This window comes from Gossypium raimondii, chromosome 2 (assembly GCF_025698545.1).
Source record: "Gossypium raimondii isolate GPD5lz chromosome 2, ASM2569854v1, whole genome shotgun sequence".
NCBI classification, from domain to species: Eukaryota; Viridiplantae; Streptophyta; class Magnoliopsida; order Malvales; family Malvaceae; genus Gossypium; species Gossypium raimondii.
In genome coordinates this window covers 22,284,825-22,356,913 of record NC_068566.1, presented here as the reverse complement: position 1 = coordinate 22,356,913, position 72,089 = coordinate 22,284,825, and the positions used below count along the sequence as shown (strand labels likewise).

Sequence of the window (72,089 nt, the reverse complement as noted above, 5' to 3'; positions counted from 1 at the left end):
TTCAATTTATATTCATGCCTTAAACAGTTTCTGTGGTTGCACAAGAAGTTTGAGTTCCATTTGACAAAGGTTAACTCAACAACGGAGCTTCGACTACACTATGCCCCCGATGAGCGAAGGTTTGTATTAAATGGAAAAGGTAAGATTGACCCTTATTCTTCTGCTTATACAGGTAAGATGCTTGAAACTTTTGAAACACTTTTGTACTCCCCGGATAGTGACAAAGATCGTGTTGATGATTTAATTTTTGTAAAACACTTAGATCGAAACGTGCTTGACTGTCCTATTTTATTTATTAATGATCAATCTATTTTGATGGTTGATAAAAAGATTCTTGTTTTTGATAATGCATCTGTGAGTGAATCTATAGACCATCGATTAATGCATGGTATGATTGCGCAACTCTGTGAACAATGTGAACCTTTTCAAATACCTACTTGTGATGATTACGTTTACCATTTGATTTATTACTCGCGATTTATTCATGGTTTCTTGAAACAATTTGAGATGATTGAATACCTTAAAACATGTCCATCTTTGTTTCAAATATTTGACGAGGCATTGGTGAGTAAATTAGCTTGTTTGCATGGTAATATGAATCTGTCCATTCGCATGCATTATACTTGTTTTGTTATGCTTATGTTTGGACTACAAGTTCTACTTTCAATGTGGTTAACTTATCTCCATTTGATTTTTCAGATTCGAGGACGAATCTTTTTGAGGAAGGGGGAATGATATGAGTCACAAAGGCCTTAGATGCATATACGAAGAAAAAAGAAAATCAAGATTCACTTTCTTGTTTTCAAGAAAATCAAGAAACCGAATCTTGGTCCAATTTTGCTGTTTTGAGCGATTTCAAGAATCAAGAAAATCAAGATTTCAAATCTTGGAAATCTTGGTCCAAGAAACCGAATCTTGCAACTAAGGCGTATTGGATCTCAGTTACAAGCATTAACAAGCCAGTTTTGGGAGAGAACAGATTACAAGCCCAAGCTCTTAAAGACAAGGCCCAATAAGATGTTCCAAGCCCAATCCAGAAATTTAAATCAGATTTAGTTGAAAATCAAGCCAAATTGTCAAAGTGGCTCAATTTGTAAGATTTTAATTCTTTAAATACTTAGTTTTAATTTTTAGACTTTATAAATAAATTTCTATGTAAAAATTCAGCCCAAAGAGGCCCATTAAAGGCCTTGGACGAAATTCCCTTGAAAATCAATAATTAGGTTTTTTTTAGTTTTCCTATTAGGGTTAGGAAAATAGTTAGAAGGCCTATATATATGGCTTGGCTAGCCACCCATAGAACACATTACAATTACATTGAAAATTTCAGATTTGCTTTGAGTGAAAATTCTCTTTGAGTTCTTCAAGAATTTTCTCTTGAGTTTTTGATGCGATCCCGGTCGCATCATGTTACGACACAAGTCAATGCTACCGAGATTGGCCCAAACTCGAGGGTCCCAAGTGCAAAATGAAGTTTTTTATTTCAGTTTGTCAATTTGGCTGCTGGAAAATAAGGACTTTGATTCATTAATTTTTAGTTATTTTAGTTTGTGTTTTTAATTATGCCATAGTTTGCACATCATTAATATGTGGTCTGCATTTAATAAAGTCATGCATTATGTAACTTTCATGTTAGTTAAGTTTACGTCATTAAATTAAGTCAAGTTAGTTTAATTATGTAACTTTCATGTTAGTTAAATTTGCATTTCAAAACCATGCATTTAGGCATCTTAGTTTAGTAAATGAGTTGCTGGACATTTATTCAACTCATCTTAGTTTTAATTAATAAGTGTTTTTGTTGAACATTATTTAATAAGTGTTGTTCTTAATTAATCTAGTTCCTAGGATTATTTATTGATGCATGAGTTAAGTTCATTTAATTATGCTTCTTTAATTAAACTAGTTCTTGGAATAATTATTGCATATATGTTTTAGTTCATTTATTTAAGTAAGTTTAATGTGTGTTATGATTAATAAGTGTTTTCATGTGTTTAATAAACTCATTTTAATGTGTTTATTGCAGGTGACTTTTTAGCTCATAGTGGTTACAATTCAAGGCTGTTTTACATTGAATTAAGTGGCTGTTTAAGTTATTTTCAGTTACAATTAAATGTGCTGTTATAAAATAAGTTTAAACATCATTAAAGGAGTTTTTAAAGAGCATTTTATGCCCTTTAAAATTCAGCAGCAACCCTTCTTCTTCCAGTAGTTTTTGGAGCTTTCAAGAGAACTTAATTAGGCCTTAAAATGTCATTAAGTAGCTGGTTAAAACATGGTGTCTATTCAGCTGGCCAAGGACAACTCAAGAGTTATTTTTAAGCCATTAAAGACATTCAAATCAGCTAAATTGAAGTGATTTTATGGAAGGAGTTATTTGATTCAAGCATAAGAAAAGACATGAGTTTTTATGGCACAATAAGTTGGATGTTCTTGACCATTCGGTTACTTTGTTCTAGCATTATAAATAGTTGTAATCTGCCTTAAAAAAGGGACTTTTGCTGAATATAGATGAAATATTTGAATTGTGAGCTATCCAATTCTCTTTGTTCTTACGGAATTGATTTGACTTATCAAGCATAGCTTGTGGCGTCCATCTTTTCTTTGTTGCTGAACTTATCACCTTTGGTGTGGCGTTCAATATACCTTTGGTTCCTATCATAGTTGATAGTGGGTCAAGGTTCCTTGATGTTTCTTTAAACCGAAAAACACCTAAGAACCATTTTGAGACTCGGGTCAACAATTCATTATTGCTGGTTCATTCTTGGTCTTAGCCAATTAATTTGTTATTGTTTCCTATTTATTTTGTTTATTACCTTTGTTTGAAGCCATTATCTCTATTTTGTTTCTTTTAAACCGAAACGATTCTATTCTACTCAATTCACGATCGGGCATCACTAACGACTCCAATCAATCACGAAACGAGTTCGTATCAGTTTTCTTTAGAAGTAGTTTTAACAATCTTTTAGATTGTGGGAGCCATCCTCAGCCTTCTTCTTAGCATTGATCTTCATTGGAGTGGAGATTAGAGTCGTTTGAAGGGAGTTGTGAAATATTTCGGGGTTTCAAGGCTTCTTAAGATTTTATCTTTTATTTTCTTGCTGTTCGTTTTCCTTGTAATTCTTGTTTGGGGTCGTTTTCATCATCTAACTTATTTACGATTTCTTGTTGTGTTTCCAGCTTTCTTCAACATTAAAGAGGCTGATCGGCATTCTTTTGGCAGCAAGAACCATTCGTTCATTCATCTTTTCTATTGATCTTGTCGACTTTTCATCTCAATTCTGATTAAATTCGGTTTGCTGGAATTTAGAGTTTGATTTGCTGTTTTGGAATTTAATCTTTTTAGATTTGGCTTGGAAAGTTCATAAACGTCCTTGATTATTGAAGATCATTATTAATACATAATTTCCCTCTTTCTTGCTACACGATTCCTCATTCTAATTCAATTTTCATTTTTTTTTGTGATCTGCTGAATTAATTTTCTATTTTGGTTCAATTGACAGAATCGGCTGAATTGGTGACTTCTTTGAAGCTTGTTCACGAGTTCTTGACTTTCGAATTCCTTAATAATAAGTGTTTTGATTCTTGGTTTATTTTTTGCTATTTTAGGGTTCTTTGATTTCAAATCTGGGAATTCTAAAAGTTAATCTTTCTACTTCATTTTAGATCTGATCCTCTAGAGTTTTCGTATGACTTTCCTATGACTTGACAACTCGATCTTTGTCCACGCGTAACCCTCTATCAAAACATGGTTTTGATTACTCGTTCCAAAATGCAGCAAAAATTTCTTTTTCACCGATAATTCACACATGCTAAACAAATAAGATTTAGGCATTTTCATTTTCAAACAACCAATCCTCACAAAATTCATCCGAACAGGCATGCGAATATATAAGGATTTCGCACAAAGATTTAGAGAATTCAAATTAGTATCACATTCAAATAGATTAAGCGCTTTACGTGAAAACTCGTTATCACAAAAGATTACATTTTGTATTTTTCGATTTAATCGAACGACATCAAAAGATTCTTCAACACAAAACTTACCAAGTGAACAACTCTTTATGTCTCCACTTAAAATGAATTTATCAACCACAAATAGTGAATAACAATTAACCAAATCAAAATAAGGAGATCTTTTAAAAACTAAGTCATCGAAAATTTTATCGACAACTTTCAAACCTGACTGCCATGCCTCGATCGCTAAAAATTCCTTACCTTGCTTACCTTCAAACGCTTGTGGTCGGATTTCACCTTTAACCTTACCTTCCTCGATCAACTTGAACCGCATCTCATCAAGAAAATATTGTAGTTGAAGCTCATCACATGGATATTTAGAAATCTGAAAAGAAGAAACAGAACAAGTGATACGAGTCACAAAGGCCCAACCCAAGCTCAAGAACGTGATGGGCTCAAATTACCACAAGGACAAATAACGAGGTCAAAGGCTAGACAAATGCGTTCCAAACTAAATGAGACCATTCAGGAATTTGTTAGCAAGGCCTTAGATGCATACACGAAAGAAAGAGAAAATCAAGATTCACTTTATTGTTTTCAAGAAAATCAAAAAACCGAATCTTGGCCCAATTTTGCTGTTTGGAGCGATTTCAAGAAACAAGAAAATCAAGATTTTAAATCTTGGAAATCTTGGTCTAAGAAACCGAATCTTGTAGCCAAAGCGCATTGGATCTCCATTACGAGCATCAACGAACCAATTTCGGTAGGAGATGGACTACAAGCCTAAGTTCTTGAAGGCAAGGCCCAATAAGATGATTCCAAGGCCAACCAAGAAGTCAAACCATACGTAGTTGAAAATCAGGCCAAATTGTTAAAGTGGCCCAATTTGTAAAAATTTTAATTGTTTAATTTAATCTTTAGACTTTAGGAGTATTATATATAAAAATTCAGCCCAAGCAGCCCATTAAAATGACTTGGCCAAATTTCCCTCTTAAATTTGTTAATTAGGTTTTTTTAAGTTTTCTTAATGAGATTAGGAAATAGTTATAAGGCCTATTTATAGGCATGGCTGGCCACCCTTGTTAGACACATTACAATACATTAAAATTTCAGATTTTTGCTGAGTAAAAATTCTCTTAGAGTTTTCTCCAAGAATTCTCTCTTGAGTTTCTTTAGAAGTAGTTTTAACAATCTTTTTGATTGTGGGAGCCATCTTCTGCCTTCTTCTTGCCATTTTTCTTCATTGGAGGGGAGATTAGAGCCGTTTGAAGGGAGTTGTGAAATCTTTCTCGATTTAAAGGCTTCTTAGGACTTTATCTTTATTTTCTTGCTGTTCAATCTCTTTTAAATTTCTGCTTGTGTCGATTTTTATTAGCTAATTTGTTTGCTGTTCTTGTTGCGTTTCAGCCTTTCTAAAACTCCAAGATCTGATTCGGCACTTCCTTGGACATAAAGAAATGTTTTTTATTTCACAAAAACCCCTCTTTTCTTGCCGTTCAATCCCTAGAATTAGTTTCAATTGATTTCGTAATATGTTTTAATTTATTTGTTCTTTTGTGTTCTTTGATAGATTCGACTGATTGGAAGTTAATCTTTGGGCTTAATTCCATGTTCTTGGTTTCCACGATTGGATATCTATAAGTGTTTTTGATTCTTGGCTGTTCTTTATTGATTTGCGGATTTTTAGTTTCCAGATCTAATTGATTCTAATTAAGTTTTGCTGTTTCATTTCAGATCCAAATGTTTAGAGTTTTTGTAGGAATTTCCCGTGACTTGACAACTCGAGCTTGGTCTGCGCGCAACCCTCTAACATTTAGTATCAGATTTTGGGCATTTTGGGTGTTCTTGGTGGATTTCTAAACTGATCTCTATTTTTTAAACTACAAACAGCATTTTTACCCAGAAAAAATTTTGGAAAAAAATTCATTCGAGTAGGTAAACGTTTTTCGATTGATCTGAAATTGTACATACATATTTGTGGCACTGTTATTGAATATAAAAAATATATTTCCCGTAAAAAATTCAGTCAAAAAAGTCAAAAAATTGAAAAATACGAAATCTAATAAAAATTTAAAAAATATTCAGCGGGTTGAGTTTGGTGCCCAAACTATCCAGATCAAAAATTCAAAATTTAAGGACATTCAAGATTTAATTTCGTGATTTTTGGAGATCAGGAACACCTCAAACGAAGTTGTCAAGTTACTCCGCAATTTTTTAGGTTTTCGAGTTTCAGCAATTTTTATTGATTCTTAGCTGTAGGTTTTCATTTATTTTGCCTTTATTCTCCCTTTACACTACCTAACACCTTCTTGTTTCTTGTGTTAGTAGGATTTTAAGGTGTGTACAATTCTTCCTCGGTGCGACACAAATCAATTGGTGTCTCATCAGTTTTGGCATCCTAGTGCAAATTAGGATTCTTTGGTAGTTTCGGTTCATACACTTTCTAATTGGTTGATATAGACTCTACTAAGGAAGTCACAAGACTGAATTCTACCTCATTGAGAATTTGATTTTTTCTTTTGGAGTGATTAACGGTGAGGTTTGCTAATTTTCCTTTTTGAGTGTTGAGTGTTTGTTTTGCAGGTTTTTGAAAATGTCTAAGGTTGGTCAAGGTGATAATGACCATAATGATGTCTATGACACATTTAAAAAATTCCAACAACAGTTAGACGAACAGGCTCCCGTACTTCGAACTTTGAGTGCTACTATCAATGAGGTGCGATTGAATCAAGAACCTCAGTATCGAGATCCAATTAAAGATGATGTGGATAACCAGCCTCCTGTTCATAGGCGCGCTCCTAGACGTGTCCCTAGAATTGAATATGATTTTCATGATCATGGACAACCCTCTTTGGCAAAACCAAAGAGCGAGCAGCAACGAGAACATCTTTTTCATACTCGCTGCCATGTACAAGGTAAGCTTTGTAGAGTTATTATTGATGGTGAAAGTTGCTCGAACATAGCCAGCACGACGATGGTGGAAAAGCTTTGCTTAACCACTACCAAGCATCCACGACCTTATCAACTACAAGGGCTTAGCAACAAAGGCCAATTTAAGGTCACTCAACAAGTGCACATCGCCTTTTCTATCGGCAAGTATCAAGACGAAGTAGTGTGCGACGTAGTGCCTATTCAAGCCTTCCATTTGTTTCTAGGAGAACAATGGCAAAGGGATCGAAAGGTCACCCACGATGGTCGTACCAATAGGTATTCTTTCAAGCATTAAGGAAGGAAAGTCACCTTAGTGCCGCTCACTCCGGAACAAGTCCATGAGGACCAAATCAAACTGAAAAATTCTGTTGTTAAAACAAGTGAGGAAAAAGAAAAAGAAGAGAAAAATACAAGTGAAAAAGAAGAAAATGAAAATGAAAAAGGTGAAAAGGAAAGCGAGAGAGAAATAAAAGAAAATGTGAATGAAGTGAGTGAACAAGAGAGAGAGCTTAAACAAGGAATGAGTGAAGAAGAAGAGAGTGCTCAAACACAAGGGAGGAATATTTTTGCTAACCCCTATTCGAAATCGCCTTGTGATTTCTCTTTGTTTCAGGTTTGCAAGATTCCACCCATGGACAGGTTCCAGCTTCATTACCCTTCTACCGAGAGACGTTTTCAATTGATTGAACAAGGTAAAACTGATCCTTGTTTTCCCACCTCTAATGGTAAGCAAGGTGAAGTTTCTCTATTCTCTAAACAACTACATTCAACTCGTATTGATGACTTTGCTCATGACTTGAATTTTGAAAAGGTACTCTACGTTATTGTCGATAATTGCCATTCTTGGATAGATGACATTTTAATTTACTCAACAACATTAAATGATCATGTTTTCCATGTTAGAACGGTTTTATACATTCTAAGAGCTGAAAATTTATTTGCCAACCTTGATAAATGCACATTTTGTTGTGATAAGCTAATATTTTTAGGTTTCATAATTAGTGTTCAAGGTATTCATATCGATGAGGACAAAGTTAAGGCAATCAAGGAGTGGCCAACTCCTAAATTGATAACTGAGGTGAGATCTTTCCATGGTTTAGCAAGTTTTTATAGACGATTTGTGAAAGATTTCTCCACTATTGCTGAGTTGGTGAAATCCTTACACGAGAAGGCTAGGTGGCGAATAGCCAAAACAAATGACATCAACACCAACAAAGCACACAAGAGGCGCAAACGGGTTGTCTTTGAACCCGGAGATTGGGTTTGGGTCCATATGAGGAAAGAACGATTTCCTACAAAAAGAAAGACTAAGTTGGACCCAAGGGGCGATGGGTCTTTCCAAGTACTCGAGTGGATCAACGACAATGCTTATAAAATTGATCTACCTGGTGAGTACAATGTAAGTTCTACTTTTAATGTGGTTGACTTGTCCCCATTTGATTTTTCAGATTCGAGGACGAATCTTTTTAAGGAAGGGGAATGATACGAGTCACAAAGGCCCAACCCAAGCTCAAGAACGTGATGGGCTCAAATTACCACAAGGCCCAATAACGAGGTCAAAGGCCAGACAAATGCATTCCAAACTAAATGGGACCATTCAGGAATTTGTTAGCAAGGCCTTAGATGCGTACACGAAAGAAAGAGAAAATCAAGATTCACTTTCTTGTTTTTAAGAAAATCAAGAAATCGAATCTTGGCCCAATTTTGCTGTTTGGGGCGATTTCAAGAAACAAGAAAATCAAGATTTCAAATCTTGGTCCAAGAAATTGAATCTTCAGCCAAAGCGCATTGGATCTCCACTACGAGCATCAACAAACTAATTTCGGTAGGATAAACTACAAGCCCAAGTTCTTGAAGGCAAGGCCCAATAAGATGATTCCAAGCCCAACCAAGAAGTCAAACCATACTTAGTTGAAAATCTGGCCAAATTGTTAAAGGGGCCCAATTTGTAAAAATTTTAATTGTTTAATTTAATTTTTAGACTTTAGGAGTATTATATGTAAAAATTCGGCCCAAGCAACCCATTAAAATGACTTGGCCGAATTTCCCTCTTAAATTTGTTAATTAGGTTTTTGTTAAGTTTTCCTAATGAGATTAGGAAATAGTTATAAGGCCTATTTATAGGCATGGTCGGCCACCCTTGTTAGACACATTACAATACATTAAAATTTTAGATTTTTGCTGAGTAAAAATTCTCTTAGAGTTTTCTCCAAGAATTCTCTCTTGAGTTTCTTTAGAAGTAGTTTCAACAATCTTTTTGATTGTGGGAGCCATCTTCAGCCTTCTTCTTGCCATTGTTCTTCATTGGAGGGGAGATTAGAGCCGTTTGAAGGGAGTTGTGAAATCTTTCTTGATTTCAAGGCTGCTTAGGACTTTATCTTTATTTTCTTGTTGTTCAATCTCTTTTAAATTTTTTCTTGTGTCGATTTTTATTAGCTAATTTATTTGCTATTCTTGTTGCGTTTCAGCATTTCTAAAACTCCAAGATCTGATTCGGCACTTCCTTGGACATAAAGAAACGTTTTTGATTTCACCAAAACTCCTCTTTTCTTACCGTCCAATCCCTAGAATTAGTTTCAACTGATTTTGTAATCTATTTTAATTTATTTGTTGTTTTGTGTTCTTTGATAGATTCGACTGATTGGAAGTTAATCTTGGGGCTTAATTCCGCGTTCTTGTTTTCCAAGATTGGATATCTATAAGAGTTTTTGATTCTTGGCTGTTCTGTATTGATTTGGGGATTTTTAGTTTCCAGATCTAATTTATTCTAATTAAGTTTTGCTGTTTCGTTTCAGATCCAAACGTTTAGAGTTTTCGTAGGAATTTCCCGTGACTTGACAACTCGATCTTGGTCCACGCGCAACCCATTATCAACAAGGACAAATCACATTGGGGTTAGTTAAAATAACACTCACTTTTTCTTATTCTCTCTCATTTGTCCACTCATTTCTTTTTCTAACTCATTTTCTTTTTCCAAAGTCTCTTTTATTGTTGAGAACTTATTTTCACTCTCCATTTCGTTTTCTTATTCAACATCACTCGTTTCTTGCTCATTATCTTTTCTTTTTTTATTCTCTCTCTCTTTTTCATTTTTCATTTCTCGCTCGCATGCTTTTGAAATCTCAATCTCCTTTTTCTTTCTTTCATTCTCTTTTTCAATTTTCTTTTCTTTCTCACATGCTTTTTTGATTTCATTATAAGAGGGAGAAAACATAAAAGAATCAAAATGAGAAACTTAGCATTGGAAAAGATAGGAAGGATCCACATATGAAATACGATCATCATTTCAAGATTGAATCTTCGTGGATGAATACCTTTGCGCATACGATCATCATTTCAAACTTGGCCTTCTCGTTCGTCTCCGTAATAGGCTTCAAACTCGTAGTTTGAGTTATTTTGCCTTGAAGTCCTCGTTGAATAGGAATCTCGATAGGGATCTTTTCTCACATAATCGTTGGATGATAAACTCTTTGACGATCTCGTTTTCATCTTTTGACTTGAAGAAATTCGCTCCCGATGGGAGGAAGATGGAAGGAAACGCTTGCGCATGACATCTTTCATTTTGGACCAGGTTGATATTGGGCATTCTTCGTTTCGTCTTTGACTCATGGTGAATTGATTCCACTAAGTCATGGCATAATTGGATAAATCGTTTGCCGCAAGCCTCACTTTCTTGCTTTCTGAGTAGTAGTGGTACTCGAAAACCAATTCTACCGATCGTAAAATGGAGAAGTCCTGTTCAAATTAGAGTTCGATGGAATTTGGCTAAGTATAGGCTTTAAACAAAAGGTTTCGAATAGGTATAAAGGTTAAGGTTAGATGGAGAAAATAGGTTTAAGTATGGAATTCAGCAAAATAATGAAAATGGTTAAGGAAATGGATGATGAAGTTTTGGTTGAGAAGTAACAAGGTAATTAAGTGGATAGTTGAGGGTGGAATGGAGGTAGAGTTTAAGAGTCAAGAATGAACCAATACTAAAGTGCGTATTGACCCGAGACTTATAGGACACTTAAAGGTGGATAGGTGATTGAAATAGGACCTTGACCCACTATTTAGGAAAATAGGAACCAAAGGTATCAATGGTGATACGAGTCACAAAGGCCCAACCCAAGCTCAAGAACGTGATGGGCTCAAATTACCACAAGGCCCAATAACGAGGTCAAAGGCCCGACAGATGCGTTCCAAACTAAATGGGACCATTCAGGAATTTGTTAGCAAGGCCTTAGATGCGTACTGTAACACCCCTTACCCGTATCCGTCGCCGGAATAGGATACGAGGTCTTACCAGATTTTACTAATTTTTTTTCCAACTCAATATAACCCCTTTATAAATATCTAATCCTTCAACAAATGTAACACCCCTTACCCGTATCCGTCGCTGGAATAGGATACAAGGTATTACCAGATTTTACTGATTTTTTTTACAACTCAATATAACCCCTTTATAAATATCTAATCCTCCCTGCAAATTTTAAACCAAGACCAAGCCAACACAACCAATCTATTTCAACATATTTTCAAGATAAATTTATTATATTCATAAGATAATCTCATCACATGCCAAAACCAAAATTTGTCAGCCATACCAATGGCTAACCATACATTCATTCCACATTAACATCTACTTTACTAGCTTATACATGCCATTGATTTCCAAAATAAGTTTCTTTATGTACCGAGGTCTTGAGTTTGATAGTGTGATGCTTCTCCGACCAAATCCGACCTCCGAGCTCTTAACACTACAAAACAGGGGAAAAAGAAACAAAGTAAGCACTTTGTGCTTAGTAAGCTCATGTAACAGGAATTATACTTACCTAATATTTTTAATACAATGCAATAAACATTCATACATCCATTCAACACATTATTCCCCTATCATGCACAAACTCAACATTCAAGTTAGTTCAATAATTTCCATGTATCAAGAATATATATATCATGATTGATGAGCTCATCAATTCCATGATTTCCATTTCCTTGTTATTTTTCCATATTTATCACGTTGAACTACTTGGAATTTCGATGGATTTACAGGGGTACACCTAAGTGTACAAATTCGGTCCGTCAATTCATATTCATGTCGCACATTTCCATTTCAGAGAGAGCACACTCCATGAACCTCATCCTTACAGCGGGATTACCAGTCCAGGCTAAATCCCCTGTAATATAAACTCATAGAGTATTGTTAGGATTACCAGTCCAGGCTAAATCCCCTGCAACGACAATTACTCTAATGAGCTTGGATCTGAATTACCAGTCCAGGCTAAATTCAGACCCTAATTCGGATTACCCGTCCGGGCTAAATCCATTTCCCACATATTCTTCGGGAGGGCTATATCAGGATAGGATCACCCGTCCGGGCTAGATCCTTTTTACCGTCAATTCCTTTTCAGAGATCCATCGAATTTTCCTTTCATTCAACCGGGATTTCCTTCCTCTTTTCATCAAGAATATCAATACTTCATCAATTATCATACAATAAACATCCAAATCATATTCACTTCAATAACAAACATTTCAAGTATTTAGGAATATTTACACGAACTTACCTCGACACTTGTTCGTAACCAAAAATCTACTAATCCCAAACTTTTTCTTTCCTTCGATCTTGCTTCGTATTTGAATTTTTCGGATCTAAATAAATAAATTTAATCATTAATCTAATACATTTCATGTTCATATGTAACATTCTCTAAAATTCCATTATTATTTATAGTGCATTCAAAGTTGTCTTACTGACTCACAGTTACTAAATTATTTATATTTTGAGCTACAGAACTCCAAATTAAGATCCGTTAATTTTACCTGATACTAGACTCACATATATTCTTACCATAAAATTTTAAGAATTTTTGGTTTAGCCAAAAAGTACAGTTTATTCTTTAAAGTTTCCCTTGTTTCATTGTTTGACAGTTCCGACCCCTCTTCACTAAAAATTAATTATCTCATTGTACAGAATTCGGATGATGTCTTCATTTGTTTCTTTTGAAAATAGACTCATTAAGTATTATAACCATATAATTTATAACTCATAATAATTTTTGTACAATTTTTAATGATTTTCCAAAATCAGAACAGGGGAACCCGAATTCATTCTGACCTTGTCTCACAAAATCTATTATATCTCATGATTTACAATTCCATTGATTAAATCATTTCTTCTATGAGAACCTATACTCAACAAGCTTTAATTTCATCTTTTATTCATCCTCTAATTCGATCTCTACAATTTTTGGTGAATTTTCAAAGTTGGACTACTGCTGCTGTCCAAAACTGTTTTAGTGTATGATGTTAATTACCATTTTTCCCTAAACTTTCAATAAATGATAATTTCATCCCTGCTCAATTAACCTCTCAATTGAGCTGATTTTTCTCAATTAACACTTTATCCCATCACTTTAGACTACTTTATAACCTTTGTAAATCAGAATTTCAGCACTAGACTTTGATTCCAACCATTTTCACAATTAGGTCCTACAAATCAATTTCTATTGAAATTACCTAATAAAATCATCTCACAAACAAATTAAAGCTTCAATTTCATCCTATTTCATCATGAAATTTTAGCACATATTCATAGCAACTTTCAAATTCATTCATAAAATCAAAAACTACTGAATTTAGTAATAGGACCTAGTTGTAAAAGTCTTCGAAATACAAAAATTACAAGAAAAAGGCAAGGATTAAGTCACTTGGTGCAAAAATTATGAAAAACCAGCTTGAAGAAACCCTTAGGAAGTTTTTGGCTGATGGGAATGCAGAAAAATAAAGAGGAATCTAGATAATTCCACTTTAGTCCTAACTTTTAAAGCAAATTTTGTAATATTCCAATTTTACCCTTAATTCTTCAATTCTCCTGATTTTTCTCAGCGTATGCTGCCCAAAATATCTCCTTTTGGGGTTATTTTCAATTTATGTCCCTCTTCATTTAACAATTGAGCTATTAAATCCTTCTAGTAACTTTTACACCTTTTTCAATTTAGTCCTTTTCACTTAATTTACTACCCAAACATAAAAATTTTCTAACGAAATTTTAATACCATATTACTAACACTTCATAAATATTTATAAAAATATTTTTGACTCGATTTCTGAGATCAAAGTCTTGATACCTTATTTTTACCCAATTTCTTCTATAATTTCTTTTTCTAACTAACCACTAAATCGGTAAAATTTTTCTATCGATATTTTCATACGATTTTCCTATCATACCAATATTCATGCAAAAATATTAAAATAAATTTATCTTTAAATCAGATTTGTGGTTACGAAACCACTATTCCGATAACTTTGAATTTGGGCCATTACAACTCTCCCCCCTTCAAGGATTTTCGTCCTCGAAAATCTTACCAGTAAAGAGGTTTGGATATTGTTTCCTCATTGCCTCCTCCGGTTCCTCTATCCTGTGCTTTTGCCACAATACTTTCACCAAATTTATCTTTTTATTTCTAAGCTCATTTGTTTCTCGTGCCAATATCTTGACCGGTTCTTCATTGTAAGTCATATTCGGCTGAATTTCCACTTTTGTAAGAAATAACATGTGAAGGATCTGATCGATACCGTCGTAGCATAGACACATGAAAAATGTTCTGAATTCTATCGAGTTCCGGTGGTAATGCCAATCGATAAGCGACATGTCCAATTCTTTCTATGATTTTATATGGCCCGATAAATCTTTGGCTCAATTTACCCTTTCGACCAAATCGGAGAACTTTCTTCCAAGGAGACACTTTTAAGAATACCTTATCACCCACCTGAAATTCAATTTCTTTTCGCTTAAGATCAGCATATGACTTCTGACGATCGAAAGCTGCTTTTAGACTATCTCGAATCACCTTAACTTTTTCTTCTGTTTCCCGGATCAAATCAACCCCATGTATCTTCTTTTCACTGAGCTCGGTCCAATATAACGGTGTTCTACAATTTCTACCATACAAAGCTTCATACGGAGCCATTTTAATACTGGACTGATAACTGTTATTATAAGCAAATTCAGTCAAAGGTAGATACCTCTCCCAATTACCTTCAAACTCTAATATACAACATCGGAGCATAACCTTCAAACTCTAATATACAACATCGGAGCATATCTTCCAATACCTAAATTACACGCTCAGATTGGCCATCTGCCTGAGGATGAAATGCAGTGCTGAAATACAACTGAGTACCCAAGGCTTCTTGCAATTTGTCCCAGAAACGAGATGTAAATTGGGGATCTCTATCTGATATAATGGAGATTGGCACTCCATGTAGCCTGACAATATCAGATATATATAATTCAGCCAATTTATCTAGAGAATAATCCATACGTACCGGGATAAAATGTGCTGATTTTGTTAATCGATCAACGATCACCCAAATGGCATCTTTCTTTCTCGGTGACAATGGTAATCCTGACACAAAATCCATAGTAATTCTTTCACATTTCCATTCCGGTATAGTAATTGGCTGGAGCAATCCCGAAGGTACCTGATGTTTAGCTTTGACCTGTTAACATATCAGACATCTTGATACAAACTCAGAGATATCACGTTTCATACTTGGCCACCAGTACATCATTTTCAAATCATTATACATTTTATTACCTCCCGGATGTACGGACATAATACTACAGTGTGCCTCCTGTAAAATCTTCTGTATAAGCTCTGAATTTTTCGGTACACATACTCTGCCTCTGAATAGTAAACAACCATCAGTCCCAATCTGAAATTCTGAATCATTACCTGACTCACATTGTACCCGTTTAGCCTGTAGCTTCTCATCATTTTTCTGAGCTTCATATATTTGTTGTAGAAATGTCGGTTTAACTCTCAACTCAGCTACGACTGAACCATCATCAACCAAAGACAATCGGGCATTCATAGCTCATAAAGCAAACAGAGATTTTCGACTCAAAGCATCAGCTACAACATTAGCCTTACCCGGATGATAATCAATAACCAAATCATAGTCTTTTATCAGTTCAAGCCACATGCGCTGTCTCAAATTCAAATCCTTCTGTGTCATCAAATATTTCAGGCTTTTATGATCAGTATAAATATGACATTTCTCACCATACAAGTAATGTCGCCATATTTTTAATGCAAATACAATAGCAGCTAATTCAAGATCATGTACCGGGTAATTTCTTTCATGTGGCTTAAGTTGTCTCAAAGCATAGGCTATAACTCTACCTTCTTGCATCAAGACACAACCTAAACCATTTAATGATGCATCACTATAAATAATAAATTCCTTACCCGGTTCAGGTTGTACCAATACAGGTGCTTTCGTCAACAAATCCTTCAATCAATCGAAACTCTTCTGGCATTCATCAGTCCACTCGAATTTAACATCTTTATGTAATAAACGGGTCATCGGAGAAGCTATCATAGAGAACCCCTGTACAAATCTCCAATAATAACCAGCTAAACCCAAGAAACTTCTAACTTCAGATACATTTTTCGGTGGACTCCAATTGACAATAGCTGATATTTTACTCGGATCTACCCTGATGCCTTCTGCGGATACAATATGCCCAAGAAAACCCACTTCTCGAAGCCAAAATTCACATTTACTAAATTTAGCATATAGCTGCTTTTCTCACAGAATTTGTAACACAATTCTCAAGTGCTCTACATGCTCATTTTCATCTCGGGAATAGACCAAAATATCATCAAAAAAAACTACCACAAACCTGTCTAAGTACGGTCTGAATATCCGATTCATCAGGTCCATAAATACTGCAGGTGCATTAGTCAGCCCAAATGGCAAAACCAAAAACTCGTAATGCCCATACCTGGTTCTGAAAGCTGTTTTTGGTACATCTGACTCCTTTACCCGTAATTGATAATAACCCGATCGGAGATCAATCTTTGAAAATACAGTGGCACCCTTCAACTGGTCAAACAGATCGTCAATCCCAGGCAATGGGTACTTATTCTTTATAGTGACTTTGTTGAGCTATCGGTAGTCGATACACAATCTCAAAGACCCGTCCTTCTTCTTCACAAATAGGACCGGAGCACCCCAAGGTGAATGACTCGGTCGAACAAAACCCCTGTTAACAAGTTCTTGCAACTGTGTCTTTAACTCCTTTAATTCTGTAGGAGCCATATGATACGGAGATATAGAGATTGGAGTAGTTCCAGGAATCAAATCTATAGAAAATTCCACTTCTCTTTCTGGTGGCAACCCCGGTAATTCCTCTGGAAACACATCAGAAAATTCACATACAACTGGCACTGCCTGGATCTTTGACTCAGATACCTTAGTGTCTAACACATATGCCAAATAAGCATCATACCCTTTTCTGATACACCTCTGAGCTGTCAGCACTGAAATCACATTAGATAATTCCTCTGTCTGATCAGATTTAACCCGAAGTAATTCTCCATTTTGACACTTCAATACAATATATTTCTGTCTACGGTTTACTACTGCATGATGCTGAGTTAGCCAATCCATACCCAATATCACATCGAACTCATCAAAAGGAAGTAACATCAAGTCAGGCGAGAAACAATAACCTCTTACCATCAGTGGACAATTTTTACAAATTTTATCCACCATCACAAACTGGCCAGGGGGTTCGAGACTTTAACCACAAATTCAGTAGGTTCAACAGATAAATTTTTAACAAATACTAATTTTGTGCATATGTATGAATGTGTAGAACCAGGATCAATCAATGCAGTAATATCAGTATCAAGTACAGAAAAAGTACCAGTAATAACATCGGGTGCTGAAGCATCTTCTCTAGCACGGATGACATATGTCCTAGCAGGTGCTCGTGCCTCTGGCCTGCTTGCAGTATCTCTCGTAGCTCCTCGGTTACCACCGACATCACCAGATGGTCGAGGTGTTCTACCCCTCGAAATTGGATTACTAGGCTTCAATGTCTGTTCAGTTTCCCTTTCACCCCTTTCTGGACAATCCCTAAGGAAATGATCGAAAGAACCACATCTATAACAAGCTCCACTCTTCAGTCGGCATTCTCCAAAATGAGCTTTATTACAGTACTGGCATCTCGGCTTAGGGGTACCAACACTGCCAACACTGGTCACTGATGGAGTGAAAGGTCTTGGATTAGTGCGTTGAAAACCTCGCTCTCTACCCGAATACCCAGTGGATGAGGTAGAACGATCCTGGTATTTCTTCAATTTCTTTGAAGCAAAAAATTGGGATTTTTCCATTGATCTTTTACTGAAAACCCGAGCTTCTCTTTCAGCTTGTTTCTTTTCTTTACTCAATTCTTCTGCTTTATAAGCTCGCTCTGCAAGGGTAGCAAACTCTTGGATTTCAAGAATTTCGATCAGTAGCTTAATTTCTTCATTCAACCCTTCTTCGAATCGTTTGCACATTTCAGCCTCTGATTGTACCCATTCCCGAGCATATTTACTCAATCGGACAAATTCTCTTTCATACTCAGATACCGATCTGTTGCCCTGCTTCAGCTCAAGAAATTCTTTTATTTTCTGATCAAGGAACCTCTGACTAATATATTTCTTTTTGAACTCGGTCTGAAAGAATTCCCACGTAATTTCTTCTTTTGGAACAACTGAAACTTTAGTATTCCACCAGTGGTAAGCTGTATCTTTTAGCAATGATACTACACATTTCAGACACTCTTCTGGTGTGCAAGATAATTCCTCCAAAACCCGAATAGTATTCTCTAACCAAAACTCAGCTCGTTCGGGATCATCATCAACTGCAGCTCTGAATTCTTCGCCCCATATTTTACGATTTTATCAACGAGCTTTCCTTTTACGATAGATTGATGACTGACCTGTAGAATCTCGGGAACCGGTGGAGGAGGGGGAGGAGGAGCTTGAGCTTGCTGCACTACAGGGTTAGTTCTTATATACTGAGCAAACCATTCATTCATCATTTGATAGAAGGCCATTTTAGCCTCTTCACCTTGGACCCTTATCTCGGACCTTCTACTACTAGTAGCTTCAACTTCTCTATGTTCTGAAGCCGGAGCATGACTCCCGGCTTCCTCGGGTTGAGCTCGGTCGATAGACATTTACTATAAGAAAATCACATTTCAAATGGTCAGGAGATATCACACTATCAATGATAATTTAAATGGCATGCATAGCTAATCTCATATTTGCTACGTCGGTCCGAGAACCGGCTAAATCATAGCTCTGATACCAACAAATGTAACACCCCTTACCCGTATCCATCGCCGGAATAGGATACGAGGTATTACCAAATTTTACTAATTTTTTTACAACTCAATATAACCCCTTTATAAATATCTAATCCTCCAACAAATGTAACAGCCCTTACCAGTATCCGTCGCCGGAATAGGATACGAGGTATTACCAGATTTTACTGATTTTTTTTACAACTCAATATAACCCCTTTATAAATATCTAATCCTCCCTGCAAATTTTAAACTGAGACCAAGCCAACACAACCAATCCATTTCAACATATTTTCAAGATAGATTTATTGTATTCATAAGATAATCTCATCACATGCCAAAACCAAAATTTGTCAGCCATACCAATGGCTAACCACACATTCATTCCACATTAACATCTACTTTACTAGCTTATACATGCCATTGATTTCCAAAATAAGTTTCTTTATGTACAGAGGTCTTGAGGTTGATAGTGTGATGCTTCTCCGACCAAATCCGACCTCCGAGCTCTTAACACTACAAAATAGGGGAAAAAGAAACAGAGTAAGCACTTTGTGCTTAGTAAGCTCATGTAACAGGATTTATACTTACCTAATATTTTTAATACAATGCAATAAACATTCATACATCCATTCAACACATTATTCCCCTATCATGCACAAACTCAACATTCAAGTTAGTTCAATAATTTCCATGTATCAATAATATATATATCATGATTGATGAGCTCATCAATTCCATGATTTCCATTTCCTTGTTATTTTTCCATATTTATCCCGTTGAACTACTTGGAATTTCGATGGATTTACAGGGGTACACCTGAGTGTACAAATTCCGGGTCCGTCAATTCATATTTATGTGCGCACATTTCCATTTCAAAGAGCACACTCCCTCGAACCTCATCCTTACAGCGGGATTACCAGTCCAGGCTAAATCCCCTGTAATATAAACTCATAGAATATTGTCAGGATTACCAGTCCAGGCTAAATCCCCTGCAACGACAATTACTCTAATGAGCTTGGATCTGAATTACCAGTCCAGGCTAAATTCAGACCCTAATTCGGATTACCCGTCCGGGCTAAATCCATTTCCCACATATTCTTCGGGAGGGCTATATCAGGATAGGATCACCCGTCCGGGCTAGATCCTTTTTACCGTCAATTCCTTTTCAGAGATCCATCGAATTTTCCTTTCATTCAACCGGGATTTACTTCCTCTTTTCATCAAGAATATCAATACTTCATCAATTATCATACAATAAACATCCAAATCATATGCACATCAATAACAAATATTTCAAGTATTTAGGAATATAATTCAAGTTACACGAACTTACCTCGACACTTGTTCGTAACCAAAAATCTACTAATCCCAAACTTTTTCTTTCCTTCGATCTTGCTTCGTATTTTAATTTTTCGGATCTAAATAAATAAATTTAATCATAAATCTAATACATTTCATGTTCATATGTAACATTCTCTAAAATTCCATTATTATTTATAGTGCATTCAAAGTTGTCTTACTGACTTATAGTCACTAAATTATTTATATTTTGAGCTACGGAACTCCAAATTAAGATCCGTTAATTTTTCCTGAAGCTAGACTCACATATATTATCATCATAAAATTTTCATAATTTTTGGTTTAGCCAAAAAGTACAGTTTATTCTTTAAATTTTCCCCTGTTTCATTGTTTGACAGTTCCGACCTCTCTTCACTAAAAAATAATTATCTCATTGTACAGAATTCAGATGATGTTTCTGTTTGTTTATTCTGAAAATAGACTCATTAAGGATTATAACCATATAAATTATAACTCGTAATCATTTTTGTAAAATTTTTAATAATTTTCCAAAATTTGAATAGGGGAACCCGAATTCATTCTGACCTTGTCTCACAAAATCTATTATATCTCATGATTTACAATTTCATTGACTAAACCATTTCTTCTATGAGAACCTAGACTCAACAAGCTTTAATTTCATATTTTATTCATCCTCTAATTCGATCTCTATAATTTTTGGTGAATTTTCAAATTTGGACTACTGCTGCTGTCCAAAACTGTTTTAGTGTATGATGTTAATTACCATTTTTCCCTAAACTTTCAATAAATGATAATTTCATCCCTGCTCAATTAACCTCTCAATTGAGCTGATTTTTCTCAATTAACACTTTATCCCATCAATTTAGACTACTTTATAACCTTTGTAAATCAGAATTTCAGCACTAGACTTTGATTCCAAACATTTTCACAATTAGGTCTTACAAATCAATTTCTATTGAAATTACCTAATAAAATCATGTCACAAACAAATTAAAGCTTCAACTTCATCCTATTTCATCATAAAATTTCAGCACATATTCATAGCAACTTCCAAATTCATTCATAAAATCAAAAACTACTGAATTTAGTAATAGGACCTAGTTGTAAAAGTCTTAGGAATACAAAAATACAAGAAAAAGGCAAGGATTAACTCACTTGGTGCAAAAATTATGAAAAACCAGCTTGAAGAAACCCTTAGGACGTTTTTGGCTGATGGGAATGCAGAAAAATAAAGAGGAATCTAGATAATTCCACTTTAATCCTAACTTTTAAAGCAAATTTTGTAATATTCCAATTTTACCCTTAATTCGTCAATTCTCTTGATTTTTTCTCAGCGTATGCCGCCAAAAATATCTCCTTTTGGGGTTATTTTCAATTTATGTCCCTCTTCATTTAACAATTGAGCTTTTTAATCCTTCTAGTAACTTTTACACCTTTTCCAATTTAGTCCTTTTCACTTAATTGACTACCCAAACATTAAAATTTTCTAACGAAATTTTAATACCATATTACTAACACTTCATAAATATTTATAAAAATATTTTTGACTCGGTTTTACGAGATCGAAGTCTCAATACCTTATTTTTACCCAATTTCTTCTATAATTTCTTTTTCTACCTAACCACTAAATCGGTAAAATTTTTCTATAAATATTTTCATATGATTTTCCTATCAAACCAATATTCATGCAAAAATATTAAAATAAATTTGTCTTTAAATCGAATTTGTGGTTACGAAACCACTATTCCGATAACTTTGAATTTGGGCCATTACACGTACACAAAAGAAAGAGGAAATCAAGATTCACTTTCTTGTTTTCAAGAAAATCAAGAAACCGAATGTTGACCCAGTTTTGCTGTTTGGGGCGATTTCAAGAAAAAAGAAAATCAAGATTTCAAATCTTGAAAATCTTGGTCTAAGAAACTGAATCTTGCAGCCAAAGCTCATTGGATCTCCATTACGAGGATCAATGAACCAAATTCGGTAGGCGATGGACTACAAGCCCAAGTTCTTGAAGGCAAGGCCCAATAAGATGATTCCAAGCCCAACCAAGAAGTCAAACCATACTTAGTTGAAAATCTGGCCAAATTGTTAAGGTGGCCCAATTTGTAAAAATTTTAATTGTTTAATTTAAATTTTAGACTTTAGGAGTATTATATGTAAAAATTCGGCCCAAGCAGCCCATTAAAATGACTTGGCCGAATTTCCCTCTTAAATTTGTTAATTAGGTTTTTGTTAAGTTTTCCTAATGAGATTAGGAAATAGTTATAAGGCCTATTTATAGGCATGGCCAGCCACCCTTGTTACACATATTACAATTACATTAAAAATTTCAGATTTGCTTTGACTGAAATTTCTCTTTGAGTTCTCCAAGAATTTTCTTTTGAGTTTTCTTTAGAGGTAGTTTTAACAATCTTTTTTTATTGTGGGAGCCATCTTTAGCCTTCTTCTTGCCATTGATCTTCATTGGAGGGGAGATTAGAGCCGTTTGAAGGGAGTTGTGAAATGTTTCGGGATTTCAAGGCTTCTTAGGACTTATCCTAATTACTTGCTGTTCAATTCTTTTCTTTTAAATTTTGCTTGAGTCGATTCTTTATCTTAATTATTTAATCTCATTGTTTTGTTTCCAGCCATCTTCATCATTAAAGAACAGATCATCCCCTTTTTCTTGGCAGCAAAGATTGTTCAAGATCACTATTTTCCATTGTTCTTATCGATTTCTCTGATACGAGTCACAAAGGCCCGACAAATGCGTTCCAAACTAAATGGGACCATTCAGGAGTTTGTTAGTAAGGCCTGAGATGCGTACATGAAAGAAAGAGAAAATCAAGATTCACTTTCTTATTTTCAAGATAATCAAAAAACCGAATCTTGGCCCAATCTTGCTGTTTGGAGCGATTTCAAGAATCAAGAAAATTAAGATTTCAAATCTTGGAAATCTTGGTCCAAGAAACGAACTCTTGCAGCCAAAGCGCATTGGATCTCCGTTACGAGCATCAAAAGATGGAATACAAGCCCAAGTTCTTGAAGGCAAGGCCCAATAAGATGATTCCAAGCCCAAATAAGAAGACAAACCATACTTACTTGAAAATCAGGCCAAATTGTCAAAGTGGCCCAATTTGTAACGTTTTGTTTTTTAAATACTTAGTTTAAATTTTTATGTAGATATTCAGTCTAAGAGGCCCAATTAAAAGCCCTTGTCCGAATTTCCATTTAAATATTAAAATAATAAGGAGTTTTTTATTTTTAGTTTTCTAATTAGATTAGGAAAACACTTGAGAGGCCTATATAAAGGCTTGGCGGGCCACCTTGTTATTCACTTCTCAAATAAATTAAAAATTTCAGATTTGTTTAAGTGAAGAATTCTCCTTGAGTTTTTCTCCAAGAATTCTCTCTTAAGTTTTCTTTAGAAGTTGTTTTAACAATCTTTTGATTGTGGGAGCCATCTTCAGCCTTCTTCTTGCCATTGATATTCCTTTGGAGGGGAGATTAGAGCCGTTTGAAAGGAGTTGTGATATCTTTCAGGATTTCAAGGCTTCTTAGGACTTATCTTTTAATTTCTTGCTGTCAATTTTTTCTTTTAAATTCTGCTTGGGTCGATTTTATTTAATCACTTTGTTTGATGTTCTTGTTACGTTTCAGGTGTTCCAAAGCATTCCAAATCTGATTCGTCCTCTTCTTTACTAAAGATCGGATCTCCCCTTTTGTTCTTGGCAGCAAAATTCGTTCAAAATCCCTAAATTCCTTGTTCTTACCGATTTCTTCTTTTGATTTGGGTTGTTTTGATTCTTTGGAATTTTGGGAAATTTAACTTCTTGTTTGTGTCTTTCTTTTGATTCGTGATTGAGTATTCTTTGGGGTTCAATTACATGTTCTTGATTCCCCAAGAACCTTTATTAACACTTATTCCTATTCTCAATTTGATTCTTTGCTGGTTTGGGGATTTTTATTCCTGATCTAGAAATTTAAAGTTCTAATCTTTTAATTTCTGTTCGTTTTAGATCTGTTCGTTTAGAGCCTCGTAGGAGTTTTCTCGTGACTTGGCAACTCGATCTTGGTCCGTGCGCAACCCTCTATCATTTGGTATCAGATTTTGGGCGTTTTGGGTGTTTTTGGTTGATTTCTAAACTGATTCTATTTTTTAAACTACAAACAACAGTTTTACCTAGAAAAATTTTTCGAAAAAATTTCATTTGAGTGGGTAAACGTTGTCCGATTGATTTGAAATTTTACATACATATTTTTGGCACTGTGATTGAATATAAAAAAATATTTCCCACAAAAAATGTCTATGACACATTTAAAAAATTCATTTGAGTGGGTAAACGTTGTCCGAGTGCTTATTTTGCAGGTTTTTGAAAATGTCTAAGGTTGGTCAAGGTGATAATGACCATAATGATGTCTATGACACATTTAAAAAAATTCCAACAATAGTTAGACGAACAGGCTACTGCAGTTCGAACTTTGACTGCTACCATCAATAAGGTGAGATTAAATCAAGAGCCTCAATATCGAGAGCCAATTAAAGAATATATGGATAACCAGCCTCCTACTCATAGGTGCGGTCCTCGACGTGTCCCTAGAACTTATGCTGATTTTCATGATCGTGGGCAACCCTCTTTGGCAAAACCGAAGTTCATAATTCCCCAATTTCGTGGTAAGAATGATCCAGAAGCTTATTGTGAATGGGAATCTAAGATTGAACTTATGTTTCGATATTATAAATGTCCAGATGATGAAAAGGTAGCGTTAGCAACGCTGGAATTTTTAGATTATGCATTAAGTTGGTGGACTCAATTTGGGGTGTACTGTCATCGTAATTATGAAGGTGAGATTTCGACATGGGACGAGTTGAAACATATTATGCGTAAAAGGTTTATTCCTTCTCACTACTATAGAGAGATTAAAACAAAGCTGAGATGACTTGTTCAAGGTAGTAGGACGGTGGATGAATATTTTAAGAAGATGGAGATGCTCATTCAGAGAGCTAATGTGGAGGAGGATGAGGAAACAACTATGGTTCGATTTATTGATGGTTTGAACAGGCCGATAGCTAATACATTGAGGCTACAAACTTACATTGATTTGGAAGAAGCAGTTCACAAAGCCATTGAGATCGAGCAACAATTAAAGGAACAAAGGTTTGGTTCCTTCTCTACTTCACAATATTACCGAGGTAACAATTCCAATTCTGATTTTAAAAGTTCAAAATCCCCTTTTGTTACTAATAAGTTTTCTTTGAGTAATGGAAGTAAGCAATCAGATTGGAAAAAAGGGGCTCCTGTTAAAATGTAAATACCTTCTAAGTAGCCCAATTTAGGTGATTCGACTGTGAAGAGGACTCGTGAGATTGAATGTTTTAAGTGCAAAGGGCGTGGTCATTATAGTAGGGAATGCCCTAACACGAGATTACTTCTTCTGAAAGAGAATGGTGAGTACACTTCTGACTCTGATAAAACAGATCCAGATATGCCAGAACTTGTGGATGACCGTGATAATGGCGAAGAGTTGGTCGAACCACCAAAAGAAGGGGACTTTGCTGATTTTCAATGCCTTGTAGTTCGCTAAACCCTTAACATCCAGATGAAAGAGGATGACAACCAAAGGACCAATATTTTCCATTCTCAGTGTTTTATTAAAGGTAACTTCTGTTCACTCATTATTGATAGTGGTAGTTGCTCAAATGTAGTGAGTAGCTATTTGGTGGATTCTTTAAAGTTGCCTTGTACCAAACACCCTAAGCCATATCACCTTCAGTGGCTTAACGAATGTTCCGAAGTTAAAGTTATGAAACAGTCCTTTGTCACTTTTAAGCTCGGGAATTATGAGGATGAAGTATGGTGTGATGTGGTCCCAATGCATGCAGCACACTTGCTCCTTGGACGGCCTTGGCAATTTGATCGCGATGTTACACACCAAGGTAAGCTTAATCGATACTCCCTCGTGTTTAAAGGTAGAAAATTCACTTTTGCTCCTTTAAATACCACTAATGTATATAAATATAAATTGAAGATGATGAAATTTTGTGAGGGGGTAAGGGAGAAAGGACAAGTACAAAGGACAGAGAGAAAAGAGGTTAGTAGTAGAAAAAGTCAAAATTTAAAAAGCCCAAAGGTGAGTGAATCCACAAGTGGTAAAATGAGCGGAAAAAAATTTTTGGCAACAAAAAAAGATGTGAGGAGAGCCCTACTCAATAAACAGCCTTGTATCCTTGTGAGGTTTAGGCAAAATTATTTATCTTTATCTAACATTAACGAAAATTTGCCTAGTGTGTTTCAGTCTCTTTTGCAGGATTATGAGGATGTTTTTAGTGAGGCCCCAAAAGGTTTACCACCTTTTATGAGGGATGGAGCATCAAATTGACTTAGTACCTGGAGCTTCAATACCAAATCGACCAGCCTATAGATACAATCCCGAGGAGACAAAGGAATTGCAAAGACAAGTTGAGGAATTATTAGACAAAGGGCACATTCATGAGAGCCTAAGTCCTTGTGCTATTCCTGTCTTATTGGTACCAAAGAAAGATGGTACGTATCGAATGTGTGTTGATTGCCGCCCAATCAAAAAAATAACGGTAAAGTATCGACACGCAATTCCTAGACTTGATGATATGCTAGATGAATTACATGGTTCAGTCATATTTACTAAAATTGATTTGAAAATCGGTTATCATCAAATTCGAATGAGGGAAGGGGATGAACGGAAAACAGCCTTTAAAACAAAATTTGGATTGTATGAATGGTTAGTTATGCCTTTCGGCCTTACTAATGCACCTAGTACATTTATGAGATTAATGAATCATGTTTTAAGGCTTCACTTCAGTAAATTTATAGTGGTTTATTTTGATGATATTTTAATTTACTCCAAGACATTAGATGATCATGTTTTCCATGTTAGAACCATTTTGGATATTCTGCGAGCTGAAAAATTATTTGCCAACCTTGATAAATGCACATTCTATTGTGATAAACTAATATTCTTAGGTTTCATAGTTAGTGCTCAAGGTATTCATGTCGATGAGGACAAAGTCAAGGCAATCAAGGAGTGGCTGACTCCTAAATCAGCAATTGAGGTGAGATCTTTCCATGGTTGAGCTAATTTTTATAGACGATTTGTGAAAGATATCTCTACTATTGCTGCCCCATTAACAGAAGTTATAAAGAAATCAGTGGGTTTTAAATGGGGTGAAACCCAAGAAAAGGCTTTTCAGACCCTAAAAGCTAAGTTATGTTCTACTCCTCTTCTTAAATTACCTGATTTTACAAATACTTTTGAACTTGAGTGTGATGCTTTAGGAATTGGAATTGGCACCGTTTTAATGCAAGATAAGCAACCAATTGCTTATTTTAGTGAGAAATTAAATGGTGCACAATTAAACTACTCAACTTATGAGAAAGAACTATTCGCATTAGTTCGTGCACTTCAAGTATGGCAACATTATTTGCTGCCTAATGAGTTTGTCATACACACAGATCATGAATCCCTTAAATGGTTAAGGGAAAAGGTAAGTTGAGTAAACGGCATGCTCGATGGGTAGAATTCATTGAAACATTCCCTTTTGTGATAAAATATAAAACAGGTAAAGATATTAAGGAGTTATATGATGATGATGCTGATTTCGGCCATATTTATAAGAATTGTGGACATACTACTTTTGAAAAGTTTTATGTTGTAGATGGCTTTCTTTTTCGTATAAACAGGTTATCCATACCAAAGTGTTCCATGAGAAACTTATTGATTCATGAAGCCCATAGTGGGGGTTTAATGGGACATTTTGGAGTGGCCAAAATGCTAGACATACTGCAAGAACACTTCCATTGGCCACATATGAAGAAGGACGTCGAAAAGGTATGTTCCAAGTGCATTACATGCAAACAAGCAAAATCTAAGGTCATGCCTCATGGCCTTTACCCTCCTTTACCGATTCCTACTTCACCTTGCGTAGATTTATCCATGGATTTTATTTTAGGTTTGCCTCGAACTAAGAAAGGAAGAGATAGTATATTTGTTGTTGTTGATAGGTTTTCAAAGATGGCACATTTTATTCCTTGTCACAAAACAGATGATGCTACACATGTGGCAGACTTATTCTTTAAAGAGGTGGTAAGGCTTCATGGCATCCCTAAAACAATTGTTTCTGATAGAGATGTCAAATTCCTTAGCCACTTTTGGAAGGTATTGTGGGGTAAGCTTGGTACTAAATTACTTTATTCTACTACATGTCACCCCCAAACTGAGGGCCAAACTGAAGTAGTTAATCGGATCTTAGGGACTTTATTACGATCAGTTGTGGGAAAGAACATTAGAAATTGGGAAGAATGCCTACCATTTGTTGAATTTGCATATAATAGACCTATTCATTCTACAACGGGTTATTCTCCATTTGAACTTGTTTATGGTTTTAACCCACTAACAGTACTTGATCTTGCGCCATTACCTCTTGAACACATTGTTAATTTAGATGGGGAACAGAAAGTTGAATTGGTGAAATCCTTACATGAGAAGGCTAGGCAACGAATAGCCAAAACAAATGATGCCAACACCAACAAAGCAAATAAGGGGCGCAAACAGGTTGTCCTAGAACCCGGATATTGGGTTTGAGTCCATTTGAGGAAAGAACAATTTCCTACAAAAAGAAAGACCAAGTTGGAACCAAGGGGCGATGGGCCTTTCCAAGTACTCGAGCGGATCAACGACAATGCCTATAAAATTGATCTACCTGGTGAGTACAATGTAAGTTCTACTTTTAATGTGGCTGACTTGTCCCCATTTGATTTTTCAGATTCGAGGACGAATCTTTTTGATGAAGGGGGGAATGATACGAGTCACAAAGGCCCAACCCAAGCCCAAGAACGTGATGGGCTCAAATTACCACAAGGCCCAATAACGAGATCAAAGGCCCGACAAATGCGTTCCAAACTAAATGAGACCATTCAGGAGTTTGTTAGCAAGGCCTGAGATGCGTACATGAAAGAAAGAGAAAATCAAGATTCACTTTCTTGTTTTCAAGAAAATCAAGAAACCGAATCTTGGCCCAATCTTGCTGTTTGGAGCGATTTCAAGAATCAAGAAAATCAAGATCTCAAATCTTGGAAATCTTGGTCCGAGAAACCAAATCTTGCAGCCAAAGCTCATTGGATCTCCGTTACGAGCATCAACGAACCAATTTCGGTAGAAGATGGAATACAAGCCCAAGTTCTTGAAGGCAAGGCCCAATAAGATGATTCCAAGCCCAAACAAGAAGACAAACCATACTTACTTGAAAATCAGACCAAATTGTCAAAGTGGCCCAATTTGTAAAGTTTTATTTTTTAAATACTTAGTTTAAATTTTTATGTAGATATTTAGTCCAAGAGGCCCAATTAAAATCCCTTGGCCGAATTTCCATTTAAATATTAAAATAATTAGGAGTTTTTTTATTTTTAGTTTTCTAATTAGATTAGGAAAACACTTGAGAGGCCTATATAAAGGCTTGGTCGGCCACCTTATTATTCACTTTTCAAATATATTAAAAATTTCAGATTTGTTTAAGTCCAGAATTCTCCTTGAGTTTTTCTCCAAGAATTCTCTCTTGAGTTTTCTTTAGAAGTTGTTTTAACAATCTTTTGATTGTGGGAGCCATCTTTAGCCTTCTTCTTGCCATTGATATTCCTTTGGAGGGGAGATTAGAGCCGTTTGAAGGGAGTTGTGATATCTTTCGGGATTTCAAGGCTTCTTAGGACTTATCTTTTAATTTCTTGCTGTCAATTTTTTCTTTTAAATTCTACTTGTGTCGATTTTATTTAATCACTTTGTTTGCTGTTCTTGTTGTGTTTCAGGCGTTCCAAAGCATTCCAAATCTGATTCGCCCTCTTCTTTACTAAAGATCGGATCGCCCCTTTTGTTCTTGGCAGCAAAATTCGTTCAAAATCCCTAAATTCCTTGTTCTTGCCGATTTCTTCTTTTCAGATTTGGGTTGTTTTGATTGCTGGAATTTTGGGGAAATTTAACTTGTTGTTTGTGTCTTTCTTTTCAAATTCAGCAGATTGGAGTTGATGTGAGCTTGCCTACGAACCAAGTAGAGAACAAACAAGAAGCCATCAAGCTGCCCATTGGTCCGATAACGCGAGCTAGAGCTAAACGATTCAAAGATGCTATTTTAGCAATGGTGGAACGGATTGAGGAAAATGATAGCAAGGAGTTTAAAAGCGAATTTGAACATACTCAACTTTTTGAAGTGAATTTCATTCTAGCTAATTAATTTCTTCTTGGAATTTTAGTCCATTTAAATAAGCATTTAATTAAGTTTTACTACGATTATAAATATGTCTTTAATTAATATAAGTGTTTAATATGTCTTGATTTAGTTAAATTAAAGATGTCTTAATTTCACTTAGTTTGTCTAAATTAATACATGTCTTAAATCTGTCCAGCCGATTTTATGTGTCATGTTTTATTAATATTTAAGTTGTCTCAATGATAATTAGGATGTTCACATTATGCTTTAATTTGGTTCAGCTGAATTTGCTTGAAATTAATTAAGTTCATTAGTGTTTTCAGGTGCAGCCGAATTTGATGATACATTGGGCAGATTCATGCATGTAGATTCAATGAAAGTGAAGATGCATGTACAGCTGGTACAATTCATGCATTGAAGCTGAATTAATTTGGTCATTCTTCAAAGCAACTATTCAGCCAATTCATCACCCCAAGTCATGGCCAATTCTCTTCTCAAGGGAGGATAAAAGCTATTCACAGCATGGCTGTTCGGTTTAGCCACGTTCACACCTTATGGCCCTTCAAAATCGTCCATTCACACTTCCAAATGGCTGTTCAAGTTTCTACTTATTGCTGCTAATTTTTCAACAAGAGTTGCTTCATGAATGACCTTATTAAACTCCATTGGTCGAATGTAGCTGCTGCCAATTTTCCAAGTTCGTTGAAAGCTCTTCCTTGGTCTATATTCAGCCGAACATTGATTCAAGACCATTCATGAATTTCAGCTTAAGATTTGTTCAATGTTTACTTAGTTTTTAAGTTCTGAAATTGTCCATTCGGTTACCTGTACTTAAACTATAAATAGTTGCTGAATTTCTTGTAAAAGGACATTTTGCCAAAATTTTGAATGAATGATATTTTAGGTGAGTTAATTCACTCTCCCTATTCTCCAAAGCTCAAATTGACTTATCTTCAACGAGTGGCGTTAATCTGACTTTGTTTTGAACTTATCACCCGTTGGTGTGGCGTTCTTCATATCGAAGGTTCCTATTTTGCTAAATAGAGTGTCTCGATTTTTATCTTAACTCCTTTCTTTTCTTTGAAACCTTTAAGCCCGGGTACTTATTTGCTAATAAGGGTTCGTTCTTGTTTCATTGGAAACCTTCAAACACCTTTTGCTTCCTAAGTCATCAAACCTTTTAAAAACTCAAAGAACCAAATTTGTATTAATCCGACACTACCTAATTTCGATCAGGAATCAATTACGACTCGTCTTTACATCCGAAATGAGCTTGTATCAGTTGGTATCAGAGCTAGTTAATTTAGGTACGTAAATTGTAGTTTCGAAAAAAAATTCGAAAATAAAATTGAAAAAGAAAATTGTGTATGGTCTAGGTGGAGACACTTCAACAAAAAATTTTCCAAAATCACATTCTACACTCTTTTATATCCCTCTCTGTGAAAATTCACGCTATTAAAAAAAAAATTTCAAGTGTGATTGTTGTTCCGAACAAGTGATTCTTCTTCTCCAATTAGTGAATTCATTCTATACGCCACATCTTTACACCTTTCTTCCTTTCGAGCCTACCCTAAACCATACGACTTTCATTTATTTAGCCTTTGAAGCCGACCCACAAGTGAGATAAGTCTAAGGTAGCTTTTTAGAATATCGAGAGTTGGATTTGAGAGGTAAAAGGTAAGAGAGTACATCAAGATAAAAGCCGAAAATAGAGTGAAAACACGAGAGGAGTCAAATTCTTTTCTTGTGAGAGAAATTGTGAGGTTTTGTGGTGAGGATAATTTCTTATTTTTAATCATCATGTCTAGGAGCCCAGAACGACGAGCAACAAGCGGAGGAGCTTCGAATGCCGCTGGTGGAGGAGTTAATCTTCAACCAAGAAGGAATGTTCCCGGAGGTGGAGTGCCCGATCTCCAAGTTCAAGCAATTGTACGAGAAATTTCTCATTTGTTCCAATGCCAATTCGATTCCCTTAATGAACGAATGGAACAAATGGAGGAAAGGAGTCAACATGCGAACACCCCTCCTATCCCGAGAAGAGAGCAAGAACGTCCATGGCAACATGCAAATGATTTATACGAACCAAGTGATGTTGAAAGTGAACGAGGTTTGCGACAAAGTGCAAGGAGACGAGGTCATCGAGTACGGGAACAAAGAGATTGAGAGCAGCCTGATGATGATTTGAAGAATATTAAAATGGCGATTCCTGCTTTCCAAGGAAGATCGGATCCCGAAGCCTATCTTGAATGGGAGAAGAAGGTGGAATTAGTTTTCGAGTGCCACAATTACTCGGAAAGTAAGAAGGTGAAGTTAGCTGCTATAGAATTCTCCGACTATGCCATAATATGGTGGGATCAACTCACGTTGAGCCGAAGACGCAATGGAGAACGTCCTGTGTCTACATGGGTAGAAATGAAAGCAATAATGAGGAAGCGATTCATTCCTGCTTACTATCACCGGGAGTTGTATCAAAAACTCCAAAGTCTAACTCAAGGCCAACGAAGCGTGGAGGATTACTACAAGGAAATGGAAGTGGCCATGATTCGCGTCGATGTTGAGGAAGATCGAGATGCCACCATGGCTCGATTTCTCACTGCCCTTAATCGAGATATCGTAAATATTGTGGAGCTAGACCACTATGTCGAGGTCATTGATATAGTCCATATGGCCATCAAAGTCAAAAAGCAACTAAAGAGAAAAGGTACGTCACGAACTTTCCCTAACCCTTCTTCGATGACTAGGTGGGGGCAAGGGACCAACAAACGTGACATGCCGAATCGAAATAAGGACGTAAGTGGTGCCACCAAGTTTAACAAACCATTTGCCGAATCAAGTAAAGGAAAGATGGATGCCCAACCAAATAGATCCCGAGACATAAAGTGCTTCAAATGTCTTGGAAGGGGCCACATCGCAAACCAATGTCCGAACCGTAATGCGATGTTTATTAGGGATGATGGAGAGATTGAGTCTGAAAGTGAACAAGAGAAGGAGGTCGTTGAACAAACCGAAGATGAAGAAGAAGCTGAACAAGCTGAAAATGGAGAAATATTGGTGGTGAAGAGAAGCCTTACTTTGCAAGGTGCCGAAAATGATCAACAACGCGAAAACATTTTTCATACGCGATGTCAAGTGCAAGGTAAGATTTGTTGTGTTATAATTGATGGGGGAAGTTGTACAAATGTGGCAAGTTCAATGATGGTGGAGAAACTTGGATTGGCCACCATTAAACATCCCCATCCGTATAAACTCCAATGGCTTAACGATGGTGGAGAATTGAAGGTAACGAAGCAAGTGCTTATTTCGTTTACAATTGGAAAATATCAAGATGAAGTAATGCGTGACGTCGTACCAATGCATGCGGATCATCTTCTTTTGGGGTGGCCTTGGCAATTCGACAAGCGAGTGATTCATGACGGATACACAAACCGATACTCTTTCAAACACATGGAACGAATGGTGACGTTAGGTCCATTAACACCGAAACAAGTGTATGAAGATCAACTCAAAATGAGAAGTTCTATTGAAAAATCCAAAGAAAGTGAGCGAGAGCAAAAAAATGAAAAGAGTGTTGACTAGAAGAAAAACAAAAAGACGAGCGATAAAAAAAGAGAGAGTGATTCAAAAGAGAAAGAAAAAGAAACGAGTGATGAAAATGAAAAAAAGAGTTTGTATGTAAAAGAAAGAGAAGTTAGGAAATCGATGCTGCTAAAGCAACCATTGTTGGTTCTTTTGTACCAGGAAAGCTTATTTGGTACTAACGAACTTGATGACAAGTTACCCTCTTCTATTTTGTCTATGTTGCAGGATTTTAAAGATGTTTTCCCAGAAGAAATCCCGAGTGGGTTACCACCTATTCGTGGAATTGAACACCAAATAGATTTTTGCCGGGAGCCGCGATTCCAAACCGTCCTGCTTACCAGAGCAATCCTGAAGAGACGAAAGAACTACAAAAGCAAGTACTTGAACTTCTTGAAAAGGGCTATGTGTGTGAAAGCCTTAGTCCATGCGCTGTGCCTGTTTTGCTTGTTCCGAAGAAGGATGGAACGTGGAGGATGTGTGTGGACTGCCGTGCAATTAATAAGATAACCGTTAAGTATCGTCATCCTATACTGCGATTAGATGATATGCTTGATAAATTGAGTGGCGCAAGTTTATTTTCAAAAATCGATCTTAAGAGTGGTTATCACCAAATACAGATGCGTGAGGGTGATGAGTGGAAGACCGCGTTCAAAACGAAGCAAGGGCTTTACAAATGGCTCGTTATGCCATTTGACTTAACGAACGCCCCAAGCACATTCATGAGGCTTATGAATCACGTTTTAAGACCTTTTATTGGTAGATTTTGCATAGTATACTTCGATGATATATTGATCTATAGTAACAATTTGGATGAACATGTATTGCATTTAAAATCTGTTTTGGAAGTTTTGAGGAAAGAAACTTTATATGCTAACCTGAAGAAATGCGATTTTTATACTAACAAGATTGTGTTTCTAGGTTTTGTTGTTAGCTCGGAGGGCCTTGAAGTTGATCAAGAGAAGATCAATGCGATCCAAGAATGGCCCCGTCTGATGAATGTCTCCCAAGTCCGAAGTTTCCATGGATTAGCAAGTTTTTACCATCGATTCGTGCCAAACTTCAGCACCTTAGCCGCACCCTTGACTAGGGTTATTCGTAAGAATTCCAATTTCATTTGGGGAGAGGAGCAAGAAAAATCATTTCTGAAAATTAAAGATTGTTTAACTCATGCACCATTATTAGCTTTGCCTAATTTTGATAAAACTTTCGAGTTAGAATGTGATGCATCAGGTTTAGGCATTGGAGCCGTGTTGATGCAAGATGGACGTCCTATTGCCTATTTTAGCGAGAAACTCAATGGTGCCGTCTTAAACTATCTGACATATGACAAGGAGCTTTATTCGTTGATTCGAGCCCTAGAAACGTGGCAACACTATCTTGGCCCAAAGAATTCGTCATACATACCGATCACGAATCCTTGAAGTATTTAAAAGGGCAGCACATGAATAAGCGGTATGCTAAGTGGGTAGAATTTCTCGAGTCTTTTCCCTACGTTATTAAATATAAAAAAGGTAAGGAAAACGTAGTGGCTGATGCACTATCTCGAAGGTATGTTTTATTAAATGTTTTGGATGCGAAATTGATGGGGTTTGTATTCCTTAAAGATCTATATGTCAATGATCCTGACTTTAGTGAATATTTTAGATTATGTGAAAAATGAGCTTATGAGAAGTACTATCGACATGACGGGTATTTATTTCGAGAAGGAAAGCTTTGTATACCCCAAGGTTCCGTTCGTGATGTGTTGATCGAAGAAGCGCATGGTGGTGGGTTAATGGGGCACTTTGGTGTTGCTAATACTTTAGCTACACTCCATGAACATTTCTTTTGGCCCAAGATGCGACGAGATGTCGAACGACATTGTAATCGATGCATTGCTTGCAAACGGGCTAAGTCACGAATTAAGCCACATGGTTTGTATAAACCATTGCCCGTTCCCGAAAACCCTTGGTCTGATATCTCAATGGATTTCGTGTTAGGTTTGCCAAGGAGTAAAAATGGCCGAGACTCAATATTTGTGGTTGTAGATATGTTTTCAAAAATGGCCCATTTTATAGCATGTCATAAAACTGATGATGCCGTGAATATTGCTAACTTATTTTTCAAAGAAGTGGTCAGGTTGCATGGCATGCCTAGGACGATAGTATCCGATCGTGACGCGAAGTTTCTTAGCCATTTTTGGAGGACACTATGGGGGCACCTTGGAACGAAGTTGCTGTTTTCAACCACTTGCCATCCGCAAACGGACGGCCAAACTGAAGTGGTCAACCGGATCTTGTCTACATTACTTCGAGCTATCATCCGAAAAAATTTGAAGGCTTGGGAAGAATGTTTACCACATGTGGAGTTTGCGTGTAATCGAGCTGTTCACTCAGCTACCAAATTTTCTCCTTTTGAAATCGTTTATGGTTTCAATCCGTTAACACCACTTGATTTAATGCCATTTCCTTCTAACCAACTTATTCATGTAGATGGAAAGCGCAAAGCTAATTTCGTCAAGCAATTGCACCAACGAGTTTGAGACAACATTGAGGCAAAGACAAAGAATTATGAACAACATGCTAACAAGGGTTGTAAACGAGTTGTGTTTGAGCCCGGAGAATGGGTTTGGTTGCATATGCGTAAGGAGAGATTTCCTATGCAACAAAGATCTAAACTACTTCCGAGAGGGGATGGAACGTTTCAAGTCCTTGAACGAATTAACGATAATTCTTATAAGTTGGATTTGCCTGGTGAATATAATGTTAGTGCGACCATTAATGTTTCTGATTTGTCTCCGTTTGATGCAGATTGTGATTTGAGGACAAATCATTCTGAAGAGAAGGGGAATGATGTGAGCTTGTCTACGAACCAAGTAGAGAACGAACAAGAAGCCATCAAGCTGCCCATTGGTCTGATAACGCAAGCTAGAGCTAAACGATTCAAAGATACTATTTTAGAAATGGTGGAACGGATTGAGGAAAATGATAGCAAGGAGTTTAAAAACGAGCTGAACATACTCAACTTCTTTGAAGCTGAATTTCATTCTAGCTAATTAATTTCTTCTTTGGAATTTTAGTCCATTTAAATAAGCATTTAATTAAGTTTTACTACGATTATAAATATGTCTTTAATTAATATAAGTGTTTAATATGTCTTGATTTAGTTAAATTAAAGATGTCTTGATTTCACTTAGTTTGTCTAAATTAATACATGTCTTAAATCTGTCCAGCCGATTTTATGTGTCATGTTTTATTAATATTTAAGTTGTCTCAATGATAATTAGGATGTTCACATTATGCTTTAATTTAGTTCAGCTTAATTTGCTTGAAATTAATTAAGTTCATTTGTGTTTTCAGGTGCAGCCGAATTTGATGATACATTGGGCAGATTCATGCATGTAGATTCAATGAAAGTGAAGATGCATGTACAACTGGTACAATTCATGCATTGAAGTTGAATTAATTTGGTCATTCTTCAAAGCAACTATTCAGCCAATTCATCACCCCAAGTCATGGCCGATTCTCTTCTCAAGGGAGCATAAAAGCTGTTCACAGCATGGCTGTTCGGTTCAGCCATGTTCACACCTTATGGCCCTTCAAAACCGTCTATTCACACTTCCAAATGGCTGTTCAAGTTGCTAATTATTGCTGTTAATTTTTCAACAAGAGTTGCTTCATGAATGACCTTATTAAACTCCATTGGCCGAATGTAGCTGCTGCCAATTTTCCAAGTTCGTTGAAAGCTCTTCCTTGGTCTATATTCAGCCGAACATTGATTCAAGACCATTCATGAATTTCAGCTTAAGATTAGTTCAATGTTTACTTAGTTTAAGTTCTGAAATTGTCCATTCGGTTACCTGCACTTAAACTATAAATAGTTGCTGAATTTCTTGTAAAAGGACTTTTTGCCAAAATTTTGAATGAATGATATTTTAGGTGAGTTAATTCACTCTCCCTATTCTCCAAAGCTCAAATTGGCTTATCTTCAACGAGTGGCGTCAATCTGACTTTGTTTTGAACTTATCACCCATTGGTGTGGTGTTCTTCATACCGAAGGTTCCTATTTTGCTAAATAGAGGGTCTCGGTTTTTATCTTAACTCCTTTCTTTTCTTTGAAACCTTTAAGCGGGGGTCCTTATTTGCTAATAAGGGTTCGTTCTTGTTTCATTGGAAACCTTCAAACACCTTTTGCTTCCTAAGTCATCAAACCTTTTAAAAACTCAAAGAATCAAATTCGTTTTAATCCGACACTACCTAATTTTGATCGGGAATCAATTACGACACGTCTTTACATCCGAAACGAGCTGGTATCAGGAGTATTTTTTGGGGTTCAATTACATGTTCTTGATTCCCCAAGAACCTTTATTAACACTTATTCCTATTCTCAATTTGATTATGTGCTGGTTTGGGGATTTTTATTCCAGATCTGGAAATTCAAAGTTCTAATATTTTAATTTCTGTTTCGTTTCAGATCTATTCGTTTAGAGCCTCGTAGGAGTTTTCTCGTGACTTTGCAACTCGATCTTGGTCCGCGTGCAACCCTCTATCATTCTCCTTTGTCATCACTGTTTGAATTCGGTTGCTGGAATTTTGGTGAAATTAACTTGCTGTTCCAATTTGGGCAAATCACTATCTCTTTGGGCTTCAAAGATCGTTTTTGATTCTTAAATCTTTAGTTTGTTCTTGCAGTCCCAAACCCTCTCTTTACTCCATCGATTTGCTGAACTTTTACGATTAACTTGCTGTTTGTGTTTGTTCTTCTCAGATTTGACATATTGAGATTTAATTCGATCACAAATCTGTGTTCTTTCCGTCCAAGATTTGCTATTCTTAAGGGCGTTTGTTTCTGATATGAGTCACAAAGGCCTTAGATGCATATACGAAGGAAAAAGAACATCAAGATTCACTTTCTTGTTTTCAAGAAAATCACGAAACCGAATCTTGGTCCAATTTTGCTGTTTTGAGTAATTTCAAGAATCAAGAAAATCAAGATTTCAAATCTTGGAAATCTTGGTCAAGAAATCGAATCTTGCAACTAAGGCGCATTGGATATCAGTTACGAGCATTAACAAGCCAATTTCAGGAGAGAACAGATTAGAAGCCCAAGTTCTTGAAGACAAGGCCCAATAAGATGCTCCAAGCCCAATCCAGAAGTTTAAATTAGACTTAGCTGAAAATCAGGCCAAATTGTCAAAGTGGCCCAATTTAATTATTTAAATACTTAATTTTAATTTTTAGACTTTATGAATAAATTTCTATGTAAAAATTCAGTCCAAGAGGCCCATTTAAAGGCCTTGGACGAAATTCCCCTTTGAAAGTCAAAATTAGGGTTTTTTTAAAATTTTCCTAGTAGGGCTAGGAAAGTAGTTAGGAGGCCTATATATATGGCTTGACCAGCCACCCTTAAACACATTGATTATACATTGAAATCAGATTTTATTGAGTGAAAAATTCTCTTTGAGTTTTCTCCAAGAATTCTCTCTTGAGTTTTCTTTAGAAGTAGTTTTAACAATCTTTTTGATTGTTGGAGTCATCTTCAGCCTTCTTCTTGCCATTGTTTCACATTGGAGGGGAGATTAGAGCCGTTTGAAGGGAGTTGTGAAATCTTTATCGATTTCAAGGCTTCTTAGGACTTTCTTTATTTTCTTGCTGTTCGTTCTTCTTTATTAATTTCTGCTTGTGCCAATTTATTGGTTAACTTGGGATTAATTGTTCTTGTTGCGTTTCAGCCATTCCAAACTTCAAGATCTGATTCAGCTTCGTTCTTAGGCATCAAGAAACATTCTTCATTCATAATTTCCAGATTTCTTGCCGCCCAAGTATTTCTTATTCTATTCGATTTGGGTTTCTTGATGTAACAAGTTTAGTTCTCTGTTTTCTGTTTTTGTTGCAGTCAATTTGTTTATAGATCTCGTAGGACTTTCCCGTGCCTTGACGACTCGATCTTGGTCTGCGCGCAACCCTCTATCATTTTCTTGGCTGCTCCTTTATTGATTTGGGTATTTTAGTTGTCAGATCTAATTGATTTTAACTAAGTTTTGCTATTTTGTTCAGATCTGATCGTCTAGAGCCTTCGTAGGAATTTCCTGTGACTTGACAACTCGATCTTGGTCCAGGTGCAACCCTCTATCATTTGGTATCAGATTTTGGGCGTTTTGGGTGTTCTTGGTTGATTTCTAAACTGATCTCTATTTTTTAAACTACAAACAACAGTTTTACCCAGAAAAAATTTTTGAAAAAAATTCATTTGAGTGGGTAAATATTGTCCGATTGATCTAAAATTTTACATACATATTTTTGGAACTGTTATTGAATATAAAAAAGGTATTTCCCGCAAAAAAGTCAGTCGAAAAAGTCAAAAAAATTGAAAAAGATGAAATCCAATAAAAATTTAAAAAAATATTCAGCGGGTTGAGTTTTGTGTCCAAACTTTCCAGATCAAAAACTAAATATTTAAGGACATTACAGATTTAATTTTGTGATTTTTTGAGATCGGGAATACCTCGAACGAAGTTGTCAAGTTACTCCATGATTTTTGGGTTTTCGATTTCAAACAATTTTATTGATTCTTAGCTGTAGGTTTTCATTTGTTTGCCTTTATTTTTCCTTTACACCATCTAACACCTTCTTGTTTCTTGTGTTAGTAGGATTTTAATGTGTGCACAATTCTTCCTCGGTGGGACACAAATCAATTGGTGTCTCGTCAATTTTTGGCATCCTAGTGCAAATTAGGACTCTTTGGTAGTTTAGGTTCATACACTTTCTAATTGGTTGATATAGACTCTACTAAAGAACTCACAAGACTGAATTCTACCTCATTGAGAATTTATTTTTTCTTTTTGAGTGATTAACGGTGAGGTTTTCTAATTTTTCTTTTTGAGTGTTGAGTGTTTGTTTTGCAGGTTTTTGAAAATGTCTAAGGTTTGTCAAGGTGATAATGGCCATAATGATGTCTATGACACATTTAAAAAATTCCAACAACAGTTAGATGAACAAGCTGCCGCACTTCAAACTTTGAGTGCTACTATCAATGAGGTGAGAGTGAATCAAAAACCTCAATATCGAGATTCAATTAAAGAAGATATGGATAACCAGCCTTCTGCTCATAGGCGCGGCCCTCGACGTGTCCCTAGAACTGATTCTGATTTTCATGATCGTGGGCAACCCTCTTTGGCAAAACCAAAGTTCAAAATTCCCCAATTTCGTGGTAAGAATATCCAGAAGCTTATTGTGAATGAGAATCTAAGATTGAACTTATGTTTTGATATTATAAATCTTTGGATAATGAAAAGGTAGCATTAGCAACGTTGGAATTTTTAGATTATGCATTAAGTTGGTGGACTCAACTTGGGATAAATCGTCATCAGAATTATGAAGGTGAGATTTTGACATGGGATGAGTTGAAACAAATTATGCGTAAAACATTTATTCCACCTCATTACTATAGAGAGATTAAAACAAAGCTTAGAAGACTTGTTCAAGGTAGTGGGATAGTGGATGAATATTTTAAGGAGATGGAGATGCTAATTCAGAGAGCTAATGTGGAGGAGGATGAGGAAACAACTATGGTTCAATTTATTGATGGTTTGAACAGGCCGATAGCTAATACATTGAGGCTACAAACTTACATTGATTTTGAAGAAGCAGTTCATAAAGCCATTGAGATCGAGCAACAATTAAAGGAACAAAGGTTTGGTTCCTTCTCTACTTCACAATATTACAGAGGGGACACTTCGAATTCTGATTTTAAAAGTTCAAAATCACCTTTTGTTACTAATAAGTCTTCTTTGAGTAATGGAAGTAAGCAATCGGATTGGAAAAAATGAGCTCCTGTTAAAATGCAAACACCTTCTAAGCAGCCCAATTTAGGTGATTCGAGTGTGAAGAGGACTCGTGAGATTGAATGTTTTAAGTGCAAAGGGCGTGGTCATTATAGTAGGGAATGCCCTAGAATTAGTTTCAATTGATTTCGTAATCTGTTTTAATTTATTTGTTGTTTTATGTTTTTAGATAGATTCGGCTGATTGGAAGTTAATCTTGGGGCTTAATTTCGTGTTCTTGGCTTCTAAGAACATCTATTCATAAGTCTTTTGATTCTTGACTGTTCTTTATTGATATAGGGATTTGCAGTTTCCAGATCTAATTGATTCTAATTAAGTTTTGCTATTTTGTTTTAGATCCAAAAGTTTAGAGTTTTCGTAGGAGTTTCCCCTGACTTGACAATTCGATATTGGTCCGCGCACAACCCCCTATCAAATGGGCTGTTTTGGGCCGAATTTAACATGTAATATCTCTAGAGCCTAAAAAATTAAATTAACAAATAAAATGTTTACAAATTGGGCCCTTTGATATTTTGGCCTGATTTTCAACAAAGTATGTATAGATTTCTTGATTGGGCTGGGAATTTGCTTATTGGGCCTCGCCTTCAAGAATTTGGGCTTGTGATCCATTTCCTACCGAATTTGGGTCGTTGATGCTCGTAACGGAGATCCAATACGCTTGGCTGCAAGATTCGGTTTCTTGGACCAAGATTTCCAAGATTTGAAATCTTGATTTTCTTGATTCTTGAAATCGCTCCAAACAGCAAAATTGGGCCAAGATTCTGTTTCTTGATTTTCTTGAAAACAAGAAAGTGATTCTTGATTTTCTCGTTCTTTTGAGTATGCATCTCAGGCCTTTGTGACTCGTATCATTCCCCCTTCCTCAAAAAGATTCATCCTCGAATCTGAAAAATCAAATGGACTCGACTTTCCTCGATCGAACGGGACTAATGGCAATTGAGTCCACTGAAAAGTATAGCCATGAGTTAGTAAATAGCAACACAAACAAACTTGTAGTCTAATCATAAGCATAACAAAACAAGTATAACTCATTCAAATGGACAGATTCAGATTACCATGCAAATAAGCTAATTTACTCGCCAATGCCTCATCAAATATTCGAAACAAAAATGGACATGTATTAAGGCATTCAATCATCTCAAATTGTTTCCACAAACCATGAATAAGTCGCGAGTAATAAATCAAATGGTTAACGTAATCATCATAAGTAGGTATTTGAAAAGGTTCACATGGTTCACAGAGTTGCACAATCATACCATGCATTAATCGACGGTTTATAGATTCATTCACACATGCATTATCAAAACCAAGAATCTTTTTATCAACCATCAAAACAGATAGATCATCAATAAATAAAATAGGATATTCAAGCACATTTCGATCTAACTGTTTTACAAAAATTAAATCATCAATTGCCATTAGTCCGTGTTTTGATTCTTGTCTGTTCTTTATTGATTTGGGAATTTTTAGTTTCCAGATCTAACTGATTCTAATTAAGCTTTCCTGTTTCGTTTCAGATCCAAACGTTTAGAGTTTTCGTAGGAGTTTCCCATGACTTGACAAATCAATCTTGGTCCGCGTGCAACCCCTCTATCAGATCTGGAAATTTTTAAGTTTTAATTTTCTGCCTCTTTTCAGATCTAATTGTCTAAAGCTTTTCGTAGGAGTTCCTTGTGACTTGGCAACTCAATCTTAGTCCGTGCGCATCCTCTATCAACATTAATCAAAGGTTCAAAAGTCCTTACAAAATGCAAATGAGCAAATATTTATAGCCTAAGCCTAAGGCAGCTGATAGAGGGTTGCGCGCGGACCAAGATCGAGTTGTCAAGTCACGAGAAAATTCTTACGAGGCTCTAGAGGATTGGATCTGAAAACGAAGTAGAAACTAAGATTAGATCTGATTGGATCTGAATAGCTAGTATCCAAAACAATAAAGAACAACCAAGAAACAAACGCCCTTAAGAATAACAAATCTTGGATGTCAAGAACACGGATTGGTAATGGAATTAAACCCAGTCTGCCGAATCTGAAAAGAACAATCACAAACAGTAAGTTAATTTTAAAAGTCCAACAAATTGATGGAATAAAAAATAGGGTATGGACGGCAAGAACAAAAGAAATATTTAATAATCGAAAACGGTTCTTGGAGCCCAAGGAGATGTCGATTTGCCCAAATTGAAACAGCAAACTAATTTCCCCCAAAATTCCAGCAACCAAATTCAACCAGATTTGAAAAGGAGAAATCGGCAAGAACAATGGAATTTAGGGATCTTAAACGATCTTTGCTGCCAAGAACAAAGGGGGCCGATCCGATTTTGAATGATGAAGAGATCTTGGATTTTTGGAAAGGCTGAAACGCAACAAGAACAACAAACATGTTAGTTAATAAAAATCGACACAACCAGAATTTAAAAGATAGGATAAACAGTAAGAAACAAAGATAAAGTCCTAAGAAGCCTTGAAATCTCGAAAGATTTCACAACTCCCTTCAAATGGCTCTAATCTCCCCTCCAATGAAGAACAATGGAAAGAAGAAGGCTGAAGATGACTCCCACAATCAAAAAGATTGTTAAAACTACTTCTAAAGAAAACTCAAAGAGAATTTTCACTCAAAGCAAATCTGAAATTTTCAATGTAATTGTAATGTGTTTACAAGGGTGGCCGGCCATGCCTATTTATAGGCCTTAATATTTTCCTAATCTTATTAGAAAACTCAAACTAAAAAAACTCATAATTAAATATTAAAGAGAAATTCGGTCAAGGGCCTTAAATTGGGCCTCTTGGACTGAATAATTACATAACAATTATTTTAGAAAGTCTAAAATTGAAACTAAGAATTAAATTTTTACAAATTGGGCCACTTTAACGATTTGGCCTGATTTTCAACTAAGTATGATTTTGACTTCTTGGTTGGGCTTGGAATCGTCTTATTGGGCCTTGCCTTCAAGAACTTCAGCTTGTAGTCCATCTCCTACCGAAATTGGTTCGTTGATGCTTGTAACAGAGATCCAATGCGCCTTGGCTGTAAGATTCGGTTTCTTGACCAAGATTTCCAAGATTTGAAATCTTGATCTTCTTGATTCTTGAAATCACTCCAAACAGCAAGATTGGGCCAAGATTCGGTTTCTTGATTTTCTTGAAAACAAGAAAGTGAATCTTGATTTTCTTTTCTTTCGTGTACGCATCTAAGGCCTTGTTAACAAATTCTTGAATGGTCCCATTTAGTTTGGAACGCATTTGTCGGGCCTTTGACCTCGTTATTGGGCCTTGTGCTAATTTGAGCCCATCACATTCTTGAACTTGGGTTTGGCCTTTGTGACTCGTATCAGTAGCCAAATGGACTAAAACGATGCTGAATGGTCAGCCAAAATTAAAGCAAAAGAGGCTAAAAATTTCCAGCAACCTTCCTAGGACGTTTCTGGGAAGCTTCATGCATGAAGAATTTAATTAGATAGCTTCTAGATGAAATCCATTCAGCTGGACATTAATTGGAGTGTTGGTGAGCTGAATGTATTGTCTTGGTTCAGCCAAAGAAGCTAAATACACCTTAATTGAGCTGCCTTGTAAAGCTGAATAGTCTTGTAATTTAAATCTGCAGCTTGGGCATTTCAATGGTCCTCAAGTGTGAATGGAAAAATTTGAGTGGTTCCCTAGTGTGCTCAAAACCGATCAGCCACTCAATGTGAAAAGATCCTTTTTCAATATGAACATCTTAATTTGCTTCTTTAAAAAGCTGGAAGTCCATTAAGCTTCACGAAAAGTTAGCTGGAAACAAATGGGAGCTGCTCCTTTTAATGTCGTCCCATGCATTATCCAAATGCATGTTTCTTCCTTAATTGCTTTCCTTGGTCCTTAGGCTAGCTGATTCAGCTGGAAATAACATCAAATAAATTCTGTCAGAGCTTATTAATCTTCATTCATGCACTTATGCCGTCCCTTGTACATGTACCTGCACTGAATAAATTCAACAAATTAATTCTCTTTTAGACACATTAATTCAGCAACTAAAACACATTAAAATGATGCATTCAGCTAGGGCACATTAAAGCTGATAATAACTAGGACATATTAAGCGAAAAGGAGTTAGTAGACCCTATGCCAATTCTTCAACCAACAAATGGAATCAAGGAGTCAACAAACCCCCAGTTAGAACAAAGGAGCCGACTGTAGCAGTTAAATCAAATCAGCCCATTGGAGAGACAAGTCGAAATAAAAATGAGCAAGCGCCAAATCGCACGAGAGACATAATGATACGAACTCAGCCCAGGATGTTTCTATTGAGCTGCCACAAGGGCCCATAACTAGGTCACGAGCTAAAAACTTTAAAGAAGCTTTGGTAACCTATGTGGATCGAGTTTGGAGAGAACACGAAGCTGATTCCATTCTTCATGAAAGGAGTAACCCAATAGGCGTAACTTGCAATTTGTTGCAAGTTGAACTGAAATTTTAATGAGCTCATCTTTAGTTAAATAATTGAGTTGCTGATCATTTAATGAACTCATCTTAGTTTAATTAATAAGTATTTTTTTTGAACTTTAATTAATAAGTGTTGCTCTTAATTAATCTAGTTTCTAGAATTATTTATTGAAGCATGAGTTAAGTTTATTTAATTTTGCTTCTTAAATTAACTAGTTGCTGGAATAGTTAATTCATGAGTTTAGTTTATTTATTTAAGTGAAGTACTTATTGTTTACATGTTTAATTAGTGTTTAATAAGTTTAATAAGTTCATTTTAATGTTTTAATTGCAGGAGTTTTTCAGCTCACAACCGTTACATTACAAGCTGTTACAAACTTAAATAAAGTGACCTTTCAAGTGCTAACTGATCACAAATGAAGTAGCTGTTACAAAGGGAGTTAATTCACCATTGAAGGACGTTTTAAAGGGCATTTTATACCTTTAAATTTGGCAGCAACTCTTTAACTTCCTGCTGATTGTTTTTGTTCTTTTAAAAAGAATAATTTCAGCATTCAAAACTTCTTTAAGGAGATGTTGTCCATTCGGCTACCCATGGGATAACTCAAGAGACAATTTCAAGCTTTCATGAACATTCAATCAGATGAATTGAAGAGAATTCAATGTGGAAGTTACTTGTTCCAAGAATGCCAAGAGTTTTGATCTTTAATTGGTTTTTCTTAATCAGCACATTAATTGGATGTTTGTGACTTTTTAGCTACCTTATTTTGGCACTATAAATAGGTGTATTCAGATTTTGTAAAGGATTACTTTTCTTTGATGAATTGAAATGAAACTCTGTTCATTTGGTGAGAATTACTTTTCTCCAATTTCGTACGAAGGCTTGTTGGCTTATCTACAAAGCTAGTGGCGTCAACCCGTTCTTTGTTTATCCGGAACTTATCACTTTACCAAGTGTGGCGTTCGGACCCTATACCGAGGTTCCTATCTATCTAGATAGTGGGTCGAGGTTTTTGTTTGAATTTCTTCTATCCATCTCATTAAACGTATAAGTGCTGGGTCGACACTTATTAGTGTTGGTTCTTACTTGTTTCCTGAGTCGATTTTCTTTCCATCAATATTTGATAACCGAACACATCCATTTAGCCATTTTTTTGAACCCTTGTTACTTCATCGTAGACGATCGGGCAACACAAATACGACTCGACTCAGCTCCGGGGCGGATCGTATCATTTGGTATCAGAGCTATTAAAACGAGAAGTAGAGATTTACGAAGACAAGCCAAAATAGGTTGGTGAAGTGCAAAAAAAATAAAAAAAAATTTAGAAAAAAAATTCAAGTTGCATTGCAAGTTTCTCATTGTTTCTGAAGTATTGAAAAAAAAACCAAAATTTCAAAAAAAAAAAAGAGTGTTGGAAATTTCCCGATTCACAAAGAATAGATTTTCTACCCCCATCTCTTCTACCTCAACGCCACACTCAACCTACCCTATTCATATTCATTTTTCCCTTTGTGTCCCAAATTTGTGACCGACCCCAAAGCCTACCATTAAGCCTTGGCAAGTCTGCTTACAAAGTCATGAGAAAAGAAGAAGTGGAAAAAGGCACGAGAGCGTGAGCACAATAGAGAAGAGGTAAAAGCCAACATACGAGTGCAAACACGAGCGTGAGTGTTAACATTTTCTTTCTTTCCGAGTGAATATAAGGTTTGTTGTGAGGTTTTTTTATTATTAATATCTTTCTTTAGTTCTGAATTGTTCAATTTGCTTTATATCACAAAATTTTGATCAAAATATGGAGGAGCGACAAGCACGACAACCTGTTCGAAATGTTCCAGACCTTACTCTTCAAGCCATGTTAAGCGAGGTGGAGTGGCTTTTTGACCGGAAGCTTGAGCCAATACAAGAAAGGTTGGATTTGGTGGAAGAGAGAGCACGTCGGAGAAGGACACCTCAAAGTCCCCCTAGAAACTGTGGCCGACAATAATTTAATGAAGATGATCCACTTGAACTTAGTGGGGCTGAAAGTGACGAAGGGTCGAATGTGAGTGTTCAACAAAGAGAATAACGGAATCGAGGCCAAAGAGATCGAAGACGAGAAGATGATGATCTCAAGAATATAAAGTTGTCAATACCACCTTTTCAAGGCAAATCTGACCCTGAGGCGTATCTAGAGTGGGAGAAAAAGATTGAATTGGTATTTGATTACCATAACTATTCTGAGAATAAGAAGGTCAAACTAGCCGCAATCGAGTTTTCTGATTATGCGATGATCTGGTGGGATCAATTCACAACTAGTCGGAGGCGCAATGGAGAAAGGCCTATTACCACCTGGGCTGAAATGAAAGCAGCAATGCGACGGCGGTTCATTCCTTCGTATTATCATCGAGAACTTCATCAAAAACTTCAAAATCTTTCTCAAGGAGCTAAAAGCGTAGAAGATTATTACAAGGAGATGGAGGTGGCGATGATTCGTGCGGATGTGTAAGAAGACCGCGAGGCAACGATGGCTCGTTTTCTAGCTGGACTCAATCGTGATATTGCTAACATAGTCGAACTTCAACATTATATTGAGGTGACGGACATGGTACACATGGTCATCAAAGTGGAGAAACAGATGAAGCGAAAAGGTGCTACTCGAGGTTATTCCACTACAAATTCTTCAAGATGCGGACAAGGCGTTAGCAAAAGTTTTCCATCAAACTGAATAAAGGAGTCCACGATGATGCCCAAAACAAACAAGCCTTTGGCTGAATCAAGCAAAGGAAAAGCCATTGAGAGCTCATCCAACCGTTCAAGAGATATCAAATGTTTTAAATGTTTGGGAAGAGGACATATCGCGAGTCAGTGTCCAAATCGGAACACCATGATATTGCGTGCTGATGGTGAAATTGAAATAGAGGATGAAGAGGAAGATGAGGTCGAATTGAATTCTGACGAAGAAGAGGAGTTGGAACACCCTGTTGAAGGAGAGTTGATTGTAATCAAACGAAGTCTAAGTCTTCAAGGAGTGGAGAACGAGCAACAACGAGAGAATATTTTCCATTCGAGATGCCAAATCCAAGGTAAAATTTGTAGTATTATTATAGACGGTGGAAGTTGCATGAATGTGGCAAGCACTTTCATGGTGGAGAAGTTAGGATTGCGAACCACCAAACATCCGAGCCCTACAAGCTTCAATGGCTCAATGATGGAGGTGAGCTTAAAGTCGTAAAACAAGTTCTTGTTACTTTCAAAATTGGAAAATATTCTGACGAAGTTCTATGCGATGTGGTGCCTATGCATGCGGGCCATTTGCTGTTAGGACGACCATGGCAATTCGATCGGAGAGTGGTTCATGATGGCTATACCAATAGGTATACCTTCAAGCATTGTGGCAAGAAAGTGACACTTACACCGTTAACCCCAAAGCAAGTATACGAGGACCAAATCAAACTCAAAACTTTTGTTGGACAAATGCAAGAAAAAGAAAAGAAGAGTGCGAGTGGGAAAGAGAAGAAAAATGAGAGAGCTTGAGGTAAAAATTTAAAAGAAAGCGAAAAGGCAGCAATAGAAGACAAACATGGAGAAGAAAAAAACATTGAGAAAATGAGTGTGTTTGCAAAAGCAAGTGATGTTCAGAGAGCATTAACCTTGAGGCAACCTGTATTTGTACTCATGTACAATGAAATTTTGCTTAACACTAATGAATTACCCAAATATCTACCTTCTTCTATGTTGTCTATTTTACAGGAATTTGAGGATGTTTTTCCGGATGAAGTGCCTAGTGGATTGCCTCCCATTCGAGGCATCGAGCACCAAATTGACTTAGTGCCTGGAGCCGCACTTCCTAATCGACCTGCTTACCGAACTAACCCGGAAGAAACCAAGGAGTTGCAAAAGCAAGTTGCTGAACTTATGGATAAAGGTTACATCCGAGAGAGTCTTAGTCCTTGTGCGGTACCGGTTCTACTTGCCCCAAAAAGGATGGTTCGTGGTGAATGTCTGTTGATTGTCGTGCCATCAACAAGATCACCATCAAATATAGACAGCCTATTCCTTGACTCGATGATATGCTTGACGAATTAAGTGGTGCCAAAATATTTACGAAGTTTGATCTTAGGAGTGGGTACCATCAAATCCGGATGCGAGAAGGTGATGAATGGAAGACTACCTTCAAGACCAAACAGGGTTTGTATGAATGGTTGGTAATGCCATTTGGTCTTACAAATGCACCTAGTACTTTTATGCGATTAATGAATCATGTGTTGCGTGCTTATATTGGAAAATTTTGCGTAGTATATTTTGATGATATCTTGATATACAACAAGTCATTGGAAGAACACTTTCAACATTTGCTGAAGATTTTAGAAACGTTGCGACAAGAGGTACTCTATGCCAATTTTAAAAAGTGTTCATTTTGCACTAACAAAATTGTGTTTTTAGGTTTTGTCGTGAGTTCCGAAGGATTGGAAGTTGATCAAGAGAAAGTTCGAGCGATTCAAGAATGGCCGCGTCCAACTAGCATTAGCCAAATCCAAAGTTTTCATGGGCTGGCTAGTTTTATCGACGATTCGTACCTAATTTTAGCACAATTGCTGCACCATTGACAAGTGTTATTAAGAAAAATTTAGCATTTTATTGGACAGATGAGAAAGAAAATTCATTCAATGACATTAAACAAAGTCTTGTCCAAGCACCTTTATTAGCACTTCCTGATTTTTCTAAAACCTTTGAAATCGAATGTGATGCTTCAGGCGTAGGAATTGGGGCTGTGCTAACACAAGATGGAAAACCGATGGCGTATTTCAGCGAGAAGATAAGTGGTGCTATTCTTAATTATCCTGTGTATGATAAGGAAATTTATGCCTTAATCCGATCTCTTGAGACGTGGCAGCATTATTTGTGGCCGAAGGAGTTCGTGATTCACTCCGACCACGAAGCTTTAAAGTACATCAAGGGTCAACATAAGTTAAGCAAACGCCATGCAAAGTGGATTGAATATCTTGAATCTTTTCCATATGTCATCAAGTATAAGAAAGGTAAAGAAAATATAGTGGCTGATGCCCTATCAAGGAGGTACACCTTATTATCTTATCTTGATTCTATGTTACTTGGGTTTTCTTATTTGAAATAATTGTATGTTGCTGATGTTGATTTTGGTAATATTCTTGCTGCTTGTGAGAATGGATCTTTTGAGAAGTTTTATAGGTTCGAGGGATTCCTTTTTAAGAAAGGCAAGTTCTGCATACCACAAGGTTCGATTCTAGAATCGCTTACGCAAGAGGCGCATAGTGGAGGTCTCATGGGCCACTTTGGTATAACTAAAACCCTATTCACTTTACAAGAACATTTCTATTGGCCAAGAATGCGAACAGATGTTGCACGAGTCTGTGCGCGTTTTGTGACTTGTAAACGAGCCAAGTCCAAAATTCAACCACATGGTTTGTATATGCCGCTACCAATACCCGAATTTCCTTGGACGGATGTATCCATGGACTTTGTCCTTGGGTTACCATGAACAAAAACAGGAAAAGACTCTATATATGTGGTAGTTGATAGATTTTCGAAAATGTCTCATTTTATTGCATGTGCTAAGACTGATGATGCTGTTCATGTAGCTAATCTCTTCTTTAGGGAACTTGTTCGTTTACATGGAATTCCAAGAACGATTGTATCTGATCGTGATGTAAAATTTTTGAGCCATTTTTGGAGATCATTGTGGGGAAAGCTTGGAACAAAGCTATTATTTTCGACTACTTGTCATCCACAAACGGATGGACAAACGGAGGTGGTAAACCGTGTATTGACGTTTTGTTGCGAGCCATCATCCGTAAAAATCTAAAGTCGTGGGAAGAATGTTTACCTCACATCGAATTTGCTTACAACCGTTCCGTTCACTCTGCTACTAAGTTTTCTCCTTTTGAAGTAGATTATGGCTTTAATCCATTAACTCCCCTTGATTTGTTTCCATTACCTAATGATCAATTTGTACATGTAGATGCCAAGAAAAAGGCTGAATATGTCAAGGAGCTCCATCAAAAAGTGCGAGCTAACATTGAAGTTGGTACTGAAAGTTATGTTCAAAGAGCAAACAAAGGAAGAAAACAAGTTATTTTTGAACCAGGTGATTGGGTCTTGGTTCATATGAGGAAAGAACGATTTCCATCCAAACGACGATCTAAGTTATTACCACGAGGAGAAGGTCCATTTCAAGTTCTTGAACAGATCAATGAAAATTCATATCGACTTGACTTACCGGGTGAATATAATATTAGTGCCAGTTTTAATGTTGCTGATTTGTCTCCTTTTGATACAGATTCCGACTTGAGGACAAGTCACTTTCAAGAGGGGGGAATGATACGAACTCAGCCCAGGATGTTTCTATTGAGCTGCCACAAGGGCCCATAACTAGGTCACGAGCTAAAAACTTTAAAGAAGCTTTGGTAACCTATGTGGATCGAGTTTGGAGAGAACACGAAGCTGATTCCATTCTTCATGAAAGGAGTAACCCAATAGGCGTAACTTGCAATTTGTTGCAAGTTGAACTGAAATTTTAATGAGCTCATCTTGAGTTAAATAATTGAGTTGCTGATCATTTAATCAACTCATCTTAGTTTAATTAATAAGTATTTTTTTTAAACTTTAATTAATAAGTGTTGCTCTTAATTAATCTAGTTTCTAGAATTATTTATTGAAGCATGAGTTAAGTTTATTTAATTTTGCTTCTTAAATTAACTAGTTCTTTGGAATAGTTAATTCATGAGTTTAGTTTATTTATTTAAGTGAAGTACTTATTGTTTACATGTTTAATTAGTGTTTAATAAGTTTAATAAGTTCATTTTAATGTTTTAATTGCAGGAGTTTTTCAGCTCACAACCGTTACATTACAAGCTGTTACAAACTTAAATAAAGTGACCTTTCAAGTGCTAACTGATCACAAATGAAGTAGCTGTTACAAAGGGAGTTAATTCACCATTGAAGGACGTTTTAAAGGGCATTTTATACCCTTTAAATTTGGCAGCAACTCTTTAACTTCCTGCTGATTGTTTTTGTTCTTTTAAAAAGAATAATTTCAGCATTCAAAACTTCTTTAATGAGATGTTGTCCATTCGGCTACCCATGGGATAACTCAAGAGACAATTTCAAGCTTTCATGAACATTCAATCAGACGAATTGAAGAGAATTCAATGTGGAAGTTACTTGTTCCAAGAATGCCAAGAGTTTTGATCTTTAATTGGTTTTTCTTAATCAGCACATTAATTGGATGTTTGTGACTTTTTAGCTACCTTATTTTGGCACTATAAATAGGTGTATTCAGATTTTGTAAAGGATTACTTTTCTTTGATGAATTGAAATGAAACTCTGTTCATTTGGTGAGAATTACTTTTCTCCAATTTCGTAGGAAGGCTTGTTGGCTTATCTACAAAGCTAGTGGCGTCAACCCGTTCTTTGTTTATCCCGAACTTATCACTTTACCAAGTGTGGCGTTCGGACCCTATACCGAGGTTCCTATCTATCTAGATAGTGGGTCGAGGTTTTTTGTTGAATTTCTTCTATCCATCTCATTAAACGTATAAGTGCTGGGTCGACACTTATTAGTGTTGGTTCTTACTTGTTTCCTGAGTCGATTTTCTTTCCATCAATATTCCATAACTGAACACATCCATTTAGCCATTTTTTTGAACCCTTGTTATTTTAAAACAATATTGAGCCTATTTCATCTATTTTACTTACTAGCTATTCAATTGTTCCTTACTTCATCGTAGACGATTGGGCAACACTAATACGACTCGACTCAACTCCGGGGTGGATCGTATCACATAAGATGTTTCAAGTGCCAAGGCCGAGGGCACATAGCTAGTCAATGTCCCAATTGACGAATTATGGTGATAAGAGCTGATGGAGAAGTTGAGTCAGAGGAAGAGGATGAAAATGAACCTGAAATGCCATCCGATGATGAAGATTTAGATTTACCCATTGAAGGAGAAATTCTTGTGGTGAAGCGTAGCCTCGGCATTCAAAGTGTTGAAACTGATCAACAAAGGGAGAATATTTTTCACACTCGATGCCACATTCAAGGCAAGGTATGTAGTATGATCATTGATGGTGGTAGTTGTACTAACGCAGCTAGTATTATGTTGGTGGAAAAGCTAGGTTTGGCTACAACTAAACATCCAACTCCATACAAGTTGCAATGGCTAAATGATGGTGGTCAGCTGAAAGTAACAAAACAACCTGTGGTGGCATTTTCTATTGGAAAGTACCAAGATGAAGTGGTGTGCGATGTAGTTCCTATGCATGCGAGACATCTACTTTTGGGACGTCCATGGCAGTTTGATAGGCGCGTGATCTATGATGGTTATACAAATCGCTATACATTCAAGCATCGAGGCAAGAATGTAACTTTAGTGCCATTGACTCCAAAGCAAGTGTACCCAGATCAATTGAAGTTGAAAGAAAAGATTGAAAAAGAGAGAGACAAGAAAAATGAAAAAAAGAAAGAAAAAATTAAAGGAGTGGAGGTAAAAGTACGACAGGAACAAGAAAGTCAAAAAGAAATTGAGAGTGGTAAAATGAGCGTATTTGCGAGAGAAAAGGAGATATGAAAATCATTGTTGTTGCATCAACCCGTACTTGTGGTTATGTACAAGGAATGCTTATTCGATGCTAATGAACTTGACAATTCTTTACCTTTGTCTATTGTTTCATTGATTCAGGAATTCAAAGACGTTTTCCAAGAAGATGTGCCAAGTGGATTGCCTCCTTTTCGAGGTATTGAACATCAAATAGACTTTATTCTTGGAGCTACAATTCCAAATCGGCCAGCTTATCGAAGCAACCCGGAGGAAACTAAAGAGTTGCAACGACAAGTAGCGGAATTAATGGAAAAAGTCTATATACGGGAGAGTTTAAGTCCATGTGCGGTTCCCGTTCTGTTGGTGCCTAAAACAGATAGTTCATGGAGGATGTGCATAGATTGCTGAGCTATCAACAAAATTACCGTCAAATACCGTCATACCATTCCTAGACTTGATGATATGTTAGACGAGCTTAGTGGTGCAAAATTGTTCTCTAAGATTGATCTGAAAAGTGGCTATCATCAAATTTGTATGCGGGAGGGGGACGAGTGGAAGACTGCGTTTAAGACTAAATACGATTTGTATGAGTGGTTAGTGATGCCTTTTGGCCTCACCAATGCACCGAGTACTTTCATGAGGTTGATGAACCACGTTTTGAGGTCTTCCATTGGTCGTTTTTGCGTAGTTTATTTTGACGATATTTTAATTTACAGCAAATCATTAACTGAACATCTTGAACATTTGCATGCTATTTTGAAGGTTTTACGAAATGAAGTATTGTATGCAAGGCTTAAGAAATGTAACTTTTGTACTGAAAAAGTTGTTTTTCTAGGATTTGTTGTAAGTACGAATGGACTAGAGGTGGACCAAGAGAAGATTAAAGCAATACAAGAATGGCCACGACCGAATAACATCAGCCAAGTTAGAAGCTTTCATGGCCTTGCAAGCTTCTATAGGAGGTTTGTACCAAATTTTAGCACTCTTGCTACCCCATTAACCGGTATTATCAAAAAAAATTCACCTTTTATTTGGTCTGATGAACAAGAATCTGCTTTTGTTAAAATCAAAGATTGTTTGACTAATGCTCCACTTTTATGTTTGCCGGATTTTAACAAAATTTTCGAGGTGGAATGTGATGCTTCTGGAATAGGAATAGGTGCGGTTTTAACGCAAGATGGGCGACCGGTGGCTTATTTTAGTGAGAAACTTAATGGAGCTACACTCAATTATCCCACCTATGACAAAGAAATGTACGCATTGATACGTGCATTAGAAACATGGCAGCATTACCTTTGGCCTAAAGAGTTCATTATACACACGGACCATGAGGCTTTGAAGCATTTGAGAGGGCAAACTAAGCTTAACAAACGACATGCAAAATGGGTAGAATTCTTAGAATCCTTTCCATATGTGATTTAGTATAAGCAAGGTAAGGAAAATATCGTTGCAGATGCTTTATCACGAAGGTATGCTCTTCTAAATTATTTGGATGTCAAGTTACTTGGTTTTGCTTATTTAAAGGAATTATATGCTGATGATTCTGATTTTGGAGAAGTTTACAAGTTATGTGTGCAAGGTGCATATGACAGGTACTACCAACAAGATGGATTCCTATTTCAAGAAAATAAGTTGTGCATACCCCAAGGATCAACTAGAAATTTGCTGATTCATGAAGCACATAGTGGGGGTTTAATGGGACATTTTGGTATTGCCAAAACTTTGGCCATTATTCAAGAACACTTTTATTGGCCAAAGATAAAACGAGATGTGGCTAAAGTGTGCAATCGTTGTATTGTTTGCAAGAAGGCGAAATCAAGGGTGCAGCCACATGGACTCTATACTCCATTACCGATCCCAGAAATGCCATGGATGGATATTTCTATGGACTTTGTTTTGGGTCTTCCTAGAACAAAGAATGGCAAAGAGTTTGTGTTTGTTGTAGTTGATTGTTTTTCAAAAATGGCTCATTTCATAGCATGTAACAAAACTGACGATGCTTTAAATGTTGCCAATCTATTTTTTAGGGAGATTGTACGATTGCATGGCATTCCAAGAACCATTGTTTCGGATCGAGACACTAAATTTCTCAGCCACTTTTGGAGGACTTTATGGGGAAAGATTGGAACTAAGCTATTATTTTCCACAACAAATCATCCCCAAACTGATGGCCAAACGGAGGTTGTTAATAGAGTTCTGTCAACACTACTACGGGCCATTATACGTAAGAATTTAAAGACTTGGGAGGAGTGTCTACCTCACATTGAATTTGCATACAATCGATCGGTACATTCAGCTACCAAGTTTTCACCATTTGAGGTAGTGTATGGATTTAATCCCTTAACGCCATTGGATTTATTGCCTTTACCTTCTGATAAATTGGTACATGTAGATGGAAAGAAAAAGGTAGATTTTGTGAAACAATTACATCAGCGAGTTAGGGATAATATTGAACAAAGAACGGAGCAATATGCTCATCAAGTTAACAAGGGTCGTAAACGAGTAATATTTGAACCTGGTGATTGGGTTTGGATTCACATGCGCAAGGAGAGATTTCCCGTTCAAAGACGTTCCAAGCTTTTACCACGAGGAGATGGACCTTTTCAAGTCTTGGAAATGATTAATGATAACGCTTATAAGTTAGATTTACCTTGTGAGTATGGGGTTAGTGCTACTTTTAATGTTGCTGATTTATCCCTTTTTGATGTAGGTGACGATTTGGGAGCAAATCGCCTCGAAGAGGGGGGGAATGATACAACCTTAGCCTAGGAAATTACTACTGAATCCATTGAGCTACCACGAGGACCAATAACTCGATCACGAGCTAAGAGATTTCGAAATGCAATAGCAAGCTATTTGGAACGAGCTTGGGAAGAGCAAGTGGCCGAATTCGATAGTCGTGCTTCGAACCGTTCAAAAAGCGTTACTTGCAATTTATTGCAAGCTGAATTTGTTTCTTTTAATTAACTTGTTTTAGTTTAATAAATGAGTAGTTGATCAATCAATTTAACTTATCTTAAGTTTTAATAAATGAGTTAGTTATTGAAATTTATTAAATAAAGATGCTTCTTAATTGATCTAGTTCCTAGGATTATTTATTGATGCATAAATTAAGTTCTTTAAATTATGCTTCTTCAATTAAACTAGTTGCTAAAATAATTATTGCATATATGTTTTAGTTCATTTATTTAAGTAAGTTTAATGTTTGTTATGATTAATAAGTGTTTTCATTTGTTTAATAAACTCATTTTAATGTGTTTATTGCATGTGACTTTTAGCTTATAGTGGTTACAATTCAAGGTCATTACACATTTAATTAAGTGGTTGTTCAAGTTCTTTTGAGTTACAATTAAAGGGTCATTATAAAGGGAGCTTAAAATCATTACAGGAGTTTTAAAGAGCATTTTATGCCCTTTAAAATTCAGCAACAACTCTTCCACTTCCAGCCATTTTTGGAGCTTTCAAGAGAAATTAATCAAGCCTTTGAATGTCATTAAGGAGCTGGTTAAGAGATGGTGTCTATTCAACTAGCCAAGGACAACTCAAGAGTCATTTTCTAAGCCATTAAAGACATTCAAATCAGCTGAATTAAAGTGATTTTATGGAAGGATTTATTTGGTTCAAAGAATAAGAAAAGACATCAATTTTTATGGCATATTAAGTGGATGTTTTTGACCATTCGGTTATCTTGTTTTAGCATTATAAATAAATGTAATCAGCCATAGAGAGGAAAACTTTTTTTGCTGAATATAGATGAAATATTTGAATTGTGAGCTATCCAATTCTATTTGTTCTTACAGAATTGATTTGACTTATCAAGCAAAGCTTGTGGCGTCCATCTTTTCTTTGTTGCTGAACTTATCACCTTTTGTGTGGCATTCAATATACCTTTGGTTCCTATCATAGTTGATAGTGGGTCAAGGTTCCTTGCTGTTTCTTTTAACCGAAAAACACCTAAAGACCATTTTGAGATTTGGGTCAACAATTCGTTATTGTTGGTTCATTTTTTTGGTCTTAGCCATTTAATTGGTTATTGTTTCCTATCTATTTTATTCATTACCTTTGTTTGAAGTCATTAACTCTATTTTGCTACTTTTAAACCGAAACGATTCTATTCTACTCAATTCACGATCGGGCATCACTAACGACTCGAATCAATCACGAAACGAGTTCGTATCAGAAAGATAACTTTCAACTTCAATGCCTCTCAAATGAAAGACGCTTTCGTATGATCAACATAGGCAAAGATGAAATCACACTACATGAGCCCGAAGGTAAGCGAGGTAAGGAAATTTTAGCAACCGAGTTTCGTGCAGATTAGGAAATTATGGATAAAACTTTTGGTGACTTAGTTCTTAGAGGATCCCCTCATTTTAATCCGATTAATTATTATTCTTCGATTATGGTTGATAAAGTCATTACGAAAGGAAGTGTGCGTTGTTATTCTCTTTATTTGCCTCGTGAAAAATCCTCGAATTTGTGTAAATCTGTTGTGGTGAATAAGGTAACGAAATTTGCCAAGTTTGTTTTCAATTTATATTCGTGCCTTAAACAGTTTATGTGGTTGTACATGAAATTTGAGTTTCATTTGACAAAGGTTAACTCAACAACGGAGCTTCGACAACACTATGCCCCTGATTTTTTACATATTCTATTTGGGGGCCATTCGATTGCTGAAATTTGGGGAAACCATCTTGGGTGTTCAATTGGGCAGCATTGCAATCTTTTGTTCACTTCCTGAATCGTTCTATTCCATCGATTTCTTTCTTGTCTTCTTGCCGCACTAACCCTTAGATTCCATTAAAAATTCTGATTGTTTTAATTTGCTTACTATTTTGTTGTTCTTGGATAGATTCGGCTTGTGGGGAATCAATCTTGGAGATCGATTTCGTATTCTTTCATTTTCAAAAACATCTATTCATAAGTTCTTTCATTCTTGGTTGTTCTTAGTTGTTTTGGGGATTTTAATTCCAGATCTAATTTGTGTTAATCTTATTCTTTGTTTTGATTTCAGATCTATTCATTTAGAGCCTCGTAGGAGTTTTCCTCATGACTTGGCAACTCGATCTTGGTCCGCGCACAACCCTATATCAAAAGGGCCAACATATCTATACAAACTAAGATGATGGTACTCACCTTCTTTCATCAGCAATTTAGAAAAATATGCTCTAGAGTTAAACACACGTTTCGAGTCACTTGTTTGTGAATACAATGAAAACTTTTTAATCAGCAACAGTTCACCAATGTTAAACGAATAAGATTTAAACATGGATAGATTCAAGCAATTAGACCTCGTAAGAATCATTCGAACAAACAGAGGTATACACAAAACTTTATTGTGCTGATTGAGAGAATTCATGTAGCAATCAAATCCAATCAAATTAATCATGTTACATGAATAATTTTTATCACACTCAACGATCATGTTTTGCTGGCTTAAAGTTGAAGTAATGTCATCATCTCCCACAACATGCAATTTGAGGTGATTTGAATCAACATGGAACCAATGATGAGAAGGACATTCCAAGATGCTAATCAGATCAAAATCAGCTAACCGATTCAACCTATAGAAACTAGGCAAAGAATGATAATGGCTTTTGTGAAGTTCATAGGCACACTTATCAACAGAATTCAAAAAGTTCCAATTTGATTGAATCTCAAAAGATACATTACCTTGCTTACCTTGAAGAGTTGGAAGGATGATATCTTGCAATTGGACATGATGTGAATCAATATGAAATAAATGATGGTTAGAGCATTGCAAAACACCTTTCAGAATAGATTCATCAATTCGCTTCAAGGTTAAACAACAGAACGATCGATTGAAAGAACTTTCTTTGAGACAAACAAAATGGACGAATTTGTCAAAAGGAATCAAACCACAATCAGATTGAATATCACAAGGTTTCTTACCTGACTTACCTTTGAATTTTTGAAAGGTAGTCACATCATCCAACTTACCTTTTTCAATTAATTGAAAATGTCGTGTGTCGGAAAGATAATGAAGTTGGAACCAGTCCGTGGGTGGAATTTTGCAAACCTGAAACGAAGAAGAATTAAAAGGCAAACTCAAACGGGGGTTAGCGAAAATATTCCTTACTTTTTCTTGTTTGCTTTCTTCACTCGTTTCTTTTGCAAACTCTTTTTCAATTTCTTTTTCAATCTCTTTTTGCTTTTCACTCTCTTTTGTTTTTTAAATCTCATTTTCATCTTTTTCTTTTTCATTTCTTTCAATTTCTTTTTCAATGTTCTTTTCTCGCTCACATTCTTTTACAACCAATTTTTTTAATTTGATTTGGTCCTCATGGACTTGTTTCGGTGTGAGCAGTGCTAAGGTGATTTTCCTTCCTTGATGCTTGAAGGAATGCCTATTGGTACGTTCATCGTGAGCGACCTTGCGATCTAATTGCCATGGTTCTCCTAGCAACAAATGGCAGGCTTGAATAGGCACCACATCACAAACGACTTCGTCTTGGTATCTACCGATAGAAAATGCAACACGCACTTGTTGAGTAACTTCAAATTCGCCTTTGTCGTTGAACCATCCCAGCTTATAAGGTTGGGGATGCTTGGTAACGGGTAAGCCAAGTTTTTTCACCATTCTAGTACTAGCCACGTTTGAGCTACTCTCTCCATCGATAACGGTGCAACACACTTTATCGTGAACACGACATCGAGTGTGAAACAGATTTTCACGTTGCGGTTCATTCTCCAATCTTTGAAGGATTGAACTCATGTTGATGTCATCGGTAGCATGTGTCAAATCATTTTTTATCTTTTTCGAATGGTTCATGGAGTTCTACTTCTTGTATTTGTCGAAATTCAAACTACATTATCCTTTGCATTTCTCGCTTCCACATTTGGAATTCAAATTCTGAAAATTCTTCGGACATGCTTCACAAAATGTTAGAAATCCAAAAGATAGATTATGATGTGAGCTCGCCTATGAACAACATAGAGCTCGAACAAGAAGCTATCAAGCTGCCCATTGGTCTGATAACGCGAGCTAGAGCTAAACAATTCAAGGATGCTATTTCAGCAATGGTGGAACGAATTGTGGAAAATGATAGCAAAGAATTCAAAAACGAGCTCAACATGTTCAATTTTTGGGAAGCTGAATTTCGTTCCAGCTAATAAAATTTGCTGCTGGAATTTTTAGAGCATTTAAATTAGACATTTAAATAAGTTTTACTACAGCTTATAAATATGTCTTTAATTAATATAAGTGTTTAATTTGTCTTAGTTAAATTAAAGATGTCTTGATTTCATTTAGTTTGTCTAAATTAATACATGTATTAAATCTGTCCAGCCGAATTTATGTGTCATGTTTTATTTATATTTAAGTTGTCACAATGTTAATTATGATGTTTACATTATGTTTTATTTAAGTTCAGCTAAATTTGTTTGAATTAATTAAGTTCATTTGTTTTAATTCAGGTGCAGCCGAATTTGGAGATTCATTAGCTAGATGCATGCATGTAGATTCAATGAATGTGAATATGCATGTGCAGCTAGTATAATGCATTGAAGCTGATTAATTTTGGCTCTCTTCAAGGCAACTATTCGGCCAAGAGTCTGCAGCCAATTCAACACTCCAAGACATGGCCAATTCTCTTCTCAAGGAGGCATAAAGATGTTCACATCATGTTCAACCATTTTCACACCATATGGCTCTTCAAAACCGTCCATTCACATTTCCAAATGGCTGTTCAAGTTGCTATTTAATGTTGGTAATTTTTCAGCAAGAGATGCTTCATGAATTACCTCATTAAACTCCATTAGCCGAATGTAGCTGCTGCTAATTTCTAAAGTTCATTGGAAGCTATTCCTTGGTCTCCATTCAACCGAACCTACATTGGCCAACATTCATGAACTAAAGCTAAATTTTAGTTCAATGTTTGCTTAGAAATTAAGCCTAGAATCTGTCCATTCAGCTACTAGGCATTATGCTATAAATAGTTGCTGATTTTCTTGTAAAAGAACTTTTTGCCAAATTTTTGAATGAATTATATTTTTGGTGAGATAATTCACTCTCCTTATTCTCCAAAGCTCAATTGACTTATCTTCACAAGTGGCGTCAATCTGACTTTGTTTTCAAACTTATCACCCGTTGGTGTGGCGTTCTTCATACCGAAGGTTCCTATTTCGTTAAATAGTGGGTCTCGGTTTTATTCCTATTCCTTTCCTTTCTTTGAAACGATATAAGCCCGGGTCCTTATTTACTAATAAGGGTTCGTTCTTGTTTCATTGGAAACCACCAAACAACAAATCATCAAACACTTTGCTTCCTAAGTCATTTAACCTTCAAAACTCAAGGGACTGAATTCGTATTAAACCGACACTACATAATTTCGATCGGGAATTATTACAACTCGTTGCATCTTTCAAAATGAGCTCGTACCAGTTGGTATCAGAGCTAGTTAAATTAGGTATGTAATCGTCGTTAAAAAATTCGAAAAAAATTTGATTTTAAAAAAAAAGATAAAGAATATATATTACGGAAATCATAAAAAAATTTTGTATAAAAAAAGAATTTCGAATTAAAAAAAAGTTACAAGTGTTGATTGTCGTTCTGAACAAGTGATTCTCTTTTTAAGTAGTGACCCGTTCTTACACCACAACTTCAAACCAAATCTTTCTTTCTTTCCAGCCTACCCTAAACCACATCATATTCCTTTGTATTAGCCCTTCAAAGCCGACCCACAAGTTGTGGATAAGTCTAAGGTAGCTTTTTAGAATATCGAGAGTTGGATTTGAGAGGTAAAAGGCACGAGAGTTTACATCAACTTAAAAGCCTAAATTGAGTGAAACACGAGTGGAGTGTTTTATTCTTTTCTTGTGAGAGTCTTTGTGAGGTTTTGTGGTGAGGATACCTTACATACTCAGATCATCATGTCAAGAAGTCCGGAAAGTCGAGCAACAAGTGGAGGAATTCGAATGCCGCTGGTGGAGGAGTAAATCTTCAACCAAGAAGGAATGTTCCCGGAGGAGGAGTGCCCGATCTACAAGTGCAAGCCATTGTACGAGTAATCTCCCGATTGTTCCAACCCCAATTCGATTCCTTTAATGAACGAATGGAACAAATGGAGGAATGAAGTCAACGTGCGAACACCCCTCCAACCCCAAGAAGAGAGTAAGAACGTCCTTGGCAACATGCAAATGACTTATACGAACCAAGTGACGTTGAAAGTGATGAAGCTTCATGACAAAGTGAAAGGCGACGAGCCCAACGAGCACGGGGACAAAGAGATCGAGAGCGACCTGATGATGACTTAAAGAACATTAAGATGGTGATTCCTGCTTTTCAAGGAAGGTCGGATCTTGAAGCCTATCATGAATCGGAGAAGAAGGCCCAACCCAAGTTCAAGAATGTGATGGGATCAAATTACCACAAGGCCCAATAACGAGATCAAAGGTGATGTGTCCCGGCCTCGTTGATGAATTCGAGTCGTATTGTTGCCCGATCGTTAAAACAGGGAAGAATCGTTTGAGTTTGAATTGAAGTCGGATTTAGGCTAAATAGGGCTTATGGGTGTCAATGGATAGGTTTATGAAAGAAGGTTAATTGAATGCATAAGGTTTGGCTATGAAAGAATAGAAAACTTGGTGTTTGAATTTAAAACGGTAACTTGAGAACAAGAATGAACCAACTCTTTGTTAAGGGTTGACCCGAGACTTATAGGTTCTAAAGTTGATTTTGAAAACTAAAATGGAAACCTCAACCCACTATCTAGATCAGATAGGAACCTTGGTATAATTTGGGTTGAACGCCACACGTAAATGTGATAAGTTCGATTGAACAAAAACGGTTGACGCCACTAACTACTTAGATAAGTCAACGAAGTTTTTGGACGAAATTTAAGAGAAGAATCCTTTCTAAATTTTGACAGCAATTCGATAAAGTTTTAAAAGTCCTCTACACAGTAAAAATTCAGCTATTTATAATAATCTCCTAAGCTAGCCGAATGGTCTCTTACAATCCTTAAAGAGTAAGCAAATGAACCACTTAAATGTGCAAAATAGATTCGGCTAAACTTGATAAGCTTCTAGAACTCTCATTGCACCTTGGCCACTTTGATTGATGCATGAAGGAGTTAGATTCAGCCAATGTACATAAATGAGCTCAGTTAAGTTGTATCTTTTCTTTGAAAAGTGACCACCATTAAGAGGGATTGAACGGCCAAATGAAGTGTGAACACTCGGTTTCAAAGAGTCATCATGTGAACATTCCAAACTGAAAAGCCAAGAGTGTGAACTTCATGTGTGAACGGCATTATCTGGTTCTTGAATCATTTAAAATCAATGAACATTCTTCATGCATGTAACGCCATATTCATTGAACCTATGGTTCATGCACCTAGCTTAAATGCTTCCATCCACATTCAGCCAACCTACACAACATGAGCAAATGGATTTAGTTAATCATTATTCAGCTGAATCATATTAAAAACATAATTTAGACAACATTAATCCATATAATTATAACAAGACACAATTAATTAAACTAAGTCTAATTAATTCGGTTTGGACAAGACACATTAAAACATGTATTAAGACATATTTATAAGCTATAGGAAATTAATTTGACTTAATAACATGTAAGAAAAACACAATTAATATGCATAATTAAATTGCCCAATTTGAGACCAATTAAATAGCAAAAAATAATTGAGCTGTAATAAACTAATTAAATGACTCAAATGATTATTTCAGCTACTATAATAAGGTCTTAATAATAATATGGAGCTGAATCGTAAGTGACTTGAGCTGAAATTAAGCTGAAAACGAGACAAATGAAGCTCCACAAAATAAAAATTAAGCTACGTCCAGCTTGCAAACACGACGAGCCTCGCTTGTAGGCTGAAACAATGGCCATTCCCAAGGGTGGGTCGTATCAAAAGGCTCGATAAATGCGTTCCAAACTAAATGGGACCATTCAGGAGTTCGTTAGCAAGGCCTTAGATGCGTACACAAAAGAACGAGAAAATCAAGATTCACTTTCTTGTTTTCAAGAAAATCAATAAACCGAATCTTGGCCCAATTTTGTTGTTTGGAGCGATTTCAAGAATCAAGAAAATCAAGATTCCAAATCTTGGAAATCTTGGTCCAAGAAACCAAATCTTGCAGCCAAAGCGCATTGGATCTCCGTCACGAGCATCAACGACTCAATTTTGGTAAGAGAAGGATCACAAGCCCAATTTCTTGAAGGCAAGGCCCAATAAGAAGATTCCAAGCCCAATCAAGAAATCCACCCATACTTAGTTGAAAATCAGGCCAAATTATCAAAGGGCCCAATTTGTAAACATTTTAATTGTTAATTTAATTTTTAGGCTTTAGGAATATTACATGTTAAAATTTGGCCCAAAATAGTCCATTAAAGTTCCTGGCCGAATTTTCCTATTATTTTTATTAATTAGATTTAATTCTTAAGTTTTCCTAATGAGATTAGGATTAGTATAAGGCCTATTTAAAGGCATGGCTGGCCACCCTTGTATTCACTTCTGAATTATATCAAAAATTTCAGATTTGTTTAAGTGCAGGATTCTCTTTGAGTTTTTCTCCAATAATTCTCTCTTGAGTTTTCTTTAGAAGTTCTTTTAACAATCTTTTGATTGTGGGAGCCATCTTCAGCCTTCTTCTTGCCATAGATATTCTTTGGAGGGGAGATTAGAGACGTTTGAAGGGAGTTGTGTGATCTTTCGGGATTTCAAGGCTTCTTAGGACTTATCTTTAAATTATTTGCTGTTCAATTCCTTTTCTTTAATTCTGCTTGTGCCGAGTCTTTATCTAATCTATTTGCTGTTCTTAATTTTTTTCCAGCCCTATTCGACATTAAAGATTGATCGACATCTTTCCTTTGGCCGCAAGAATCGATTTCTGATTCATCTTCCCCAATTATTCTTGTCGAATTTCCCTTCAAATACTGGTTGAGATTTGTTTGCTGGAATTTGAAATTGGTTTGCTGTTTTGGAAATGTAATTCGTTTCAGATTTGTTTGGGATGTTTTTAAAACTCTTCTTGATAACCGAAAGTCAATCTTCTTTTAGATTTTCATTTTAATTGCTTGCTGATACAAGTCACAAAGGCCCAACCCAAGTTCAAGAACGTGATGGGCTCAAATTACCACAAGGCCCAATAACGAGATCAAAGGCCCGACAAATGCGTTCCAAACTAAATGGGACCATTCAGGAGTTTGTTAGCAAGGCCTTAGATGCATACACGAAGGAACGAGAAAATCAAGATTCACTTTCTTGTTTTCAAGAAAATCAAGAAACCGAATCTTGGCCCAATTTTGCTGTTTGGAGCGATTTCAAGAATCAAGAAAATCAAGATTTCAAATCTTAGAAATCTTGGTCCAAGAAACTGAATCTTGCAGCCAAAGCGCATTGGATCTCCGTTACGAGCATCAACGACCCAATTTCGGTAGGAGATGGACCACAAGTCCAAATTCTTAAAGGCAAGGCCCAATAAGAAGATTCCAAGCCCAATCAAGAAATCCACACATACTTAGGGTCCGTTTGTTTGGCAGTAAAATGTTTTCCGTAAAATGATTTCTGGAAAATGTTTTACTTTTCTATAAAATGATTCTTGGAAAATATTTTTCGGTGTTTGGATGAATCTGTAAAATATTTTTCTTTGTTTATGATTTCCTAAAATATTTTCCAAAAAATTGTTTTACACATATTAATAAATTTATATTTTAAATTGTTTTACATATCAAATTGATTTAAAAGTTTGCATACATGAAAAATACGATAAATTTAACAACTAAATTGTTAAAATGTCATAAAAAAAGTTAAGAAAGTGTTTAAAATTAATACACAAGTAATAATTTATATAAAAGCTGAGTACCTACTAACCATGTAAATCCTCACCCAAATCTTCTACAGTAGCTTCCAAAAAGAATATCCAAAGCCAATGTTAAATTTTTTTCCTTAAAATGTTGGAGACCAAATGCAAAATGGTCAACAACTACAAAATAACTAAAGAAGAGAGAAAACAAACAACAATGTGTATGCATAACTGGAATAGAAGAAAAGAAATGTTTATATTGTTCAGTCTGCTTCTTGCATTAGGTAACAATATTCAAAATAAATCTACACTTAAGTCATAATTTCATACACAACGTGACAAATGTAAATGATTACTTATCCCTCTAACCTTAGTTTTTATACACAGATTATAGATGATAGGTTCATATTATTATACTTTATCGTCATGGAACAACCATCTCGTCTCCTTGGGAGACACGCCATTTGACGATTCTTAACATATCGATCATTATCAGGCCTTTCTTTGCATATTTAGAGAGTGAATTCAGTATTCCACCTTTGAACATATAAGGCCGGATCTTAGGGAGCAAAACAAACGATCAAATTTCTAATAATTCCAACAAACCTTGTCATTGAGCTTGATAACATGGAGAGAATCTTGATGCAGATAGAACTTACAGTCATGGTCGGGGACCACTATCATACGTAATATCGCAAAATAGGATCAATGCAAGATTTTGAATGTTGGGTAGCTAGATAATAGACCACATGCATATCACAAAAGAGAAGTGCAAAATTGATGCTAATGATCAAGCGACCTTTCTGTTGCTCTACATTAGACCCTTTACATGGACTCGTAGAGAAGATGCAAAAAGAAAAAAATCCAAGTGAAAGTAAAGCACAGTATGTGTGTGAATGTGGACTAATTTCTCTAAAAGATGATTGACATATGTAGTTATTTTGGTTCAATATGCAAGATTTCCTTATGTTCAAGGTTTTCTATTTGATTTTCAAATACTAAGAACTAGAGGGTTTGGTACACTCTCTTTATTACTAGCAAAGGTACATCTAATGAATAAGTGAGAAAAAAATTAAATTAAAGAGAACTACAATCAAGTAGGCCTTTCTTTTTTTGCACCTATTGCCTTACAAAAAAGATTGCCTAGGTGCACCCAAATGAGGTTCACTCAAAAAGGTCTAAGGCACTTTTGTTGTCTAGTGCCAAGGTGCAAGCACACCTAGGAACATGCCTAGACAACACTAACAAAACAATGCAAAATAGATTTCTTAATGGCAAGGAAGGTTGAAATTAATCAACACCTAAAGAAAGAACAGTTCACACCAGAGTGCCATATTCAAAGTCTTCATGAAAATTTACCTAATCACCAACACCTTGAGGATCATGTAAAGCCCACAGACACGAAAGACAAACTTTTAAGACGGACCATATTTTACTTTCTTGTGTGATACATACAACATTCTAGATGGTCAAGACTCATTCATGGCTATGATAAGTAAACTGCTCAAAACAAGTACTTCGCTAAACAGTTAGTCGCATTAAATGCAAAAGATGACCAGCCTATCTTAGACACCTTCCAGTGAATATTTTTCTCCTAATTAATATTTCCATTAGGTGAACAAGCAACCTCTCTTAGACATCTTTCATAACTAGTAATATGCTAGAACAGAGCATCTCCAAGCATAGGACAACAACAAAAAAACTCAAACTCTCTAGTAAGTCACCTTTGAAAGAAAAACATGGGGAGAAACTTATCCTATATCAGTCTAGTAATATAATATGCTAGACATTTCTAAGCAAACCTTAATATACTCTCAGGCTCACAGTTTGACTAGAAAAAAGAATGATGGAAATGGCAACATAACACCATAAGTGAATAGTTCCAATATAAATAGATGGCTCAAGAACTACTATGAACAATGATATAAGATGCTATGTCGATTATGTAGTTAGTCTTACATCCAAGAAAAGTTCTAATCATATGCAATACCAATGGAACATTAAATGACCTCTCATTTATGCAGATGTCATTTATTGAAATTTATCATGACAATTTGAATTGTAATTTACAAATACCACATGACTAATGGAAACAATGTAACCATAAAGGAGAGTGGGTGGATTAACTTGCCATTCCATTAATTCTTTACGAGTCTATTACATGCGATCTTGCTCAAAGCCTACGAAAAGCACATACTCCAAACAAAAAGAGTTAAAAAATCAAACAAATAGAGAAACAAAAAGAAAATAAATCAAACAAATTGGCGATTTAACCTCAACTATGGAAAATAGATAACATAAAAATTCTTTTAGAAAAAATATAGAAACCTTGCGTGAATGATCGGATGAGCTAGTCATGGCTTCTGCGTGAGCGAACTAGAGAAAAATGAAAAAGAACGGTGCCATCTGCTGTAATTTATAGACTAGGCCCTAAATGTCAATTACTATTGCTCGAGAATTTTGGAGAAAAATGTTAGTAAATCGAAAGAGCTAGAAAATTGATGGCTATCCCCCAAAAAGGCATTGTAATACAGTAAATCGGTCGATCAAAGTGGCATGGAGAGGATTGGGCGCTACACTAGATTGCAACTTACCTAGAGGAGAAGATGAAGAACGGAAGAAGGAAAAGGAATGAAGAAAGGAAGAAGGAGAATAAGCCTTACCTGGATGAAGGAGGAAGCGGAAAATGTCTTACAGAAATGAAATCCGTAAGACATTTTCCAAAATTAAGGGCTTCTTTTCCCGTGTTTTGTAATTGATTTTACCTGAGGAAAATATTTCCAGCCAAACAAACACTGGAAAAGGCTGAAAAGTTTTTTCAGAAAATGTTTTACTTCTAACAAACAGACCCTTAGTTGAAAATCAGGCCAATTTGTCAAAGGGCCCAATTTGTAAACATTTTAATTGTTAATTTAAATTTTTAGGCTCTAGGAAAATTACATGTTATAATTCGGCCCAAAACAGTTCATTTAAGTGCCTAGCCAAATTTCCCTATTATTTTTATTAATTAGGTTTAATTTTTAAGTTTTCCTAATGAGATTAGGATTAGTTTAAGGCCTATTTAAGGGATGGCCGGCCACCCTTGTATTCACCACTTAGAAATATATCAAAATTTCAGATTTGTTGAGTGCAGAATTCTCTTTGAGTTTTTCTCCAAGAATTCTCTCTTGAATTTTCTTTAGAAGTTGTTTTAGCAATCTTTTGATTGTGGGAGCCATCTTCAGCCTTCTTCTTGCCATTGATATTCTTTGGAGGGGAGATTAGAGTCGATTGAAGGGAATTGTGAAATCTTTTAGGATTTCAAGGCTTCTTAGGACTTTTAATTTATTTTCTTCCTGATCAATTTTCTTTTAGTTTCTGTTTGTGCCGATTATCGTTATTGATTTAATTGCTCTTCTTGTTTTGTTTTCAGCCTCTTTCAATCTTAAAGATTCGATCAATTCTCCTCTTATTGGCAGCTTGTTTTAACAATCTTTTGATTGTGGGAGCCATCTTCAGCCTTCTTCTTGCCATTGATATTCTTTGGAGGGGAGATTAGAGTCGATTGAAGGGAATTGTGAAATCTTTCGGGATTTCAAGGCTTCTTAGGACTTTTAATTTGTTTTCTTGCTGATCAATTTTCTTTTAGTTTCTGTTTGTGCCGATTATCGTTATTAATTTAATTACTCTTCTTGTTTTGTTTTCAGCCTCTTTCAATCTTAAAGATTCGATCAATTATCCTCTTATTGGCAGCACATAGTCGGCCTAAAAATCACCAATTTCTAGGGTTCTTGCCGATTCATCTTTAGTCTTCTTGGGTGCATTCGATTACTGTAATTTGGGGGAAACCATCTTAGGAGTTCAATTGGGCAGAATCGTAATTTTTGTTCACTTCCCGAATCGTTTTATTCCATTGATTTCTTTCTTTCCTTCTTGTCATGACAACTTTTAAATTCCATTAGCAATCTGATCATTTTGATTTGTTTTTCGGTTTTGGTGTTCTTTAACAGATTCGGCTGGTTGGGGAATCAATCTTGGAGATCGATTTTTGCGTTCTTGCATTCCGAAAACCATTTATTCTTAAGTTCTTTGTTTCTTGGCTGTTCTTAGTTGTTTTTGAGGATTTGATTTCAGTTTTGATTAATTTAATCTTAATTGCTGTTTTGTTTTCAGATCTGATTCGTTTAGAGCCTTCGTAGGAGTTTTTAGTGACTTAACAACTCGATCTTCGTCCGCGCGTAATCCTTTATCACTTGCTGTCCAAATTTCCTTAATTCAATTTGTTCTTTTATCGAATTAACTCTTCATCTTGTTGCCTTGGACAGATTCGGTTGGTTTAGGGATTTATTGGGAGTTTATTCCCGAGTTCTTGTCGTCTGAATTTCCTA

General features: G+C 36.0%; 1 protein-coding gene and 1 pseudogene across 1 annotated transcript; both read left to right on the top strand.

Moving 5' to 3' along the window:
• The first annotated feature begins 32,753 nt into the window (after positions 1–32,753).
• On the top strand, positions 32,754–34,133 carry LOC105789604 (uncharacterized). Its single transcript, XM_012616978.1, has one exon. It carries the CDS (start codon positions 32,754–32,756, stop codon positions 34,131–34,133), a length of 1,380 nt encoding a protein of 459 aa, XP_012472432.1.
• A 14,034-nt stretch (positions 34,134–48,167) lies between these two features.
• Positions 48,168–52,762, top strand: LOC128033983 (uncharacterized; annotated as a pseudogene).
• Positions 52,763–72,089: the final 19,327 nt, after the last annotated feature.

What these genes read in the sequence shown, in the direction of transcription:
- LOC105789604 (XM_012616978.1), top strand. Translation starts at nt 32,754, where the DNA reads ATGGCGATTCCTGCTTTCCAAGGAAGATCGGATCCCGAAGCCTATCTT.